This window comes from Dreissena polymorpha, chromosome 5 (assembly GCF_020536995.1).
Source record: "Dreissena polymorpha isolate Duluth1 chromosome 5, UMN_Dpol_1.0, whole genome shotgun sequence".
NCBI lineage: Eukaryota > Metazoa > Mollusca > Bivalvia > Myida > Dreissenidae > Dreissena > Dreissena polymorpha.
Genome location: NC_068359.1, coordinates 69304395 through 69376483, shown reverse-complemented (window position 1 = coordinate 69376483; position 72089 = coordinate 69304395). Strand labels below are relative to the sequence as shown.

The 72089-nt window shown below is 35.0% G+C and overlaps 3 protein-coding genes across 3 annotated transcripts in view; 2 read left to right on the top strand and 1 right to left on the bottom strand.

Annotated features, from left to right (window-relative positions):
- LOC127830988 (uncharacterized) overlaps positions 1 to 10769 on the bottom strand; it is a 16959-nt gene extending 6190 nt beyond the window's left edge. The window contains exons 1-5 of the mRNA XM_052355953.1: positions 10606 to 10769; positions 6224 to 6363; positions 4875 to 4979; positions 3240 to 3530; positions 801 to 865 (exon numbers count right to left, since the gene is read on the bottom strand). Of these exons, the coding sequence (XP_052211913.1) occupies positions 801 to 865; positions 3240 to 3530; positions 4875 to 4979; positions 6224 to 6363; positions 10606 to 10729 (725 nt within the window). The 5' untranslated portion in view covers positions 10730 to 10769. The remainder of the gene's footprint in view (positions 1 to 800; positions 866 to 3239; positions 3531 to 4874; positions 4980 to 6223; positions 6364 to 10605) is intronic.
- Positions 10770 to 19992: 9223 nt separating this feature from the next.
- Positions 19993 to 36001, top strand: LOC127831997 (uncharacterized). The gene is made up of 7 exons (XM_052357124.1): positions 19993 to 20113; positions 22941 to 23080; positions 25611 to 25724; positions 26835 to 26972; positions 30492 to 30586; positions 31696 to 31789; positions 34597 to 36001. The coding sequence occupies exons 1-7, from the start codon at positions 20002 to 20004 to the stop codon at positions 35116 to 35118; spliced, it is 1215 nt and encodes a 404-aa protein (XP_052213084.1). The 5' UTR covers positions 19993 to 20001; the 3' UTR covers positions 35119 to 36001.
- A 23171-nt stretch (positions 36002 to 59172) lies between these two features.
- LOC127831315 (uncharacterized) lies at positions 59173 to 67002 on the top strand. Its single transcript, XM_052356283.1, has 4 exons — positions 59173 to 59286; positions 61205 to 61493; positions 63144 to 64633; positions 66994 to 67002. The coding sequence occupies exons 1-4, from the start codon at positions 59173 to 59175 to the stop codon at positions 67000 to 67002; spliced, it is 1902 nt and encodes a 633-aa protein (XP_052212243.1).
- The last annotated feature ends 5087 nt before the right edge of the window (positions 67003 to 72089 follow it).

Here is a 72089-nt window from a genome sequence, read left to right as displayed (position 1 = left end):
CAACATTGAATATGGCTGCTACCTATTCATCTATAAACATTGAATATGGCTGTTTCCTATTCACCTTTAAACATTGAATATGGCTGTTACCTGTTCACCTTTAAACATTGAATATGGCTGTTTCCTATTCACCTTTAAACATTGAATATGGCTGTTTCCTATTCATCTTCAAACATTGAATATGGCTGTTTTCTATTCACCTTTAAACATTGAATATGGCTGTTTCCTATTCATCTTTAAACATTGAATATGGCTGCTACCTATTCATCTTTAAACATTGAATATGGCTGTTTCCTATTCACTTTTAAACATTGAATATGGCTGTTTCCTATTCACCTTTAAACATTGAATATGGCTGTTTCCTATTCATCTTTAAACATTGAATATGGCTGTTACCTATTCACCTTTTAACATTGAATATGGCTGTTACCTATTCACCTTTAAACATTGAATATGGCTGTTACCTATTCACCTTTAAACATTGAATATGGTTGTTATATATTCATCTTTAAACATTGAATATGGTTGTTATATAGTCACATTTAAACAGTGAATATGGATGTAACCTATTCACTTTTAAACATTGAATATGCCTCTTTCCTATTCACCTTTCAACATTGAACATGCCTCTAACCTACCTTCCAACATTGAGTATGGCTCTTACCTATTCAGCTATAAACATTGAACATTGCCGTTACCTTTTCATCTTTAAACATGGAACATTGCCGTTACCTATTCACCTTTAAACATTGAATATTGCCGTTACCTATTCATCTTTAAACATTGAGTACGGCTCTTACCTATTCACATCCTCCTCCCCAGCTTTCAACTCCTTAGGATCTTTATCAATGTAGTCAAACAGTTTCTGCAGTACACAAAACATACAGTATGAACTTTTCAAGACAACATCAAACATAATACTGTTGTTTATGCATGAACTTTTCAAGACAACATCAAACATGATACTGTTGTTTATGCATGAAATTATCAAAATACTGTAATAATGAACACCAGCATATCAGTATACCAGCATAATGAAAATTCAAAAACCAATGTTTAAACAAAAAGAACTAGCAAATAAATTGGACAGTGTCGCACAGACTTTGTCTTGACAAGGTTTATGAGTATTCATGTGAACACAGTCTTATAATGTCCAATCTAACACAACCCACATTTGAAGGCTTCAGCATGAGAATGGTATATCTGCTGAAGATTTCTACCTTAAATACATAAGCTTTCCTGTTTAAACATTGACAATTAAAAAAACATTTTTAAGCCTATAGACGAGTTAATTGTTATTGTTGACATTTGGGATTTTCCGCGCATGCGCACTGACTGGTTGGCAAAAACACTGGTTACAGTAACGTAAAACATGTATAAAGGGCTTTTGTTTAGTCAATAAATTGATAATAAAAACGAAATAAACATTAAAACTCTTAAAAAAGTGCGAATATAGCATATTTAGTACCAAATAAATGTATATTCACAAATAAAATTTCCTCTTCCTAAAAATACGAAGTAGTTATTAGCATAGAGTAAACGTGATCGGAAGACTAAATACTGACAATTCCACAAAACAAAACAATAAATTAGCCGTATTCTTTCTGATAATAAGACTTGAATAAATTATATTTCAACACTAATAAAACATATATTAATTGTATTATATTTATAAGTGGTGTGGATAGTGATTTATTTCATCAGCGATCGATAGAGTCAGAGGTGCATTTAATCAATTATAAAACAAAGCCCTAAAAAGCGGAATACAGTACTATTTTTAAATATTTTGGTAATTTTCTTTTACATTGAATGAATTTACGTTTTGTTGCCATTGAATGAATATAAATTCAATTTAGCATACGAACAGAAAAACTCTGCATATTAATTACGCAAATTGAACTGTCTCTGCATGTATATTGAAATCTCTATTAGTAATAAGGAGTGATAAAAATATAGCATTTTATGATAAATGCATATATTTAATTGATGTAACAGCCCCTTTTGTGACTGCTTATAAATGTTCATGATCATGTTTCGGACACTGCAGTAATGTACAATCTTTACAAGTAATAGCGGAGTTAACTTTTGCCAGTACTCGTTAAATACCTTAATTGCATAGCAGTAAAATTGCACAATATTTAAAATGTATTGTTATTCAACAATGTATTATTAAGTTTAACTGGCTAATAAATATATACACTCGTTCCCGTTAATACATTTCCGACGAATGTCTTCATTTTTGTTAAAATGTTAAAATATTTCATTTAAACATTAACTTTGTTTAACTACATACCAAGCTCTTAGATCGTGTTCCACTCCCGAGTTCGTTGTCAGTAAAAACAAATAATAACAACAATATAATCGTTCCAAAGATGCATTTCCTTGCATGCTAATGTTTTATTCAGACATAATTAGTAAAACTATATTTGATATTGTGCATGATTATCATTAAAAACGAAGATTTCGTCAGCCTTCTCTATATGCGCTTATATAAATTGCACCTCTTTTGCCAACCAGTGGGCGGAGTCTAAACTTTGCAGGTGCGTGTGACGTCACGCGTTAACTTGTCTATAGGGTGAAGCTTTTGAATCTGATAAGTGTTGCTATATTAGACAACACATGTATTTTTAGAGTATATCATAGAATTGTTGTCTTAACCCTTAATTACTTAGATATGTCTTTTTACGAATGTGTAGTCCCTTAGAAAATCAAATTTAATTCAAGAACTTTTTTACAGACTGTGAGGTACTCCTTGGCTGTTCTGGTTTTATGCTGTTTGCACATAGCAATTTTTACTTTACTTCATAGTGGGAAAGGATAAATTAACATTTTCTATACCAGAAATAAGAAGTTTCATTAACAGAAAATTCTGTATCAGAAATAACAAGTTTGTAAACCAGAAACAATGTGCCAAATGACTTTAAAATCTCACAATTAATGACATAGTTATGGCCCGGACAAGCTCATTTATGGCCATTTTTTACCTTTGAATTCAAAGTGTGACCTTGACCTTGGAGATATCGACGTAATTCTTTCACGCTACACACTGTCTTATGATGGTGAACAAATGTGCCAAATGATTTTAAAATCTCACAATCAACGACAAAGTTATGGCCCTGACAAGCTTGTTCCGCCCACCAGCCCGCCCGCCGACATTCGCCAATCTAATTACCAGTTTTTTCCTGGAAAACCTGGTTAAAAATACTATTCTGCAACCATCAATTTTAGCAGTAAAATACCTTTAACTGAAGTTCCCTCCTTTCTCTCCACCTCAATAACACCATCTGTTTCTGTTCCTCATCCATTGGTTCTGATACTCCAGTACCATCGGATTTCACATCTCTGTCCGTAATTTCCGACACAAACGTTGTGTCTGCCATGTCCTTGCTGAGGGATTGCGAGTGGTCACAATGTTCCCCACTGAAGATCAAGGACACCTTGAGAAGCTTGTCTTCAGGCTGCATCTCGGCCTCCCGCAGCAGTTTGACCGCCTTGTCCCGAAATGACCTTTTATATGAGCCATTTTCAACCTGAAACATCACGTAAGGATATGGTGTTCACCTAGCAGCTGGGAGGTCATGAGTCAATCCCCACTGTTTAAGCGTTCATTAGATCTCCCCTATAGATACCAAATACTGGTTCTACCCAGGAAACAGACTTGGGAGCATGTTCAATGCAATCAAGCTAAAATAAATAGATTTAAATTAAACTGTCCTGAAACAAAGTCTGTTTGGCTTGATTATCATTTATCTCACAATAATTTTACTGAGTGTTCACTCAATGACTTTATTATAATTATGCTCTCTTGAACAATAAATTTCAAAGATGGCCTTACATCACATATTTTGGAAAAACACAATATTTCATGCAAACAAACACGACTGATTTGCATTACAAGGTGCTTTGTTTAACTTCCTATTTTACCTGAATCATTTTCAAACTCTATTGAGATATAATTAGAGCAAATGTTCCGAGCAGGTTTCATGGTGATTCTGCAAACATGTGAATGTAGATTTGTGACTTCCATAATGTTCCATAACGTTAACAAGCTTTTTCTTGCCTTTGACCTTGACCCCACATGAAAAATGTTAAGCAGATACATTTGCACAAATGATCTGATAAAATTTCATTAAGATTCATCAATAAATGTTGCCTCTAGAGTGTTGTAGTTTAAAACATATCTATTTTAGCTCGATTGCATAGAAAGTCTAAGGCTTATTTGAAACGCTCTCATGTCTGTTTCCTGGGACTACAACCAGTACTTGGTGTCTATGGGAGAAATCTAAAGAGTTGGCATGAAACCCATGACCTCCTGATCCCTTGGCGAACACCATATCCACTACACAACTGCGACCTGAGTGTTAACAAGGTCAAGATTAATGTTGACAACAAACAAGGAAAGACAGAAAACAAAGTATGGTGTGCTCAGTTGAGCAAAACAATATGGGATGGGAAAACATAAAAGTGACTAAAACAACATTGACCAAAAGAGCTGAACATAAAATACAAAACAAAAAACATGGCATGACAAGAAACTTTGCCATAATACCTAACCAGGTTTTCAGCGTTTAAACTGATTCACCTACTTTGCAGAAATTGCAATAGGAATTGTGTTTTGCATGTAAGCAAACTATACACAAACTTCCATATCAATACCTCTTTTCAATCTCTTTTTTTTAGCAGAAAACATTCTCCTTTTTTAAGTTAATTTGCTTTTGATCTAAACTCCACTGGCTCAAAACAAAACCTCATGACTATATGTACGTATGTGAACTAACACATAAGCTATGCAGCCAACTTTTGCCTACTCCCAATATTGACAGTACCGCAAACCAGCACTTGAACAAGGCCGGTCCCGCCCGTCCAATTCTTACCTTAAAGCGTGGTAGAAATACACGCATCTTTATCTTTACCATGGCTTTGCAGCCTCTTTTTTTGCTTTCAACACTTCTCTTGCGGATTCTTTGCTCGTCATTTTTCTGATGATTAAACAAAGAAGTATTATTAATACTTTAATAGTGATCATATTATTTCAAGAACTCAAGAAATGCGAAGTCCTTACACTGCTTCCAACAGAAATTATTACTTAAGTATGACAATTATACGAGAGTTTAAACATTCTGCTAGATTAGCAATGAAAAGGGAACAAATTTGTTTATCAGCCACAGTATCATTGGAAGAAATGTTCTGACTGAGTTTCATGATGATGGGTCATAAATGTGGCCTCTAGAGTGTTCACAAAGATAATTTTTTATTATGGACATCGCACAATGGATTACAATGTCAGACAAAATGTTATCTCAAAAGCTCACCATAAGCATTTTCAGGTGTGATATGAGCTACAACAAGAGCACTGCATAACAGGTGACACGCTCAGCTGCGGGTGCAGTTTTGAATAAATGAAAGCTTGTCAGATTTTTTTTTTAGAGGTCACAGTGTCCTTGACCTTTGACCTAGTGACCCAAAAATGGGTGTAGCATGTAGAACTCATCACAGTGCAGCTACATATGAAGTTTCAAAGTTGTAGGTTGAAGCACTTTGATTTTAGAGCCAATGTTCAAAACCTAATCAAAATGTTAAGGTTTTAGCACGACGCGGACAGCGGACAACCAGCTGGCTACGAAAACAGCCAAGCTAATAAAAATACAAGTAGAATGCCATTTACTTCATCCTTGACCACTATGCCTATTTAAAGGAGTATCTTCCACGGAAGTAACTACTCAATCCATCCATCTACAATAAAATTGCTTATCTATACATGTGATCTTTCGCCTCAGCTGACTAATTGAAACAAAATATGTGTTTGTCAGAAACACAATGTCCCCTATTAAGCTGCTTTGAAATAAAATTTCAATATATCATTTGACAGGTTTACAAATTATCTCCCTTTTAAAGCTTATTACTTCCCTTGGATTGTATTTTTTGACTTTTGACCTTGAAGGATGACCTTGACCTTTCACCACTCAAAATGTGTAGCTTTATGAGATACACATGCATGCCAAGTATCAACTTGCTATCTTCAATATTCAAAAAGTCATGACCAAACTTTAACGAAGGTTAAAGTTTTGGTTAAAGTTTTGGGACACACACAATGAATGAATGAATGAATGACAGACAGACAGGCCAAAAACAATATACCCCCGATCTTTCCATCCAGGGGCATAAAAACATCTATAACATCAAATATGGTACAAGGTAAAAAGTGATTGTTGTACATTTTTACCAGTTTTTCCTTTTTCATTAATGCATATCCATATTCGCACACTTTCCACTGCATTCCAAGATTAATGAAAGGAACACCAGTGTACTGTTCTTTGAAATCAGTGGTCAGATCTTCAAAGTGAATCTGGACAGTTTTTAGATCTGAAAATACACAAATCAGTTTAAGTAAGGAGCAAGGCATGGCGAATCATGAACAGTTCAACTAAACAAACATTTAACCGCCCAAGCATTTAAACAAGGGACAAAATTGTCACAAAACAGGTTTTCAATTTGAAAAAAAATGTCTGATAAAGGGTGACAATTCAAAATGTGCATTGTTACCCCCTTTGTGTTAAATTCAATACTCGTGGCGACATTGATTTCAATTTGAAAAAAAAAGTTGGATAAAGGGAGACAACTCAAAATGAGCATTGTTACTGATTGTTCATAGTTACCCCCCTTGTTTCAAAATGAATCTATTTTTAGTCATGGCGACCTTGACCTTGGACTGTCATATGGACATAATTCTTTAGCACAACACACCGTCCAATGATGGTGAACAAATGTGCCAAATGATTTTATAATCTCACAATGGATGACATAATTAAGGCCCGGACAAGCTCATTTATGGCCATTTTTGACATTTGAACTGAAATTGTGACCTTTACCTTGGAGATATCGACGTAATTCTTTCGCGTGACACAATGTTCAATGATGGTGAACAAATGTGCCAAATGATTTTAAAATCTCAAAATGAACGACAAGGTTATGGCCCGGACAAGCTTGTTCTGCCCGCCAACCAGCCCGCCAGCCGACATTTGCCAATCTAATAATGAGTTTTTTCCTTCGGAAAACCTGGTTAAAAATACTCAGATACAATTATTAAAGCCAGCATGTAACCCACACAATTATTGGTCTTAGAATTTCTGGTCTAACCCTTTACCACTTAGATATGTTTTCATGCATTTGTAGTCCCTTAGAAAATTTAATTTAATTTAAGACTTTTTATACTAGATTCAAGTTTGTAAGGCTTCATATCCAAACCTATCTATCTTTCTACTGTCTAACTCCCCTTGCAGGTATTATTGACAGATACTTAGATACTGATGAGTAACTCGCAGGCTGTTCTGGTTTTATGCTGTTTGCACATGGCCGTATTTACTTTGCTTCCGAATGGGAAAGGGTTAAAGGGATCTTTTCACGTTTAGGTAAATTGACAAAATTGAAAAAAGTTGTTTCAAATTCGCAAATTTTCGTTTTAGTTATGATCAGGGATCATATTTTTTTCGGTTTTGTCGGTCCTAGACCGATTGGGGTCATGAAAGTCCGATTGAAAATCCCAAACAGTCGGTCCGATTCTGTTTGCTATTAAAATTCCCATGTCATGAAATCGATTACACAGTGTACATGCTAACACACCCTTATGACATTCTTATCTCGATTACGTGTGATAAACCATTTGCTGCAGTCTCTAAACCAGTCAGGACTGGTTTATTGCACGTCAGACCAAGAATTAAAAAACTTTTGAACAGCAGATTAAAGATGCATCCAAAAAGACGCGCTGTAACTAAACAAAACATGCCGATACATTTTCCACCAGCGTAATAATCCGGTAATATAATTATGAATGAAAGTCGCGGATCTGATCGACAGAACAGCCGAAAGTTATTTTTATGGGGGGGAACTTCACATAAAATAGTACACAAGAAAAATAATATACATTGAATAAATCTTTAGTAAAACCGTGTTAGAATCGAAATAATTCGTGTACTTTATACTTTGTTGTTGAATAACTTACGACTGGAAAATTAGATGCGTGGTTTCAAATGCTTCGCTCTCGTGATTATATCCCTACGCATCTAAACTATCGGCCGTGGGTTATTTTATATTCTTAATTATTTGGTTTGTTGTTGTCAGTAGCCAACCTACGCACAGACATTTGTTTGGTTCAGTGCATGTTTGTAAGCTATCATCGAGTCGACAACAATTTAAAACATCGGTATAGACTTACACAGATTAATAATATTGACAACGTTGAAAAAAATCTGATAAAACAGCACACGAAACAACAATGAAATACCTAATGATAAAACCAGTTGAGAAAACTCGTTCCGTTTAAAAAAAATGCCTAAGGGAATTTTACTTGTACATGTCTTATACCACCTTCGTGAATGGCAAAATCAATGGTATATATTTTAACGTAATTTGTCATGATTTCGGATATACATTTTCGGATACTTTTCCCCATTTATATCCGGACCGATTGATGTTGCGGGAAAATATGATCCCTGGTTATGATATTTGTGAGGAAACAGTAATACTGAACATTTACCATGATCATATATAGCCATTATATGCATCTTTTGACGATATCAAAACCTGAAAATTATAAAGCGTTGCAACGTGAAACTATTGAATTATTTGGAGACTTCTGTTGTTGTCATTTAATTTTGTGAAACGACGAAGATTGCTTATATAATGCATAAAATACGTCTCATATACATACTTGGCAGGATGGCCGAGCGGGCTAATTGGTTTTTACTCCAGGACTCTGGAGGTCACTGGTTCGAGCCCTGCTGCGGGCTACTTTTTTTTCCTTCTTTTAATTTTATTCTTGATTTTTTACTGGAGCTTTTTAGATACAATGTTTACATTTATCTATAGGAGGTTTTTGTGTGACGTCACAAGAGGGGTTTTCCGTTACTAAAAATAGATTGGCCGTCAACTTCTTGATCGCGGCCAATTACATTGTATCAGAGTAAAGGTCGTCGGAAGACTTAATACTTACAATTTCACAAAACAAAACTATAAATACCCGTATTTTTTTTAAATAAGAATTTAATAAATGATATTTCAAAAATAATAAAACATATAATAATTTGAATATTATAATAAGTGGTGTGGATGCGATAGTGTTATTTTTCATCCGCGATTGAAATTTAGTGTAAGGGGTTCATTGAATTAGTCATAAAACAAAGCCCTAAAATAGCTCAATACATTTCAATCTTGAAATGTATTTTTAATTTTCTTTTACATTGAATGAATTTTCGTTTCGTTAACATTGAATGAAAATATTAATAAATTTAAGCATTCAATTTGAAAAAACACCTGCATATTTTGCAAATTGAACTGTCTTTGCATATACACGTATATTGAAAACTCGTCAGTAGTGATAATGAGTGATACAAATCTAGCATTTTATGATACCATTAAATTACACATTTAATTTATTTAGCGCAAGTATTTTATATCTCTATAATGAACAAACGCCATTGCTTGTTTTCATGATGATGTTTCGAACACTGCAGTAACGCACGATCTTTACACATTATAGCAGAGTTTAAATTTGCAGGTACCAGTTAAATACGTTCATTGTGTAGCAGTAAATGTGTACAATATTTTAAATGTATAGTTATTAAACACTTTATTATTATGTTTAAACTGGCTAATATATATACGTTATAGTTCCTAGCTGTTAATCCATTTCGGACAAATGTCTATTTTTAAATATGTTCAAATATTTTATTAAAGCTATGTTAAGTTTTTGACTTAATATGTCGAGAGATGACATGGAGGTATCATAAATTGTGTTTAATGACCAGACACATGTGGTTTATGCAGAGACCCCATACAGAGTCATACAAGTATAGGTCCCTGGGTTTATGACACACTGTTTTCTTAGTAATTGTCTGGACAGTAACCGATCATATCGATCGAGATAATTGGTTTGTGATAAACAAAGGGGCAATTAAACACTGGGTTAAAATGCTGAAACAAAGAGTGTCAAAATTGGTGTGAACAATTAAATAGAAAACATTAACATTTATCAAGAGGATTTAGTTAATCTGTAACAAGGTAAGTTTTTACAGACAAATAGGTTCAAATCAGTTTCTATATGTTGATTACATCAAATCAATCAAGTTGTTGTTTGTTTTCTTCTTTATTTGTGTTCGTTCATTGGATTCAATTTAATCTGAAAGAATTTCAATTTCTGAGTATTTTATGTTCTTTAAAAGGGTCGCGAATACGTTTGTAACCTTATCACGATGCGCTTCATCAATGCAAACAATAGCAGAATGGCCGCAGTTTTGACGGCCAAAATTTGAGCATGCGCAAACGTGACGTCATTATCGGAATCCCCAAAACCTCCTATATAAAGCATTTAATGACAAACTTCAAAACATGCCAAAATCTGTGAAAAGGCCCCTTTAAACAAAACCTGGAAGCAACATTCAACAACAAGAAATGCCACCAGGTGTGCGATGAGGTTACTCTATGAAATTTGTGAAGCCACCAAAGAAGTTCTTTTCGCTAAACGACCAAATCATGATAAGTGGCCGAAGTCAAGAAAAGTGAGATGTTTTAAGTTTAATACTATCAGATACATCATGACAAACTTCCTACCTATGTGCTTGTTTGGATCCATTGTTTTTGAGTATTTAACTATGTATTTAGCATTGTGTCGTATTTCTTCTTCTCGAATATATTCATTCGCCTTTTCTAGGGAATCAAAAACGACTGCTTCCATTCTGGATCACGCAGTTAGATGATACAGATGTTGTGTTGGTTAAAAACAACTATGAATTGAATCAATCTCTTGCACGAAATGCTTGCACGACTGTATGTGAGAGAAAGGAACGACAACTCTGCGTGGAGATTGGAATTGAATGTGCTAATTTTTGTTGTTTTAAAGAACGTGTCGGACACTTGGAGAACCTCATACAACCCTCGTTCACTTCGTAACAAACATTAGACAAAAATTATCAGTAAGACAGACGCGGTTTGTAAAGCCATTTTAAAAAACGAAAACTACTAAACTGTGTTTATAGAAATATCAAGATATCTTTCTCAGAGGAAGATATTTCTATTTCAGTTACATGTTACTAGTTGAACATGTAATCTAGTGAAACATCAAATAGTGTTCTTTTATAAATGTTCTGCAGAAATGATCTAGAATCTATATATACACATGCATTACAAAACAAAACATGCAGTTTTTTTAAGTATTCATCTCAGTCCAAACTTTTGTGTGTGTGTGTGCACTTCTTCTCATGCTTTTTGTGCTTGTGGTGCTTTCTGTGCTTTTTAAACTTTTTGTGCTTTTGTATTGCATGTCAACATTACCTTGCTGAATTATATTGTTTGGTGCTTTCTGCGCTTTTAACTTTTTGTGCTTTTGTATTGCTTGTCAACATTACTTTGTTGATTTTTATTATTTAAATATTTTGTACTGCCTATTGCTTGTGTTGAAATGCATATATGTATTGTGTTTTGTGTAAGCGTCTATGTGTATACATGTGTTTAATTTCTAGTAGCATACTACCCAATGCTTGCTTTGCTTGTCAGTTTTATTTGTTTGATGCCAGTCCATGAACATTCTTCACTATTATTTTGTTTGTCATGTAATCTATTTTTACCTTAAATCTTAAACTACCTTCTGTTTGTTGTGCTTGTCAGTTTTATATGTGCTTATATGTACTTGCAACCTTTTATTGTGAGGAAGCTGCTGACCATTTCACTTCGAATCTGATTCGATACCTCGCTTTTACCCACTTTCTTAGCAGTCCCACATGTTGTGTGTCTTTTTTTCTTAGTTTTTTGTTTTTGTTTTTTCAAGCTCGCAATTTGTTATGACAGTTTTTTTTAGATCTACGTATAGATCTAGATCAGCGGCTTCCTGCACAACATTTTAATTTAATTTATATAAAAGTAGTAGAGTGTAATACTATGATTTTTAAAACTTTCAGCATGCAAATCGTATCTATTGACTTAAATTAATTTGCTATATTTTATTTCCATATTGTAGCTGTTTTATACTTGTTACATTTATACATATGTTTATATAGTCGGTTCAAAAGCCTTAGGCCGGGTTTCCATGTCTCCGCGTCCGCGTTCCGTGCCCGTGTGTCCGTGTCCGCGAAAAAACGAACTGGTTGAAATCTGTTGGAGCGATTCCATGTATCCGCGTTCCGCGTCCGCATTTTTCGTCCGCGTATTGCGTCCGTGAAAAATCGCTCGGTGAGCGATTTTTCACGGACGCAGACTCAGTACACGGACGGATGTGAACATGGTCGACTTTCAAGCATAAACATTAGTGAAAAAAATAATAAATTCAGTAAGGGATCACCCTGAAATATACAACTAACGTATGAAAGAATACAAAAACAAAGACATTGCATCAAACAATGCGCGAATATATATCGTCTGCATATTGTACACTCTTTAATCGCTTTTCAAAAGACACAGTATATATTTCAAACAAGATATAACGCTATAAGAAGTCGTTATTTATGTTCTTTTTTGTCTATGCGGGTTCACATACAAGTTTTGAAGTCTGTAATACTAATAATCAGTAATGTTTATTAATATAACTATGCTAATTTTCATTAATTCAGCCTGTCCAGAGTGGCTTATCAGCTAGTTTCGGCTTTCTGTACTGTGGTGTTGGAGAAATTAGCTGATAGCGGTATGAAACAAGGAGATAATTAGGATTTTTGTATACCTTTGGTTATAACAATATTAAAATATTTTGTTAATGCTTATTAATAACTTACCAAGGTCCTGAACTCTTCATCGTTCAGCTCTAATTCTCTAACAAGATGGTAGTATGTACCGCAAGTTTGACGGTTTCTTATGATGACACGTGTCCAGTACCTATGTCTGCGTTTCTGTCTACTAACATGCAGTGCTACCGCAGCAGTCCTCATAACAAATGTGTGCTCTTCTAATAACGACATCCTAATCCAAGTACCACCACGTTTGGAATGAGCTTTTACACGGAAAAGCTTAAATAATAAGCGGATGCATGGAAACGATACTCCGTGTTCGTATACGGAACGCGGACACGGAACGCGGACGCGGAGCGCGGACACGGATGCATGGAAACCCGGCCTAAGGCTGAGTTTCCATGTCTCCGCGTCCGCGTTCCGTGTCCGTGTGTCCGTGTCCGCGAAAAAACGAACTGGTTGGAATCTGTTTGAGCTATTCCATGTATCCGCGTTCCGCGTCCGCTTTTTTCGTCCGCGTATTGCGTTCGTGAAAAATCGCTCGGTGAGCGATTTTTCACGGACACGGACTCAGTACACGCACGGCAGTCAACATGAAAGGTCGACTTTCAAGCAAAGATATTAGTGAATAATTAATAAATTTAGTAAGGGATCACCCTGAAATATACAACCAACGTATGAAAGAATACAAAGGCACAGACATTCCATCAGACATCTGGAAAAGCATAGCCAACGAAATGTCAATTGATGGCGTTTCAGGTAAGTGAGAATAGTAATATGCGATTATATATCGTCTGCATATTGTACACTTTATAGCCGCTTTTCAAAAGACACAGTATACATTTCAAACAAGATATAACGCTCTAAGAAGTCGCTATTTATGTTATTTGTTTGTCTATACGAGTTCACATACAAGTTGTGAAGTCTGTAATACGAATAATAAGTAATGTTTATCAATATAACTATGCTAATTGTCATTGGAGTGAGCTTTTTACACGGAAAGGCTCAAATAATAAGCGGATGCATGGAATCGATACTCCGTGTCCGTATACGGAACGCGGACACGGAAAGCGGACGCGGAGCGCGGACACGGATGCATGGCTTATGTTGTCTATTTATGTCTTGCCGACTCAAAATAAATCTTATCTTATCTATCTTATCTTATACTAACTAACAGGCGATTAAGGAGCAGCAGTATTTAGTTTTTTCTTAAAGGGCGATAATTATATCACAAACAATATGCAACCTTATAAGACCAAATTGCCATTTAACATTTTTATATCATGTTCCTCTATATTCGGAAACCAATTGGTTGAATTGTGAAGCGTTGTGTATGAGTGATGTGTATCCGCCGAAAATCTCAATCTTACGAACGCACTTATCAAGTATGGCACTCTGGATCAGCAGACGATTTATTTCATAAATCAATCTCTGGGTTAATAGTCGCCATCTTTCGAACTACTTTCAAAAGTACAACAACAACAATAACAGTAGAACACAATTTTAATTGCGAAAAGTTGAAAAAATGAGTACATGTGTCACGGTTGTTGAGTGGAATAGTGTTATTTTCAACTGTGTACGAAGCATGTGAACTGGTAGTGGAATAACCGAATTGTTGGTGGAAATGGAATTTAGAAATATATCTAATAATTCATCATTTTTCATGTCATGATCGTGTAGAATTATCATCAGCATCATTTCTGTGGAACATTGCAATATTCAAAATACAAGTGTTTCATAGCTATGGTGCTTTTGACATAGTTCACTAACCATCAAGACTGAAATGATTCATGCACACAGGTAAAGTAAATAATTGAATTTGTGCAGAATGTTTATTTTTTACAAATTATTATTTAATTTAACCAATTTATTTTTGATAGATTGCACTGAAACTCAAAGTCTAAAGCTTAGTAAGACACTTAAGCCAGTTTTCTAAGAAGAAACAATACTTGTTCAGAGTATAGCAGGCTCATGCCGCCTCTGGTTTATTTATTTGGCCTCGGCCTTTAACCTGGGTCGCTTTGGTTTCAGGTGTTTAGCCCCCATATCAACAAGGCTTTCTCGACCCTATTTAAACTTATTCATATTGTTTAAAGATTTTGAGAACCCTCGCTCAGTGCCAGTGGGGATAAAACAGGGACCTTCTTATAGCTAGATGAATGCATCAAATATGCCAGCAACACTTTATAATCAATAACTTTATAATTGATAATTCTGTTCTTTTAACTACATTACTAATTTACCAAAACAAAGTGAAACACATATATATATACATATAGTGATCGCACTGTCCGTCTGTCTATCCGTCACACTTTGCATTTAGGTTTCGAAAAAATGCTCATAACTTCTATGTCGCTTCAGATGTAACATTCATATTTGGTATGCATGTGTATATGGACAAGGCCTTCCCATACACACACAAATTTTGACCCCTTTGACCTTGAACTTAGGGTCGGCGTTTAGGTTTTGAAAAATGCTCATAACTTCTATCAAAGCGTTTATCGGGGGCGTATGTCATCCTACGGAGACAGCTCTTGTTTTTGCTACTGTCCTCTGCACAAACCATGATATATCTGTATATATGCAGCCAACCAAATCAGTAAAACTATTTGTCACTTAATTACAGTAAACTTATTGCATGTTAACTTTTCAACAATATATATATATATATATATATATAAAATTATATATAACAGATCTTGAATAAAACACACATCAAACTTCAAATTGTTTTAGTAAATTATTGGCTTTAATTGGTATTGTGACATTGACAACACTCATGCATGCGACTATACAATTATACAACTATGGAACACATTATTTATGAGAAATTCCAATACATCAACATAACGTCTCAGATTTAAGGCAGATAATCTAGTGCTTTTTTGCTGCCATTTTTACTATTACACATTTTTTCATTTTATGGTATGATGCATTGATCTTGTTTCTAAATTAACCAAGCAATCATGTTAAACTTTTGAAGAAAGATGTTGTCTGATAAATATTGAAAATAATATCACTACAACGTGAACAAAATTCAGTTGAATACTGTGACCAACTAAGATTTGCCAAAGAGCAATTCAGATCATGATTTAAATTAAATACAAGTAATATGAAAGTCTGCCTATTGGATCCCAGTTATGACTTATTTGTCAAATCTGCACATTAATTTGCCCTTGGCCATGTAGAATTGGGGACTAAATACCATCAAGTCATGTAAAAAGGAGCAGGGTATAGCACGCTGCTATTGATCTCTTGAGCTTTCACATGAATTTTACGGGTAATTTTCATACAACAAATGATATTATATAGTGTAATGATAAAGCATTATGAGCACAAATTATATCTCTTACTAGTGGTGCAAAAATCAATTAAGTGTCACATTTCAAAAGAAAATTTATATAAAAAGGTATTATTAATTGTTAAAACGTTATAAAAGGTTATTTCAATTCACTAAAGCATTTAATTACAAGAACAAGTGCATTTTATGTCCATTACAATACATGTAACAGTATTGGCATTGTATTTATCTGCATTTGATGTGCCTTTAATACACTTAAATATGCAGACCAGACACACTTCTAACAGAAACAAATGTATTTTTTTCTGCATTTTTCCAGCATTAATACTCCTCAAGTGTATTTTATATCATCCCAAATACACTTTACCAGGAAAAAGGTATGTTAAAATGCATTTTTAGTTTGTTTTAAGTATATTTTCAAATGCATTGAGACACTCTTTTGCAAAAAATGTTGAACAAAAACTTGAAAATATTTAATATACTAAAGTGAAGTAATAATTAAAGTTTTGTATGAGCATCAAAAACAGTGTCAAATTCATACCAGTGCCTATTTAGTAACAGTTGGCCTTATATGGTCTACTTGTGGTAGAAATAATGCATTTTGTATAATACAACATACATAAATTAAAAAATATAGCTGCCCATACAGTTCAATACAATGTTCAATTAACTACACTATGCAAAGTTGAAATATGACATCAAGCTTGGAATAATCTTTTCAATAAAGTATAATATGCTGTTTTAATTTATAAGTGAAATAGACACTTGCATATAAAAACTGATTTTACATCAAAACTAAATGTTTAATTTGATTTTTAGCTCCACTAGCCAAAGGTACTGTGTCCATCGTGCGCCCGTGCATTAACTTTTCCTTTAAACATCTTCTCCTAAACTACTGGTCCAATTTTGATGAAATTTCTTAGGAATGTTCCTGGGGTGAACCTCTTTCAAATTTGTTCAAATTATGCCCCTGGGGTCAAATTTGACTCTGCCCCGGGGGTCACAAAATTGAAAATTTGCTTATATAAGGCCTATTTTGTGAAAACTTTCAAAATCTCCCGTCCATAACCATTGGGCCTAGGGCTATCAAATTTGGTATGTAGAGACATCTAATAGTCCTCTACCAAATTTGTTCAAATTATGCCCCTGGGGTCAAATTTGACCCTGCCCCGGGGGTCACAAAATTGAACATATGCTTATATAGGGTAAATTTTGTGAAAACTTTACAAATCTTCTCGTCCATAGCCATTGGGCCTAGGGCTACCAAATTTGGTATGTAGTGGCATCTTATAGTCCTCTACCAAGTTTTTTCAAATTATGCCCCTGGGATCAAGTTTGACCCTACCCCGAGGGTCACAAAATTGAACATATGCTTATATAAGGCCTATTTTGTGAAAACTTCAAAAATCTTCTTGTCCATAACCATCCGGCCTAGGGCTAACAAATTTGATATATAGTGACATCTAATAGTCCTCTACCAAATTTGTTCAAATTTAATCCCTAGGGTCAAATTTGACCCTGCCCCGGGGGTCACAAAATTGAACATATGCTTATATAATGCCTATTTTGTGAAAACTTAAAAAAAATTCTTGTCCATAACCATTAGGCCTAAGGCTACACAATTTGGTATGTAGTGACATTGTATAGTCCTCTACTTAGTTTGTTCAAATTATGCCCCAGGAGGTCACAAAACTAAATAAACGCTTATAAAGCGCCTATTTTGTGAAATCTTTAAAAATCTTCTTGTCGAAAACCATTCCGACTATGGCTACCAAATTTGGTATGCAATAACATCGTATAGTCCTCTACCAAGTTTGTTCAAATTATGCCCTTTGGGTCAAATTTGATCCTGACCCGCGAGTCACAAAATTGAACATTATTTACGCTTATATCTTGCTTATTTTGTGAAAACTTTAAAAATATTCTTGTCCTTAACTCTAGGACCTAGGGCTACCACATTTTGTATGAAGTGAGATATAGTAGTCCTCTACAAAGTTTGCTCAAATTATGCCCCTGGGGTTAAATTTGACCCAGCCCAGAAGGTCACAAAAGTGTACATGTGCTTAAATAGGGCCTATATTTAAGTATTTGCACATGCAGAGAAATTTGTTTCAGCCTTTTTAGTGTAAACTCACCTCTTGGGATATTAATTTGGCTTCAATATAAAAAAATCAAAGCATACACGTGTATATAATGTGTATGTGTGTATATATATATATATATATATATATATATATATATATATATATATATATATATATATATATATATATTAGTTAAACTTAAATTGATTGACCATCGATAAAAAGATATAATAATATATGTATATATATATATATATATATATATATATATATATATATATATATATATATATATATATATATATATATATATATATATATATATATATATATATATATATATATATATATATACTTGTAAAACTAAAAATTAAATATGTATGTTTCTATTACATCATTTAGGACTTTTATTTTCAGACAAAGTAGAGTGAAGCTTAAAACAGTATCCAATTGTTACAGTCAATTTTGGGAAAATCAACCTTATAATTATTTTCTGTGTTGGTCAATGTCATAATTGGTATAAAATGTATATTGAACTGGAAGTTTCCTTTATTTTAAATGATAACATTTGCTTGGTCAGCCATAATTGTCACAATCAAGTGGTCTTTTTACACTGTAGTTTTCTCACTGACTATGGGTTTGTTCTGAGAATGAGCCACACAACGTATCGTTGGGGAGATGAGTTGTCAATTTTATGTTTATCAGTCTTTCATAATCCAGTATACCTGTAAAAAGTGAATTTGTAAATAATAATCACACAATATACACAATTAAAATTGTATGCATTTAGATTTATTTAGTACTGCACATTAATCATTTTCAAAAAATATGTAGCAACATTATATTATATAATGCTGCAATACTAAAGTAATTTACTAATTAAAGGTCGCTGATGTGTAATGGATGTGGTGTCCACCTAATGATCTGGAGGTCAATGGTTTGATCCCCAGTGTGGGAGCATTCTTAAGAAATCTCCAAGAGACACCCAAGTACTGGTTCTAGGCCCAGGAAACGAACTCAAGAGCATTTCACATACATGTATGTAGTTAGTACTTTAAATTTAATCAAACTAAAATTTGGATAAAAATTAAAAACTGAAACCCTTATTAATACATTTTATTTTGAATCAAGCAAATGTGGAAATTCATTAAAAATAATGAGAAAAATTTTAAAATTCTACTTTAAAGTAATCATGATAATTTAGATTATTTTCAGAATATTTAATGATGATAATGATACAATTATATATTACCTAAATGATAAAAATAAAACATGTTATGTTAATTTATGAAAAAAAACGTTTTAATTTTATCAATATCATGGTAATTACAACTAGATACAGTCAATTAGATCAGAAACGTGCATTAATTATATTAATGATCAACCCAGACATTTGTAGTGATTTATGGTCACTATTTTGATTAATGTTCTATACATGACCTGTCATAAAAGGTATTTTTTAGCCAGTACTACAATCGGCAAGGATAGTCGGTATTTCATACATATTCCAACGTCTATTATCGATTCGCTTCCTCAAACTGAACAAATATTTAATGTTTACATCGCGAAACGTAATGCATCCAGTTTCACTTTCGGTTTGGTTGGTTTTGTAAACACGGTAATTTCATCTTAAAAATTGGATGATAGGGTGATTAAATAATAATGGAAAAGTAAATCACTTGGATAATAGGTAAAAATGCAACACAAATGAACGTTAATAGTGCTCTTAATATCAAAGTTTCGGTAAAAAGTTTGGCGCTAGTTCAACGCGCATGTATACAGCCTCATAACAATAGACTGACAACCTTTTGGGTAGTAAAGTAGTAATACAAGGCAATATGGCGACCGTTAGCCACGAGGCCTATCTTACGGAGGAATCCGAGATAGCCGATGTATCACGATTGCAAGTATGGCTGTCGCTTTCAATTCGTTCGAAGAAGCAGAGGAATATATTCGTCTTCACGAGTCAAGAACAAAGGAGAAATATATTTTACTATTTAAAAAGAGAATATTCAGCCCAGGTAGCAAAATTGCTATGGATTCAATAAGATATGTGATTGCAACACTGTGTTTTTTGCAATGTTACTTTGCTGCAGTGCTTTTTACTGATGTTTTCAGGTTAGATACCAGTAAAAGACTGTGTTCGACACAGCAAACTTACAGTTGACCGTGGTTTTTATGCACGCAATAGTGATCATTTTGAAAACCCTCTTTAGTAGTTATTGATTTTTGTATTGTTAAAGTGTGATGTTTGACAGCAGATACACATTGTGACAATTAACCCTTAATTAACCGCTTAGATACGTATTTTGACACAATTGTGGTCCCCAAGATAGTTACATTTAATAAAGTACCTTTATAACTAGATTATAGTTTAAACAGCTTGATTTCCAACCCTTATATACTGATGAGCAGCAATGAGCATAAAATCTGAACAGACTGCGAGTTTTACTCGCAGTTACAGGGTTGTCATTATTAACCGATTGCTGATCGAATTCATCGGTTAAAATTGCCAGAAAATCGGTTGTTTTTACCGAATCTTTAAAATTGCGATCGGAAGTTTTGATCACGCAAACCAACAATAATTGACGAGGAATAAAAGTAGTAAAGTAGAGCGACACCCGGTCATTCAGACAGTCCGTTAACTCAGCCTTAGAACTACTGTTTTCAATGAATTTCTCAGCGAGTGGCCAATATTGATTTTTCCAGCTGTCAATCAAATTCTTTTTGGTAAGCACGTCAACCAATCAGCGCTCAGGCAACCAATACACGCCGACCCCACGTGAAACTGTATCAAATAGCTGTACATTTCACTGATTATTACTGACCGTATTTCAACGAATGTAGCACTGTAGAGCGTAATTAACTAGTTTTTTTTAGTAAGAGAAATTTTTTCTACATATTAAAAAATGCTTTTCGATTTTCTACCAAGATAAAAGATATTAGCGACCTCTGTGCTACGAAGTCATTATTCAGCATCTAAATATTTAAGTCTAGCTTTCCCCGAGGAAGAATGACGTGATGTTATACATGAAGTCTAATTTTGGCATGATTTTCATCTGTACATGAAAAACACGAGAAATGTGTCTCTATTGCTAGAATTTTCTGAATTTTCCGTGAATAATGAAATCTGAAAATGATTTCAGATAACACATTTAATTATACGCATTTGAAAATACTTAAATTAAATAATGTATTTTGTTATACAAATGGTCATAACACATAATATAATAAGTAGGTAAATAATGTGTTTTGAGATTGCCAAACTATGCATACATATAGGTCTACATGCATGAATGACCTGACAAGTTATATCACGATCAGGAATGAAAAGTACTCGGTAAAATTTAACGATAGACGCGTTTTTATTTTCAGAAATTTACTTTCACTTTCGCAAACTTTTCTGAAATTAGGTACATGTAACAGTTTAGATTGAGTCGTTGATTTGTCGTAATTACTAAATATAAACAGTTCTCAATGCTCTCAAATCGGGTCACCTTATTCACTTATGTTGAATTTCAATTGGAATTCCCCAATCCTTTAATTTAATTTGTATATGCACTTGCGTTTAATGGCGGACGACATTCATCGTCAATATTGGCCGTAATTTGGTTTTGAAAAAAAAAGAAATCGTAATAATACTGGATTATCGGGTAATGGATAGAATTAGAACATGCAAAGATCTAATAATATAATATGTTTTTACATTGTACAGTATACAAAAAATGTGACAATCTTAAAATTTTCTGTTCTTTTTAGACCTCATTTTTACTTTTTTAGGCTCTGAGAAGAGCAGTATTTTTTCCCTAAAATGTCTAGAATTCGTTTTCGGTCGGGGGGCTTCGCCCCCCTGACCCCCCGAACAGGGTATTTCCATGGACCTACAAGGGGGCCTAGGCGGCCCCTTGACCCCCTGCCCAATCGGTTACTATTCCAAAATAATCCTTTGTTTTCAATCATTACGACGACCCTGAGTTACGAATTTTGCTGGGCAATATACTGAGAGTGCTTACAAAAGTTTATGAAAATGATCTGGTTATGTCTAAAAAATCACATGCATTTGTAATTGCACAATAAATTGTGAAAGCTGCAAGGTTACAATATTTGGAAGCAAATACTACCTGGCAATCTTGCTTGTCTAAATGTAATCAAAAATAGAACAATTATTTCCCCTCAATAACTTTAATTTGGATGGAGGTGTTGTCCTGTCATTTTATATGCATATAGCATAATTGCAGGTGGGGCCAGTTGGGTCAAGGTTAATGTGATTAGAAATAGAAAATTGTTTTCACTTAATTGATTGAGTTTAAATTGAAGTATTATGCTGCAACTGTGTGTGTAGTTACCAACTATGCAGACATTGCTTTCAAAATTAATTAAAGTAAACTTCTGTAAAAAAAGTAAAAAAATAAGTTTATAAGCATGGTTTCATTTTTTGATTGATTTATAAATTGTCAGCTTTAAGTTTAAATATACTTGTACTATATAACTTAGACTACCACAGATAGTCAAATTCCAGTATGTCTTCATGGTTGATATATGATACGCTGAAAATGTACATTATACTTTTAAAGCAAAACAACAGTCGATGGCCATATGATGGCAATTCACATGTTTGATTATTTTCCCATTTTACATCTTTTAAAATTAACATTTCACTACAATTATATTAATTATAAAATTATATTCGTGCATCATGTTTTGAGACATCACTTGTTGATTTATCAGGTTTCACATCTTTGACTTAAATACTTAACAAGGTCAAAAAATTCTGTTCTCCAAAGTTTCCACCCCAGGTGTTAATTGTATAAACTTTTTTATTAGCTGTTGTCCTTGTTCATTTTTTAGATTTTACATCACTCGCAAAAGCTCCCATCAAATTTGATGTTCGACAGGGTCTCAAAATTCCATTCTCCAAAGTTCCATTTGTCAACATTGCCCGGGAAGCAAGGGAGTGCCACTATGGACCTGGCAGAAGTAAGCCAAAGGTAATGTTTTATGTACAGTCCAGCCTGTTGTAGCGGTCACATGAGAGCAGTGGTCACCTGTCTACAGAATTCGTCAGTCTTAATCCCTCCCCCCTTGAAGAAAATCCTTCTATATAACATCAGAGTATAACAGTCACCTGGCCATAGCGGCCAACAGCCAGTATTTTCCAATCCCAAAGCCATTGTTTACCTGTGCTTAGCAGTCACGAGGCAGTCATTTTGTGGAGCAAAACGTGAACACTGAAATCATAGTGTCTTTTGTGCGTCTATTTTGCGGCTAAAGAATGTCATTGCAGTAACTGTCTTTAATGTGATAAATGCGACCCACTGTGAGAAAACAAAAAAGGGTGTTGAAAAGTTATAAAAAGTCAACATGAACACTTATTAGAGAGCGTTGTAATTAGCTTGTGATATGGCACAGAAGACATTGAATTTCAAACTCCTTTATCTGCAATTAGCCGTTGCATGCTGGGAAATTTGTCTTCTGCTAAAATGTCGTCTGCTGAATTTCTAAAATTAGCATTTTCTTCGATTTTTTTCAAAGAATACTATCAGAATAGCAAACAGTTTGGATCCCGATGAGACGCCACGTTCTGTGGCATCTCATCTGGATCCAAACTGTTTGCAAAGGCCTTCAAAATTCGGTTCCCGCACTGAAAGGGTTAATGGCTGTTTGCAATCAACAGGGTGGGGTAACGACTTAGCAATACTACCAACCATCTAAAAACTGGTGACCTGAGAACAGCAGACCGTTACTGGTCTACAACTGCTACTTTGGCCATTTCTGTTGACCGACCGCTGTCTCAAGTTGGACTCTAAATAAAAGATAATAGTACATATGGAGTCCACTAACTTGCAGTAGTATTGTGATTCAGACCTTTGTGAATTTGGATGTTGTTTTTTTACAACTGGCTTTGTGAAAATAGGCTCCCTCCTCTATAATACACAATTTTTGTTAACTTATCATGTTACTAAAAAAAATATTAATTACACTATGTGGTTTATTTAACTCTTTTCATGTTGGGAAATTTGTCGTCTGCAAAAATGTTGTCTGCTGAATTTATAAAATTAGCATTTTCTTTGATTTTTTTCAAAGAATACTATCAGAATAGCAAATAGTTTGGATCCTGATGAGACGCCACGTTCTGTGGCGTCTCATCTGGATCCAAACTGTTTGCAAAAGCCTTCAAAAATTGGTTCCAGCACTGAAAGGGTTAAATCAACATTTTGTATTTCTATTGATATATCAGGGCTCGACATTAACTTTTGGAGCCACTTGTCCAGTCGGACAAGTAGACCTAAACTTCACTTGTCCTGACCAGAAAGCAACTTGTCCTGACCATTATATCTTATTTTGCTCAGTTCTTCGCAAAGTAATTAAATAATACAAAAAGCTCAAATCATAAAGACTTAAATCATTCAAAATACATGTTAACATAATTTTAGGCAATTTGAATACAAAAAGAACTGACTAGATAACAGGAAAACTGGATATTATTGATTTTTTAAACATTATACAAAGCCAAAATAACTGACAAAAACTTATGTTTTGCCACCATACTACTTTAATTGTCTTAAAGATCAATGTGTACCGGTGTCGTAAAATGCATATTCATTATAAGGGAGAATAATATTGTTATCTTGGCAAAGAAAAATGTTAAGGGTTGCCTTTCTTGTAAACAGTGCGGCGTAGTATCCCATGGAACTATCGGAATATCTCGTGCTTTGTCGTTTAAACATAAACAAAATATATATTTCAAAATAAAGGGTGGTTACTCCACAGAAATAACGGATTTAAACGCATTTGTTCTAAGTTATTAAATTATAACAACCACTTGTCCCGTCGGACAAGCAAATTCTTTATTAACTTGTCCGGACTAACACTTTGGTTGTCCCGGACAGTCGGACTACCTTTAATGTCGAGCCCTGTATATACATGTACATTTTAGTCCGCTTGTAAAAAAATTAATGTATTATAGAACTAAAGCAGAAAATTAATCAATGGTCAACTTGTGAGTGACTAACTTTATGATAAATTGAAATTTGTGATAAAAAGGGCTCAAAATTCCCTTCTAAAAGTAAGTTTATGGTTAAGAGTGTTCAGTAACATTCGCCAACTGATTTGTAATAAGTATAGTTGATGTCTACATTTTATAACTTCATCAATACTGGAAAATTGGATTCTGTTATGCACTGTGACTGATAAATTCTCACAATTATATTGAACTATTTGAGCCTCATATGGAAAACTGGGCATAATGGCTGTGCATAAAGTGTCAGGCTATTAGCCTGTGAACTCAACACAGGCTCATTTGGGACAACCCTCCTCCTAAGTTGGATTTTAAGTTGAAAGAAATTTAATAAAAGCTTAAAGTATAGTCCGTGATTAGCCTGTGCGGACTGTACTAGCTACCGGTAATCTGGGATAGCAAATAACGCAAATGCATTAAGCCCAGTTTTTCCTGAATAAGGATGATTTTGAATAAACCACATATTGTTGTGCCAATAAGATCTAACCTTGAATTTCAAGTATACTGGACCAGATGACCCAAACCGAAAGAGAAGAAGATTAAGAAGGATAAAAAAAATGGGATGTCCAGCCATCATCAAGATTAAAACTGTCATCTACCTCCCAAGATTTAAGGTAATATTTGCTCTTGTGTATTTACGCTTTTAACCCTTTCAGTGCGGGAACCGAATTTTAAAGGCCTTTGCAAACAGTTTGGATCCAGATGAGACGCCACAGAACGTGGCGTCTCATCAGGATCCAAACTGTTTGCTATTCTGATAGTATTCTTTGAAAAAAATAGAAGAAAATGCTAATTTTAGAAATTCTGCAGACGACATTTTAGCAGACGACAAATTTCCCAGCATGCAAAGGGTTAACCCTAAACCACTCAGATAAGCTCTTCAATGTTTTTGAAGTCCTTTTGAAAATCAATGTAAATTAGAAACTTTTCTTTCAAGACTTAAAGGCTTCCAATTCTAAACCTAAGATACTGATAAGCAGCAAACAGCATAATGCCTGAACAGACTTAAAGTATCATGCTTATTGGATATAGCCATTTACACTTTGCTTCAGAGCCCAAAAGTGTTAATGTATTTACATGAATGTGTTGTATGACAGTAGACAAACAGACTGATGAGGCTAAAATCTTGTCAGTCACATTGTATTACCCCAGTAAATTGTTCAAATATATATTATGAGCCTCTCTCTTGGAAAATGGGGCTTAATTCCTGTACATAAAGTGTCATCCCAGATTAGCCTGTGCATTTTTCATAGGCTACCTTGGGACTTCACTTTCTGCTTTTATGGATTTTTTTTGTTTTAATGGGAGTCTCTTTTTGGCAAAGATCCAGTTTATCTGGAAAATGTTGTCCCAGATTTGCAATTTAAGACTTAATGCCCATTTAGTAGAGATCAAGACTGGCAAAATAGCAAGATGTTGAGTCCTGCTCTATTTTACTTTCCTTTGGACGCTAAAAGTGTGAAATCTTATGAACTAAAATTTTATTTTTCAAAATTCTATGGCAAATGAAAATACTTTCCTTACAAACCTTAATTACAAGTGATCATGTCATCCGACTTTTCCAGCTTTCCATCCTGCCCCTATTGATTTGCATTATGTGCAATCGGTACCTGTATTTATCCCAGCTCTCTTTCTGACCATTGCTTAAATCTCATATCAATCTGTCCATCCATCATTCTCTCTGTTTATCCATCGATCCAAACATCTGACAGTTGTTTTTTCAGGTTTCTGACCCAGTTACAAAATACAAAATCCGACTGGCAGTCAATGAAATGCGTACTCAGGAGGTGAGACCAGAGGACAAGCAGATGAAGGTGTTTGTACTGTTCTGTAACAAGCACCAAAACCACCCTGGATTGCAGGTATACATGTACTAACATATGATCGCTTCATGCAAAAAAGGGTTTCAGGGATTTCAATAGATTTTTAAGACCATGCATCGATGACCCTGTGATTAAACTGTTCAGGCTTTAAATACTGAAGTCCAGAGTTGTTTTCTTTCTTCATTTTTGTTAAATGCTCTGCCAATGTTTTTAAGAAAAATAAATTTGAAAGAAAGACAATGCAAATATCTAAATTTTTATGCCCAGGATTGAATGATCGGGGGCATATTGTTTTTGGCCTGTCTGTCTGTCATTTTGTCATTCTGTCTGAAAACTTTAACCTTGGTTAAAGTTTGTGATAACTTTTGAAATATTGAACATAGCAACATGATATTTGGCATGCATGTGTATCTCATGGAGCTGCACATTTTGAGTGGTGAAAGGCCAAGGTAAAAAGTATTTAACCTTTGACCTTTAAGGTCAAAGGTAAAAAAAAAGTGGCGCATTATGGGGCATTGTGTTTCTGACAAACACATCTCTTGTTATGCTATAAAATATTACAGAGTTAGCTTCCTTGTAATATTTGCATCAATATGATTTAAGGAAGATTTTTTTAAGGGGTAAAAACTGAGGAAATGTCAAATGTCAAAATACTTGCACAAAATATCAGGACTCTGCTTCAATTGATATCCCATTTCTTTATGACATATGCCACCAGCGTAGCTCCTGCCCAGCCTGCTCAATCCCTTTGTCTGGTTAGGAGCTACTCTGTCTGCTGTAGTCACTCAAGGTTTAATGGTCTCATTAGTGGACAGGGTAGCTCCTGACAATGTTTTTGTTCTGTTAAAGGGTTATGCATAAGTATGAATAACCTGTCTTGGTTATAATCTTGGGTTATTACATTAATGATTGAAAAAGATGTATCACCCCTTTACACAGACCTCACTACTGGGTCTGTTTTCAAAAACCTCCTTAAGAAAAGCTACCTTTAATCTTCAATTAATAAAAGTCCTTATGTATTTTACCCTTTTGTCTAAAATACTTTTTATATTTAATGTTTTATTACCAGTAAATAATTTGTTTTTGTTTAAGAATATTCCATTTTTGTAGGCAAGTGTCATTGGAATTTTATTATAAGCCATATAACTGCCCGAGCAAGTCCCTTACCAGTGAGACCGGAGAGGGACTTATGGTTTGTGCTCTGTGTGTCTGTCAGTCTGACACACTTTTCTGGATCCTGCGATAACTTAAATAGTTCTCAATATTTTTTCATGAAACTTGAAATGTGGACAGATGACAATATGGAGGTTATGCATTTCATTTCATTTTGTTCCTATATCAAGAATTCTGGTTTCTATGGCAACAAATAGATAAGAAATATTGCAGAAAACGGTGGATCCTGCGATAACTTGAAAAGTTCTTCATATTATTTCATGAAAGTTGAAATATGAATAGATGGCAATATGGACATTATGCACATAATTAGCTCATCTATTTATTTTTTTTAAATTATGAGCTATTGTCATCACCTTGGCGTCGGCGTCGGCGTCCGGTTAAGTTTTGCGTGTAGGTCCACTTTTCTCAGAAAGTATCAATGCTATTGCATTCAAACTTGGTACACTTACTTACTATCATGAGGGGACTGGGCAGGCAAAGTTAGATAACTCTGTCGTGCATTTTGACTGAATTATGTGCCCTTTTTATTCTTAGAAAATTGAAAATTTTGGTTAAGTTTTGTGTTTAGGTCCACTTTTTTCAGAAAGTATCAATGCTATTGCATTCAAACTTGGTACACTTACTTACTATCATGAGGGGACTGGGCAGGCAAAGTTAGATAACTCTGGCGTGCATTTTGACAGAATTATGTGCCCTTTTTATACTTAGAAAATTGAAAATTTTGGTTAAGTTTTGTGTTTAGGTCCATTTTATTCCTTAAGTATCAAAGCTATTGCTTTCATACTTGCAACACTTACTAACTATCATAAGGGGACTGTGCAGGCAAAGTAACGTAACTCTGACTGGTATTTTGACAGAATTATGTGCCCTTTTTATACTTAGAAAATTGAAAATTTGGTTATGTTTTGTGTTTAGGTCCACTTTATTCCTACAGTATCAAAGCTATTGCTTTCATACTTGCAACACTTATTAACTATCGTAAGGGGACTGTGCAGGCAAAGTTATGTAACTCTGACTGGCATTTGGACGGAATTATGGGCCCTTTATACTTAGAAAATTGAAAGTTTGGTCAAGTTTTGTGTTTTGGTCCACTTTACCCCTAAAGTATCAGAGATATTGCTTTCATACTTGGAACACTCGCAAACTATCATAAGGGTACAGTAAAAGGACAAGTTGCATAACTCTGGATGTCATTTTTACGGAATTATGGCCCTTTTTTGACTTAGTAACTTTGAATATATGGTTAAATTTTGTGTTTCGATCCACTTTACTTCTTAAGTATCAAGGCTATTGCTTTCAAACTTCAAATACTTTCATGCTATCATGAGGTTACTGTACCTGGCAAGTTGAATTTTACCTTGACCTTTGAATGACCTTGACTCTCAAGGTCAAATTATTAAATTTTGCTAAAATTGCCATAACTACTTTATTTATGATTAGATTTGATTGATACTTTGACAAAACTACTCTTACCTGACATACCACAATAGACTCCACCTAAACCATCGTCCCATGCCCCCCCCTTCCCCCCCCCCCCCCCCCCCCCCCCCCCCCACGAATCCCCCCCTATTTTTTTTTTTTTTTTTTTTTTTTTTTTTTTTTTAAGATCATCTCACAAATGACCACCACACCCTCACACTATACCCCCCCCCCCCACCCCACCCCCTCCCAAATTTTTTTTTAAACGGTTAAAAAACAAAACTATTTATTTTGATTATTTTATGTTTGAAATACCGTCCAACCATAGCACCCAAGAATCCCCCCCAACCCCCCTTTTCCCACCCGAATCCCCCCCAACCCCTAATTTTTTTTTTTTTTTTTTTTGTGAGAACATCTCACAAATTACCACCACACCCTCACACTATACCCCCCCCCCCCCCCCCCCACCTCACCCCCCCATTTTATTTGAAACGGTTAAAAAACACAATTATTTATTTTTATTATTTTATGTTTGAAATACAGTCCAACCATCGCACCCAAGAATCCCCAACCCCTTCCCCCCCCCACCCCCCGACCCCCCACCCCCCACCCCCCGATTTTTTTCCCTTTTTTTCGCATTTTTGGAAGATAATGTAATAAATGTCCACACCCCCACACAATGCACCCCTCTTCACTCCACCCCTCCCTCCTTTGTGATTGAAAATGAGAGTCCCTTCACCTTTAAAAAGAAAATAGATGAGCGGTTTGCACCCGCAAGGCGGTGCTCTTGTTTTATTTTGTTCCCATGTCAATAATTCTGGTTTATATGGCAACAAATAAACTACAAATATTACTGAAAATCGTGGATCCTGCATAGGTAAGGGACTTTTATTGATTGGCAATAGTCTTGTTGATTTATGATCGCCTTAGATGTGAAAACCCGTGCTATAATTGCTTTTTCAGTACACTGCTGCCTCAGTCAATAAGGATGGTATACATGATTTGGTACCAGAGCCGATAAGTGAAGAAATAGTACCAGCTGACTGCAGCATTGAGGCGTGAGTGAACTGAATTACATCATTTTCTTGAATACTGGACTAAATGCATATGCATTAATTATTGTCCCAGAGTGGGACAATATCTGGGACAATATCTGGGACAATACTTTATGCACATGTATTAAGCCAAGTTTTTACAGAACAAGTCTCATTTCATAAACATAGCCATTAGAAGACATACATGTACTTCAATGTGCATCATAAATTAGTGCAGGGATAAGAACTGTGACATTGGGGCGTTTTTAACCAGGTTTTCGGAAGGAAAAAACTGGTTATAAGATTGGTGAATGTCGGTGGGCGGGCGGGCTGGCGGGTGGGCAGGCGGGCGGGAAGAACAAGCTTGTCTGGGCCATAACTTTGTCGTTCATTGTGAGATTTTAAAATCATTGGCACATTTGTTCTCCACCATTGGACGGTGTGTTGCGCGAAAGAATTACATCAATATCTCCAAGGTCAAGGTCACATTTTTCAAAGGTCAAAAATGGCCATAAATGAGCTTGTCCGGGCCATTACTATGTTGTTAATTGTGAGATTTTAAAATCATTTGGCTCATTTGTTCACTATCATTGGACGGTGTGTCGCGCAAAAGAATAACGTTGATATCTCCAAGGTCAAGGTCGCCACGACTAAAAATAGATTGATTTTGAAACAAGGGGGGTAACTATGAACAATCAGTAACAATGCACATTTTGAGTTGTCTCCCTTTATCAGACATTTTTTCCAAATTATAATCAAGGTCGCCATGAGTAAAAATAGATTGAATTTGAAACAAGGGGGTAACATTTTGAATTGTCTTCCTTTATCAGACTTTTTTTTTAAATTGAAAACCTGGTTTTGTGAAAATTTTGTCCCTTGTTTATAATAAGAACTTCGACAACGGGGCGTTTTTTTATACAGCTTGGGGTGGGAAGATGTCAATATATTTTTTGTATTTTAGAAATTGTTCAATGTAAGTAAATAATAACTGCAGGATAAAGATCAGTATTGGGGAAAATTAGGCATGCTAATGAGTTCAAATGCAGTTCTGTACAAGCCAGAAACTTTTCATGAAACAGCATTCTTTACTCATTCACCACACAATATGAATATAAATGTTGCTGTTATTTCAGGTGGTTGAATTCCTGTAAACTAAGCAAGCATGTGCAGTCATTCCACGACAGAGGTTACTACTTTGCTCGCCAGCTAGGACATATCACCTTGGACGTGAGAAAGCTTTGGCCCATTTATCATGAGCTTAATTGACTTACCCTAAATTAATGCAGATGAGCCTGGCCTTGGGTAAACAGGGCTTCATGCACTAGCTGAAAGTGTTGTCCAAGAATGGCCTACGCAGTCTGCTCAGTCTAATCAGTGAAGGGCTTAATGCACTAGCGTTAAGTCTGCACAGTCTAATCAGTGAAGGGCTTAATGCACTAGCGTTAAGTCTGCTCAGTCTAATCAGTGAAGGGCTTAATGCACTAGCGTTAAGTCTGCTCAGTCTAATCAGTGAAGGGCTTAATGCACTAGCGTTAAGTCTGCTCAGTCTTATCAGTGAAGGGCTTAATGCACTAGCGTTAAGTCTGCTCAGTCTAATCAGTGAAGGGCTTAATGCACTAGCGTTAAGTCTGCACAGTCTTATCAGTGAAGGGCTTAATGCACTAGCGTTAAGTCTGCACAGTCTTATCAGTGAAGGGCTTAATGCACTAGCGTTAAGTCTGCACAGTCTAATCAGTGAAGGGCTTAATGCACTAGCGTTAAGTCTGCTCAGTCTAATCAGTGAAGTGCTTAATGCACTAGCGTTAAGTCTGCACAGTCTAATCAGTGAAGGGCTTAATGCACTAGCGTTAAGTCTGCACAGTCTAATCAGTGAAGGTCTTAATGCACTAGTGTTAAGTCTGCACAGTCTTATCAGTGAAGGGCTTAATGCACTAGCGTTAAGTCTGCACAGTCTTATCAGTGAAGGACTTAATGCACTAGCGTTAAGTCTGCACAGTCTAATCAGTGAAGGGCTTAATGCACTAGTGTTAAGTCTGCACAGTCTTATCAGTGAAGGACTTAATGCACTAGCGTTAAGTCTGCACAGTCTTATCAGTGAAGGGCTTAATGCACTAGCGTTAAGTCTGCACAGTCTTATCAGTGAAGGGCTTAATGCACTAGCGTTAAGTCTGCTCAGTCTAATCAGTGAAGGGCTTAATGCACTCAGCACTAGCGTTAAGTCTGCACAGTCTTATCAGTGAAAGGCTTAATGCACTAGTGTTAAGTCTGCACAGTCTTATCAGTGAAGGGCTTAATGCACTAGCGTTAAGTCTGCACAGCCTAATCAGTGAAGGGCTTAATGCACTAGCGTTAAGTCTGCACAGTCTTATCAGTGAAGGGCTTAATGCACTAGCGTTAAGTCTGCACAGTCTTATCAGTGAAAGGCTTAATGCACTAGTGTTAAGTCTGCACAGTCTTATCAGTGAAGGGCTTAATGCACTAGCGTTAAGTCTGCACAGTCTTATCAGTGAAGGGCTTAATGCACTAGCGTTAAGTCTGCTCAGTCTAATCAGTGAAGGGCTTAATGCACTAGCGTTAAGTCTGCACAGTCTTATCAGTGAAGGGCTTAATGCACTAGCGTTAAGTCTGCTCAGTCTAATCAGTGAAGGGCTTAATGCACTAGCGTTAAGTCTGCACAGTCTTATCAGTGAAGGGCTTAATGCACTAGCGTTAAGTCTGCACAGTCTTATCAGTGAAGGGCTTAATGCACTAGCGTTAAGTCTGCTCAGTCTAATCAGTGAAGGGCTTAATGCACTAGCGTTAAGTCTGCACAGTCTAATCAGTGTAGGGCTTAATGCACTAGCGTTAAGTCTGCACAGCCTTATCAGTGTAGGGCTTAATGCACTAGCGTTAAGTCTGCACAGTCTAATCAGTGAAGGGCTTAATGCACTAGCGTTAAGTCTGCTCAGTCTAATCAGTGAAGGGCTTAATGCACTAGCGTTAAGTCTGCTCAGTCTAATCAGTGAAGGGCTTAATGCACTAGCGTTAAGTCTGCACAGTCTTATCAGTGAAGGGCTTAATGCACTAGCGTTAAGTCTGCACAGTCTTATCAGTGAAGGGCTTAATGCACTAGCGTTAAGTCTGCTCAGTCTTATCAGTGAAGGACTTAATGCACTAGCGTTAAGTCTGCTCAGTCTAATCAGTGAAGGGCTTAATGCACTAGCGTTAAGTCTGCACAGTCTTATCAGTGAAGGGCTTAATGCACTAGTGTTAAGTCTGCACAGTCTTATCAGTGAAGGGCTTAATGCACTAGCGTTAAGTCTGCTCAGTCTAATCAGTGAAGGGCTTAATGCACTCAGCACTAGCGTTAAGTCTGCACAGTCTTATCAGTGAAGGGCTTAATGCACTAGCATTAAGTCTGCTCAGTCTAATCAGTAAAGGGCTTAATGCACTAGCGTTAAGTCTGCTCAGTCTAATCAGTGAAGGGCTTAATGCACTAGCGTTAAGTCTGCTCAGTCTTATCAGTGAAGACACTTTCAGCCTAGACTGGATTTTTTCCCTTAGAAGAGACGTCCTTTAAACAAAGAATTCCATAAAAGAAGACAGTGTTGTCTCTGAAAAGCCCGCGTGGACTGCACAGGTTAATCTGGGATTACACATTACACAATTGCAATAAGCCCAGAATTCCCAAACCAATCTCAATTTACCTAGAGCTGAATTAACTTATCCTTTATTAAAACAAATTTAACATTAGCGACACATTGAAATCCAAATTAAACATACTTACAACCAGATAAACGCAAAAGAATTCAGAGATAAGATATTTTCTTTGAAACTGACTGATTTTTCATAGACACTGTGGCAACCCTGATTTTGTTTTTCTTTCCTTAAAATATTTTTCAATCATAATTTGAAAATGCCAAAATACAACAATTTTGATATTTTTGATAAAGAGAAACACAATACAGACACTACTGAGTTTTTATATCAGCAGGTGATCTGTGTAAGAAATCTATAATTACAGGTTATTATAAAAATAATCTGTCTTTTTTCAGCATCTATTATCCTGGGATATCAAGAAAACACCAGCCAATAAAATCTGGCATGCCTTGCAAAAGATGTTTTTCAACTCCAAGCCCAAGCCCTTCAACAGTCCAGAGGAGGGAATACACAGAGATAACTGGGATGGTCTGTTGGGGGAAAATGCAGCCAGTTATGCTGTGTTAAGTATAAACAACTTGGACGACATGTTTGACTCTGAAAGTGCAGAGAGACATGACCCGGAAACCATGGCTACCATGGTAAGCAAGCCCCACCCCACTGTCCAACCCACCTGTCAGGCGCAGGCAGGGGGCGACGCACAGAATTTGAGTCCAGGGACGACCGTTACCACAGTTTTTACGGAGAACACTGTGGTGCAGGATATTGAGGACAGGATAGGCTATCAGGAAGTGACTAAATATCGGTACAAGCATTCGTGTACGGTCACTGTGACTCTGGAGAAGGTGGAGCGATACTTGGAGCCTATCCCAGGGTATGGTTCCACTGCTGTTGTGCAGGCCATTGGGAACAGCTGATGCTGGATTTTTTTTAACTCTTTCAGTGCTGGAACCAAATTTTGAAGGCCTTTGCAAACAGTTTGGATCCAGATGAGATGCCACAGAGGGTTAAATACTTTAATTTTGCCAATCTGTGAACAAATCTCTGTAATGGTAATGAGAAAATAGATCTTACGTTACTGTCTATATAATATACTCTGGTGAATAAATCAGAGGCAATAACTTTCATAAGAAGAAGGAAATAACCAATGAAGTCAAGGTCAAAGAAAAATAACACAATTTATGCCAGGTTATTGTTTTGAAATCATGGTTCATTTATCATTAGGTAGGCTTAGAGAGAAAAATTCAGACAATTGGGAACAGCTGATGACTGTTTTGACAGTATTTTGTTGACAATCCCTGCTAAAAGTGTTGTGTTTTTGGTGTTTCTTATGAAACATCTTTCATGCATGCTATTTTCTGTATGTAAACCTAAGTTTTAAAAAAAATCCAACATATTTAGCAATCAACAAGGCCAAGATAACAAAAGATAATCAGTTATAAATACAATCGAGTAAATATTCTTAGCTACTGTATTATGGCTAATTGTATGCTCTCACTTTTGTATTTTGGTACTGTTTTCTCAGGTATAAAAGAAATAGTTGTGAATAACCTTAAATAATCAACTTTAATGTTTTAACTACTGGCAACAATTCAAGTGGAAACTGCTACCAGGCTGTACTTTGAGTATCCATGTCTGCGACTTGACACAAGGCCATATGGATCATTGATATAAATGTATGTTGTAGCCTTTGGTGAAATTGTGTTAATGTATGTTAACCCTTTACCTCTTAGATACGTATTTTGACGCATTTGTAGTCTCATAGCACGTAAAATTTGATTAAAAACTGTTCTTACTAAATTCAAGTTTTAAAGGCTTCATTTTCAACCCTTAGTTATTGATGAGCAGCAAACAGCATAAAACCTGACCAGACTGCGAATTACTAGCAGGCTGTTCTGGTTTTATGCTGGTTTCAAAAGCCATTTTCACAATGCTTATTATGGGGGAAAGAGTTAAAACTTCTTTCTCCAAACTACAATAAAAACAAATGTGAGAATATTTAAAAAGTTGTCTCAACTATTCAAATGGTAGTTATTCAATTGAATACCCAGTATTCAATTATTTTTCAATCCTTACAAATTATTATGAAACGCGTTACAAAGGCATTATATTTGAATCTATTTCAATTTAAGACATTCAGATAATCCATAAATGAACGGATATTTTTCATTCTAATTTCAAGTATGACAATATAATGTATACTTTCTTTTGGAATTTATGACGACTTTTTTATTATCCCCCGCAAGAGGCGTTGTCCATCCGTCCGTCCGTCCGTCCGGCACTTTTGTGTCCGGAGCCATATCTTGAAAGTGCTTTGGCGGATTTCATTGAAACTTGGTATGAGTATATATATGGATAAGAGGATGATGCATGCCAAATGGCATTGTAAACCATGTGTTAATATCAGAGTTATGGCCCTTTGTATCTTGAAAAAATGTTTTTTTTGTGTCCAGAGCCATATCTTGGAAGTGCTTTGGTGGATTTCATTGAAACTTGGTATGAGTATATATATGGATAAGAGGATGATGCACGCCAAATGGCATTGTACGCCATCGTATAATAAGGGAGTTATGGCCCTTTGTATCTTGAAAAAATGCTTTTTTGAGTGTCAAATATAACACTTTTGTGTCCAGAAGCATATTTGCGGGGAAAATAAATTCAATGAATTTGCTTGTTAAAATTGTATTTTGCCAATCTGAAAAGGTCCCTTAAGGTAAGGATAAAATTGATTTTTTCTTAATACGACTATAATGACTCAATAAGTAGCATCAAAATCTGTGTGACAAAAAGAAACTCAACCATGAAGTCGATAGCAAATAAAAGGAACAAAATTTTTGGTAACATTGTCGACTTTTCCTTGGATTGTTCACATACAATAATCACTTGTAAATACAAACCGAATTGTTTATAATATTCCAGGCCCTTATATTCTTTATTATTCATATTTCTTCATTAAATAAAATAATAGACACATCTGTCTACATTGACAATAATGGTTACCATGCCTGAATCATTTCAACTTACTTTGTTTTGTGTCAATTTATCACTTACAGGGTTGCTTGTTTATTTTAACAAGTGTTCTTTGATTTTATAAAATAGGTTTTCAAGAAAGTTTTATGGTAAAGATCACTGTTACTTTAAATAGATACATGGTTTCCAGTTTATATCTAGAGTTTGGATGGAGGTATTGTACTGAAACCTTGTATGTGGTTACCTTATGGGCAGGCATAGCTTAGGGATTGCATTAGGGGGCAGTAAAACAATAGTGTTTTTAATCAATTTCATTATATATTTTAGCTGTGTACATAGCCTTGATGACATCATTTAAGTTTTTTAAGGGACTTCTTTAAATATCTGTTCAAGCATCCAATTTTGTGAAGAAGAAAAAAACTACATATATGCATGTCTGCAGGTACTTATTTTACTTATTATTTGTCAAAATAAATAAACACAACAGGTGCAATAGCATATAAATCAGTGGCACTGACAATTTTTTTTCCAAGATTGAGGTCGTATTCAAACTTAATATTACCAGCATGCTTTTAGTATAATCGTGAAAATCAGGTTCTGTCTCATGGCCATATTTCCTTTGTAATTAGAGATTATTTATTATTATCTTTTTCTTAACTTTTTGTTGGATTTTTGATAAAAAATACATAGAAAGATTGTATGCCAGATGTCAACGTTATGTAAGCAACAAATGTTTATTATTTTATACTATTTGAACATTGATTATGTTTCAAATAGTTTGTTAATATAAAGAACTTGTTTGAATGTGTTTTTTTAACTGTTTCTAATACTTTTAAGCATTTTGTCATTTTTTCCACATGTGAAATTGAAGTGTAACTCTAAACTTAACTTTTAATAATTATGTTCACTGTGCATGAGCGTGAAAATTCCGTTCGTTTTCATATAACAGATATTTTTTAATGAACTTGCTTTACATGGTTATTGTTTATAAACGGATAATTTTGAAGAACAAACTGTAAAGGTGTGCTTGTTTTTCTATGTTAAGACAATAAACATTAAATTACTCAATTGACCACTTTTTGCTTTATTGATATATTGTTTAGCTTAATGCAGTATATCTTCCAATATTAACAACATTTGTTTTTAATGTAACTTATACATGTAATTCTACTTTGCATACATCATCCGAAAATTTATCTCCATCTTCTTAATATTGTGTGAAACTTTTCCTGGTTAAATATACATGTTAAGTGAGAATGCAGGAACTTACTAATGCATGTTACATTTGTAAAGCCATGAAAATTAACATAATTAAACAACAGGTGACAATAAACCAGCAAGTAACGAGTGAAGATAAACATCACATCTTAGGGTGAGGCAGGTCTATAAAAATGTGTATCACCACAATGGTCTTTACTTTTCGTCAGAACTGATCTGTGGAGCTGTTTAGTTTTTTGCCAGGCAAGTACAGATCGATTTCATTCTGGCTCCACAACGGTTCAAGTCCAGTATCAACAAGACAAACCAGCGTTTTTTTCCCTTCTTTAACTAGTACCGGGGAACGGTACCTTTCCCAAAGCCTACCGGAGGCTTCCCAATTTTAGCACCGGACCTTTCCCAATCTCGATATCTACCGTTCCGAACGATTTTAGGTGCCGTTCCCAATAGCCAGTGCCTTTTATTTTCGCTGGAAATATCTTTTGATATTGTCGAGCCTTTCATTTTCGGCCATTTATTTTCGCAGGACATTGTTGCGTAGAAAGTAAACAAAACTTTTCAAATGGGGCGCAACTCTAACCGCTGTGTAAAATGTGAATGGATTACATAACCGCGACGAGTGATCGATATTTCCCGTGAAAGAATTCCATCGCTAAGACCAGTCTTCCTTACATCAATAAACTTTCTCAACACTAATTTTTCGTTGACATTAAAAAAAGCGTAACCGTATTGAGTTAAATGCGCATATTACTTCTATGTATAGTTTTTTAAGTGTCAAATCCGGACAGTAACTATTCGGATACGGATATAAACAAATAAAAGTTTAACATAAAATTAAAAATAATGAGACATGAGTGTAAAATCCTATAGTTATTTACAACATATACATAAGCATTTAATGGCAGATGATCTTAATATCTTATTTGATGATTTGAAAAAAAAATCAAAACAAAATATAAGACTTACCTTTGAAAATTATTGTTAAAGCATTCCACTCTAAAAACTCATTTTGGTTACGTGTGACTATTCTCACTGTCTATTGTTAAAAGATGTCAAACCAGTACAATATCCACTGTTGTTGTTTTTGTTTAGTTTTTAAGTTTTTAATTTAACTCACATGAAACATTGCAGGGCTTGTAAGACTTTTAAGGGCTCAAACAAAATTATTAATATTAATTTTTATGCAACCTCAGTGCTTATGCCTATCACTGGAAGATATTTTTCCAATTGACGGGCACATTCTAACTGAAGTGGCAATAACACAATTTTCACATGACATGATACGATAGTCAAAATATCATAACCGTACTGTAGTTTTTCTGTCAAAACCTAGAGTTTAAAATGCTTTGTGATGCAGAATATAGCCCCTAATGATAGATTACATGCATTTTAAAGGTTCCCAATTCATCAATTTTGCGACTCGAATTTTTCCCAATTCATTGATTTCGCGACTCATTTTTTTCCCAATTTGAAGATTTCACGACTCGAAAAATTCCCAATTGTAGGGGTACAGGTACCTTTCCCCTTTGGGGAAAAAAAACGCTGCAAACATAAGAACTTTTCCTAGCGCAGACATTAACAGTGACCATGACTAAGGGCTCACCACCATCAAGCTGAAGTTAAAGAGCAAGAGCATCACAAAGAACCCTTGCCATGGGTGACGACTGAAATTATGGACCTATGTGACAAAAGAAGAGAGTTGAGGCATGAGAAGTACAACGGCTTGGATTCTAGGTCAAATTACCAGAAAGCAAACAGGTAAGGAAGAAGATGAAAGAGACAAATGAGTACTAGATTGAGGAAAAATGTATCATCATCGACAAACAGATTACCACATGCAGCAGTAAGAATGCCTAGAGTACCTTCAGACCCTCACGAAGACCAGTCAGCCATGGGCCAGAGCTATATCAGACGCTGACGGGAATCTCCTTACTGAGAGTGCCGCAGTCATAAACAGATGGGGTGACCTCTACAACTATCTGCTTCAACCGGACTCCAGTCTCCTTCAGAACGATCCTAGACAAGAAGCGGACAAAGTAAGTCCTACATAGTAAAGGCAATGGTAGAGGAGGCAGTGAATAGTCTTAAGGCAGGCAAATCTCCGGGACTGGACAACGTCCCTTCCGGGCTGATTAAGCACTGAGGAGAGGCAACGACTGCAGCAATGATGACACTATGCCTAAAAATCTGCGAGGAGAAGTGGCACATGGAGTGGACCCAGTCACTGGTCATACCGATACCGAAAGAGGGCAACTTCCAGTTGTGCGAGAATTACCACACCATCAGCCTCATCAGTCTTCCCAGCAATGTTGTGTTACGCATCATCCATAATCGAAATGTAAGTCCTAGGAACTGCTCGCCGAAGAGCATGCTGGATTCAGAGCTGGGCAGAGCACAGTGGAGCAGATCTTCAAATGCAGAATCCTCATTGAGTAATACCTGCAACACCAACGTGAGCTTTTGACTGCATGAGGCATGATGGCCTATGGCGTGTTATGAGAGCATTCAACATGGACGAAGGGCTTGTGCATGTTACTCAAGAATTCTACGGAAACGCCAACAGCGCAGTACTTCTCAACGGACAGCAGGGGGACTCCTTCGCGACATCAGTGGGCTTTTGTCAGGGATGTATGCTCTCTCCCGTCCTGTTAAACTGTTTCCTTGAGAAGATAATGCAGGGGACCCTCCACAACACATCTATCTTCATCGGTGGAAGACCCATGTCTAACTTAAGATTCGCTGATGAATTTGACCTTATGTGAGGCACCAGCAGTGAACTTTAATATCTCACCAACAGACTCTACAGGGTGCAGGATCATGTGACTTTGTCGGGTTCACAATTGAACATTAATGGATGCACGACACTCTGTGCAAGACTTCTCCAAGGCACGCTGGAGGGAGGTCGACGTCGAGGCCTTTAGAAGAAAACCTAGATGAACAAGGGCTGTTTGTAAAACATGCATGCCCCCCATATGGACTGTCAGTTGTTATGGCACCCATTGTGTGAATACGTTTTTTGTCACTGTGACCTTGACCTTTGACCTAGTGACCTGAAAATCAATAGGGGTCATCTGCAAGTCATGATAAATGTACCTTTGAAGTTTCATGATCCTAGGCCTAAGTATTCTTGAGTTATCACCCGCAAACCATTTTACTGTTTCGAGTCACTGTGACCTTGACCTTTGACCTAGTGACCTGAAAATCAATAGGGGTCATCTGCCAGTCATGATCAATGTACCTATAAAGTTTCATGATCATAGGCAGGTTTTTTGGCCCGATTTTATAGCCGAAATTCGGCTATACATGTATTCCCAATCGCAAAAAGTATACTTTTTTCTGAACCAAATTTTCAGTATAAAAAAGGCACATAATTCTGTCAAAATGCACGCCAGAGTTATCTAACTTTGCCTGCCCAGTTCCCTTATGATAGTTAGTAAGTGTACCAAGTTTGAATGCAATAGCTTTGATACTTTTTGAGAAAAGTGGACCTAAACACAAAACTTAACCGGACGCCGACGCCAAGGTGATGACAATAGCTCATAACTTTTTTCAAATGACCTTGACCTTTGACCTAGTGACCTGAAAATCAATAGGGGTCATCTGCGAGTCATGATCAATGAACCTATGAAGTTTCATGATCATAGGCATAAGCGTTCTTGAGTTATCATCCGGAAACCATTTTACTATTTCGGGTCACCTTGACCTTTGACCTAGTGACCTGAAAATCAATAGGGGTCATCTGCGAGTCATGATCAATGTACCTATGAAGTTTCATGATCCTAGGCATAAGCGTTCTTGAGTTATCAACCGGAAACCATTTTACTATTTCGGGTCACCGTGACCTTGACCTAGTGACCTCAAAATCAATAGGGGTCATCTGCGAGTCATGATCAATATACCTATGAAGTTTCATGATCCTAGCCCTAAGCGTTCTTGAGTTATCATCCGGAAACCATCTGGTGGACGGACATACGGACCGACATGTGCAAAACAATATACCCCCTCTTCTTCGAAGGAGGGCATAAAAATGTAAGAGTGGACATCCCTTCACATGGATGAATTACGCTCAGCAGCACACAACATTCCTACCTGTAGGAGTAACTCTGTATCGCAGTCCCTCATTTCCAACGGTCGAACCGGTCATGATGATGATCCTCGTAGACGATGTCTAATACTAAGCCAGCAATCAACCACTTGTCATGGTTTACCATCAAGACTTCACTGGGATTCCACGAACATGTGTTGTTTTATGCTTTTTCGTATTCTACCTTTATAACAGAAACACATACAAAGTCCAATTTTCGCCAGTTTATCAGTTTTGAAATTTATCAATTAATATAAAAAAAATTCTCATAATAATAAAAAAAAATTCTCATAACATTGTTGCTGTTTAATGATATCTGTGAAAAAAATTAGAGTATGCATTATTTTTAAACATGTCTTTATTTTGAGAAAATACCGTTCGACATGTCCCTTGGAAGCCATTTTGGTATATATTTTCTGATATTTCAATGACCAACGCGTTTCACTTAACAGTTGCTTGATGTATAGATCCCCAAATTGCACTGACCGCATCTACATTTGGCAAGGGCAGTGGAAAGACACGAATCTTGCCATCGAACGCAAACTATTTGACAGTCATCATCGACGCCCATGATGATTTCAACAACACAAATCAATCACAATTTAAGATTTATGCGTGTAGTTTCTGAAGTAATGAAGTGCTTCGTGTCAAAATATAAACAAAGTAAAAAAAAATCAGTTGCTGGAGATAGTCCCCACTGTTCACGTTAAAATATCTTGTTAATAAACATCAACTTTAATAATATATTAAATTTATGGATAAAAAGATTGAATGACCGCGAAACTACTATTATTTCAGACATTTACTGTAATGTCCGCCAATAGACGCAACATTCATTAAGGTCTATTGGTTAGTGGTTAAATGATCATTGAATAATCTTCAATTGTATCCATAAAACTTCAATCCACTGTCAAATTGGACACAAGTCAATCGAATACATAACAATACTTATACATTGTACATGTTTTTACTGATATAAATGCATTAAGATTTATTGTTTTTCACAGAGTTTACAAAAGAGTGTACACGATAATTTTAACAAAGGTAATAGAATATATTTAATCTATACCATACATGCCATATTCAAACGTCATATCATTTTTTTAAGATTATTGATTTTGTATATCTAATTCATATTGATGAAACTAAAATACATCGTATCTGGACTAGGCTAGATTTCAATATATCAAACAAGCATGGGCGAAATTTCAATATTTAAATATCGTGTCATCAAATTCGGAATGTTAATTTTTAAATCTGTCGAAATATTTAAATCTGTCATAAATATCAACTCATTAAAACGTGAATTATTTTTCAAAGGAGACGCTTCAAGTGGTTCTAGCATTATTACCCGTGTATTCAAACAAATATTTGAGGACGTGTCGACAAGACGTGTTTGTATAAGAAACTCCAGTACTTGCCATTAATGAACTATTTACATAGTCGGACATTGTTTGATCGGAAACGTAATGATTAATCATTAATATTTAAACAAACAACCCATCGGAGTTCGGGTTAGTTTTGATCAAATCTTGTTAGAAAAAATGGTCTGGACGAAAGAAATCCGTTCTCATTAAACGATACTCGACCTGTCGATTGCGTTAAGCTGTTAAGCTGTATCACAAAATGCGAGTATTTTGGAAATGTACGTCGTCATTTTTTGTAAAGACGCATTGTCTATGTCTGCTTGTTAAATAATTCAAATTTACACAGAATAATCACAAGCGTGAATGCCTTTGTTCATGGATCGATTCATGGTAATTGTTTGCCATAATATAGATATGAGCCGCGCTCGATGAAAAGGGGGTTTAATGCATGTGCTTAATTTGTCGTCCCAGATTAGCTTGTGCACATTTATCAGAAACGGCACTTGCCGCCTAATTTGGATTTTTGCTAAGAAGACACTTTTTTTCAACGAAAAATAAAACTATGACAACTACAACTTCAAGCACATTAACCAAGTTATCAAGCACCGTTCGTAGATCCCGAGAAGCCTGTGATTACAATTATGTGGAGCAGTGTGCACGCTGCATCGAAGGTTAAAATTAATCAGAGACGCAACACAACCTGGGAAGCAAATCACTGTTTTCCATTGGTCCAGGAAAATTTTCTTAACATCCAATGTTCGTTCACATCCAGTGATCACGCTTTTCACGGAGCAGCAGATAAAACGATTTTGTTGTACGAACAGCGGAACTGTATAAGGAATGGACAAAACATACAACCTTGGAGAGTTTCACGTAACACCAACTGTTTATAAGGACTTATCTGTAATTAAAAAAGCAACCAATGGTCATCCACTTAGCTTTGGACCTACTTTTATACATCAAAGCTCAACCACAATGACTTATCATTTTTTTACACGACATAACGGATAATTTAACGTAATTAGAAATTGAAAGTTTGCTGGTTGGCACTGATGAAGAATATGCCTTTATAAACGCTATCAAGAGGTGTTTCAACCAGTCTACACATGTACTTTGCACCCGACATTTGAAAGAAAACACAAACAGATACCTTGAAAACGTTGTAGGGTAAAAGAAACAAGATTGCGACGAACTGTTAAATAATATATACGATGCAAACAGACTAATTGACGCGTTAGACGACGATACATTAAACTACAGGCTCAGCCAACGTAAAAAGATAATAACAGAAAAGGAAGTCAGCATTCAAACAAACGAACATTTCTCAATTACTTTGAAACAACACTTCAACATTTACTCATTGAACACGTGATCAAACCGACCAGACGAGGAAAACTTTCAAAGTGATGGACAAACAACAATTTTGAAAGTGCAAATAATGTCTGAAAAATGCAACACAGTGGCGACAACAAGATTTACCACGATTTATTAATTCGCTGTACAACCTCGTCAAAGGTGAACAGGAGAAACGAGTAAGAGCCATTTGCGACACAGGAATTTACAGATTGGCAGAAAAATACCAGCACCACAAGACCGACATCAGCTTCTGGGCAACAATGACAGAAGAAGCCCGACAAAAGCGAACACGAAAATTTTTGAATTATTATGTGAAAAACATTAACACAATCGTACTAGCTGATGGAACAAGACAGTCCAACGAACACAAACAGCCGTCAAAAAAACCACACCAACGGAAAAGAAAAAGAGCGGAAAGATCGAGAACACCTAAGGGTGTCACAATACGCTCACCTTACGATACGATACGTATCGCGGTACAGTGTGTACGATACAATACGTATCGCGATACGAGTCGTCAGATTGAAACAACACACAAACCATTTAAAACCATTTTTCAATTCTATTTCAAGACCTCTACATATGTGTCATACAATATACAAAATACCATATAATCTCATGAAAGTACACGAATTGACAATTAGTTATTATTATTTACAAATCTAAAACTTTGATTAAATATGAAGACGAAATTATGAATATGTTTGAACCATACGGACTGCTTTAAGTTTCTTTTACTGCGATAGATTATTTAAGGTAACAATAAAACGTGTTTACTAACTAGTCAAACTGGCTTGTGCCAATCTTTGCTTGTGCGGTAACAAAACTCCAAGCGCAATTCTTAGAACCAGTCAAATATTGCACCTTGTTTCGTGACGTAGGCGACACAGCACATTTTTGAGTGGTTGGAATTTAATTTTAATGGTTTCAAAGAATTTGCGAAATTCTCAGCGGTATCACAAAATTACAGCTCCTGCTTAGGAAATTCGTAGCGACTAAAGTCTTGATATAAAGCAAAATAATGTTTATAAGAAATAAACGCCTACCACTTTCTTACTGATAACACAAAATTATTTCATATTTTTTATTAGAAGCTCGCTGGAGATGATTTCAATTACACTTCCGCCATTTTTTGGGCGATTTAGAGTTACTTCCCATGAAATGCGTCATGGAAAATGACGTACCGTACCGTACGGACTCGGAGGCGTATCGTGAACCGTACCGAGGGGAGACTATTACGATATACCGTCCCACGGAGTACCGTGACACCATTAAGAACATCAAGTGCTAAAAGACAACTTATACAACAGTAATGAAGAAATAAAAAACAAACTCGTCGACATCATTAAAAGAACTTAAAAACGTTGATCTCCATGAAGACAAAACATTAATTATCGTTTACGTCTAAGACATTGACAATGTCTCGATTTAATTACGATAATTTACTTTGCAGGACCTATGACTTGGGTTTATCTATATTGTATTGACATATGATTTCATGCATACTCATGGGCATATTGCCCACTGTATTATTTTTGTTCTTCATTGTACAATTTCAGTCATAATGTATGCTATGTTGCCATTTGTTAGTGTGTGTTATTATGTTATTACGTATGATACTCTGTGTATATTTATGTAAATAAAGATAATAAAATATATTTCGCTTTTGGCGTCAATTATGGTATCATAAAATATATTTCGCTTTTTACGTCAAATATGGTATCACAAAAATGTATTTATCAAACATACACAATATTCAATAAAAACGGAACACTGATCACAATTTTATTACTTGTTTACGACAATACCAATGCATGTTTTAAGAAAGTAACCGTTCAAATATATAGAGCGCTTTCCGAACATCGACAGGTATTTTCAGTTTATTATAAAACTTAATGATGATCGAGCCCTGTCAAATGTCTTTAAAACTTTAAAAATAAATAATTTTAGCCTCTTTCCGAAGGCCGAGGCCCTTTTCCGCTACGAGCCCTTTTCGTGGTGCCCGCCCCTTTCCGTTACTCGATCGTATCGTACGGCATTCAAAAATATTGTAAAATTATATCATTTCTTGATGGATTTGAATGAAATGTAAAATATAAACACAATGAAAGGTACTGTTTATGAAAATCCCAGTAAATAATTGTTCAAACATTGAAAATAAATACATTTAGGCTCTTTCCGAACACCGAAAGCCCTTCCCGCTATTCGGTAATACCGCACATATCCGCCATCATGAACTATTTTAAGTTATCGATTAGCGAAGTTAAGCATTCCAATATCATATTGTAAAGCAATATGTTAACCAAATTACATATTGATGACGTATTTGCTAGGTGAATGTTTTTCTTTTTTCGGCATTCATACGATATGCACATTTTATTTAATGTTTGAAACACGTATATTTTTCGGATTTGTTCGTTTTCGGATACAGCAATTTTTCTCTGATTTATTTTTAACTTCCATTATAAACATACCTATAATGACGAATACAGATGCGGTGATGCAGACGTTCTGATTAATAATATTTGCTCAGTTTTCACAAGAAATTGCAACTATGAATACTATAAAATAGTACAATTATTAGAGAGGGCTGGAGGGGGGGGGGGGGGGGGCATTGCCCTTAATCTCTGCTGGGGACCTGTGTTCCTAGACCCCCGGCCTAATTTTCCGGATTTTAAATTTGGAACAATTGACATCCCTGTAACATGATTCGTCCCAATGATATCTTGGATGAGTTCGAAAATGTTTCTGGTTGGTTGAAAACATGGCGGCCATGGGGCGGGGCATTTTTCTTTATATGGCTATAGTTAAGCCTTGTTACCACCATAAAGGCCAAATGTATGGTCCGATCATCATGAAACTTGGTCAGAACATACGTCCCAATGACATTTCCTTTAAATCTCAGGTGCGCGACTTTGGGCCTTGCATTCCTTCTTGTTTACTAATATGCTTCTTTTCGTTTCCGTGCAAAATCTCAGATAATTATTATTCGATTTCGGTAAAATTCGATATGCAGTACCCGTTTAATTTATTTGGGCATTGGCATCCCCGTCCATATCGGGTCATGTCCAATGTTTGATCACGGGATTATTGCCATTTGAGTTGTTTTATGTTACGTTTCATATCGGCGCGAATATGAAATTTGATGACGCTTGATATACAGCATCGCTATAGGGCGAATATACGCATCTTTGTCATAAAGTACCGGTCAAATGATGCTTAGGGAGTTACTTTCCTTTGATTATGTATATGCTGCTTTTCGTTTCCGCGAGAAATTTCAGAAACAAATGATCCGAATTCGATGAAACTTACATACAATATCCCTATACAGTTGAGAAGTTCCTCTTTGTCATTTCGTTCCGGTCCAATTATTTTAATGGAATATTTGAACATCGATTATTCATGTGTCAGTCAAATAAGTGAACATAAACAACTTTTCTACTGATTATGGCGACATTTCAGCAAAATTGTAGACTGAGCCTCAGTTTGTTTTAACAATCTTGCAGATTAAAGGGCGTGACTTGTATACATATTTCTAGGAAGATATTTCACTTGATATGTTATCAAACGTGTCATAAAAACGCGGGATATCAAGCTTGAGTGTAAAGAAGTCGAGATCATTTAAAAGAATCCATATAGGATATTGACATAAACCCGTGTTGTTCATTAAATAAACTGTTCACAATTATAAAGGACATTTCCGCATGATTCTACCATTTTTACGAGGTCTCTACTACTAGTATACAAAATTAGTTACGGGGTTTGCGATAGTTTCGTTAACATACACGTATTTCATTTTATCTCATATTACTCTTCAAATACCAATGAGAGGTTTTTATGACATGCATGTTCAATAAGTTTTCAGTAGCAATATCAGTTTTTAGTTTAAATACGATATTGTACAAATAAAACAAAACAAAAACTCATTTTTGTGTATCGCGGAATACCTCGGGACCAAATTATTAAGTATCAATACTCCACTTGATTCGAAGACCGTTAACTTTGTCAGATACGTATCAAGAGATACTAAATTAAGTTAGATAGTACATATTCTAGCAGTGTCAACAGTTGTAAAGTTTATTATTTGTTTGCACTATAAAGTCATTGGGTATCAAATATTCAATATCATATCGTATTATATATAAAAACAAAACGACTCTTTTTCAAATTAAACCCTTTACCACTTAGAAACTTATTTTGACACATTTGTTGTCCCATAGTAAGTTACATTAAATTAAATACCTTTCTTAATTAATTCAAGTTTTAAATTCGTCATTTCCAACCCTAAGATACTGATGAGCGACAAACAGCATACACGCTGAACAAACTGCGAGTTACTCGCAGGCTGTTCTTGTTTTATGCTGGTTGCAACAAAGCAATAATCAATTTGCATCTCGGTGGGAACTTGTTATCATGAGGCATGTCTATGCCACCATACACATAAAATATTTATCTAGAACGAAGTTCACGAATCAGTACATGTAACAAGCCTTATTCATGTTTACAATCGCGATATAAATTAACCCATTTATGCCTAGCGTCTAGAAAAAAAGGCATTGGCAAACAGCGTATATCCAGATGAGACGCCGCATGGTGCGGCGTCTCATCTGGGTCTACGTTGTTTGCTTTAAGAAATTTCTGTAAGAAATATTCTTAGTATAGAAATAAATATACTAGACATCCCTTATTTTGGAAATAAATTTATCCCATTTAGAAGGATAGGAGAGTCCACTAGGCAAAAATGGGTTAAAACACGTTATTGAAATTATCTAATGACTATCACTTAACAAATCAAAATACATTTTAATATATTACATGTATAAACTTGTAAGCGATATTTTAGGCACCCAAGAATGGAGTTGTTAACGTCAAACTTGACGAATTCTTGAAGTGGGTTATCGATCGATCCATTCTTTGATTTTACATCGACTGCTCAGTGTCGGTAATACAACGCGCATTACTTGAATTAAAAACATTTGAATGCACAGTTCAGTAATTCCTTTTGTTTTCAGGTGCGCACATTGACAAAGCTTCTCCGAGGACTGCACTAGGGCTTCGCCAAAGTCAACGCAGAGCTGAATATTAACATTTGTTTTATTAGCCCCGTTGTGTGAGTGTGGAAAATGTAACATTAATGATACTAGCGTGGGATTTATTTGTTCTTATACAAGTAATTTGCTCTTACAACTTTATTTTCAGGTGAGTGTTTGAAGATTTGTAACTTACCTCTCCGCAGCTGTACATATAAACTAATAATTCATTATAATTACGCTTTATTATAGCGAATCGCTCGCCTTAACAACCATTTGCTTTTTATGATATATTATTACCAGAGCATCAATCTTAAGTCATTTTGAAAATTAAAGCATGGTGTGTTATAATAAATCCAATTTGTTTTTCAATTTCTTGGTTTATATCACATCGCTATGCATATGAAAGCAGGGATTTCAGCTAAAATCCATATAACTTTTACGAGTGAATAAGTTTATAAGTCGTGGTAAAGACAAACTTAGTCGTGGGAACAACTTTCTAAGTCATGTTATCTGTATTGGAACCGGTAACATCTGTGCCACCGTATACTTGTCTGTAACATATATGACAAAATTATTATACTGTAAAGTAACTTATAAAGTGGAATAGACAGCTAAATCAGATACATCTTTTGGTTTCAACCACACAATGCGGATTGTACGAGGGTTATGAATGCAAAATGTAGGATTTGATAAATATGTTTAAAGTGGCTATTTTATCTACAAAAGAAATTTGCGCTAGTGGAAAAAAAAACGGTATTGTGAGGCAGATTTGAAATGAACTTAGAAACACAATGTTTTGTCATGCATAAAAAGTCTTATTCGGCGTAAGGCTTATATGTTAGTCGTTTTGAAATTAAATCAAGTAAACATTTGTTGTATAGTAGCATTTCCAGTTTAACAATTTGTTTTACAAAGATTCTATGTCATGCATAGCAGACATTGGTCACTTTTCCGAATATTTTAGCATGCACAAAGTATTACACAAGGCTGCACACTGTCCGTACGTATTAATTATTTGTATAGAACTATTGGCAATTGGAATAAATACAAATACAAATATCACAGGTATAAAGATTAACAATACAGAAATTAAATAAACGCTGTTCGCATTTGATGCTTGTTTGCTTATGGATGTATTTAGATTATCGTTTGTAACTCTTATTGCAACCATTGACAATTTTTCAAAAATAGCAGGCATATAATGCAATAAAAAATAAAACACCGTTTTTCGCATATGACGAATGAACTTTGCCAACATTATTTTCTGTGAAAACATATTTTTTCTTGGACATCTGAAACTGCAAAAACATTAAGAATAACATTTATGAATATCGCTGACGAAATGACCGATTATAATATCAAAACAAAAGTTAAAGATTTGTAAGATTCTCTCGCAGAATGGCATAAATGGAAACTAAGTTGTATGGGAAAAGAACAATGATGAAAACATTCCCTTTTCCTAAACTAATATATCAATTTACAGCTTTAAACAATCCAGACAATCAAATTATTAAAGATATAAAGAAATCGGTGTTTTCATTTGTTTTGGATTATAAACCAGATAAAAATCCCAAGAAACAAAATGTGTCAAAACTACAAAAATGTGGGCTTGAAATGATTGATCTCAATAATGTTGTAGCCGCGCTAAAATCATGGTGAGTGAAAAGAGTATTATATCAACCAAACACAAAAAGGCAATAATATACAGTGACATACTTGAAAATAATGGCAATTTCTTTATCTTTAAATGCAACCTAAAATAATCAAATGTTAACGTTTTGGAATTAAAATCTAAATTTATTTCTGAATGTTGAAAAGGATGGCGCCGCGCAAACTATAAAAACAATTGGGGCAATCATTGGAAAATGTATACCCTGGAACAATTCGAATTTTGTACTATTTGATAATACGTTTTTACAAAACATGATGCGATTGAGGTATCACAGAAAATGAGAATATCTTTTATAACAGGAGCAAACATGTTTATACCTTTACAGAACTTGAAGAATTATATGATTTGACTGGATCTGATTTCTACCATACGTTAGTTGGTTGTATGCTTTACAACTATAGACACTTTAATAACGGATGGAACTTGGATAATAGAGAACAATAAACGCCGCGCGCGAGATTAGAGTTCTTCAGCCTTTTTTGCATTTATTTTCTGTTCATTTTGGGTTTTCAGACACGGAACTTTTTTGGTGATTAAAGGTAAACCACTTCGTATTGAGAAGAAAAAAATATCACGGGAAAATGGTTGGTTCATGTAAAAAAGACCATACAATTACATCGAAAATCAGCATGCATTGGAAGATCAGTACACATTTCAGTAAAGGAAAAATGCATAGACATTGCCCAAGAACGTGGTTAATATACGGATTAAAAGATCAATAAGTCTGTACCCGGTATCCTAAATCACAATGACACTTCTGTCTCTGATTATACGACTCTTTTTAACAGATATAATACACAATTGTTTGTACACTAGAAATGAAAAAAATCTTTGTTGAATACTCTATAGTAAGCAGGCAATACTAAAAAACGATTCACATAAAATGTGCATTATTTTGGTTTTCAGGGCGTATTCAATGAAGACACATCTTGTGGATTAAAATATGAACCTTTTAGCGTGAATTAGTGTGAATTTTTTATCGGTTGAAATGTTGAAGCTTATATACATACTTCTAAATGCCTGCTTTCTTTGTACTACACCGATACTAACGCCGGTCTACTAAACTTTACATTAGAGTGCCGAGTGTTTTAAGTCTCCGTTCTTTGACTGACCGTTAACGGGTATCAATGTGTTTACAACATCATGCATATAACCTATTAAACATATTCGTTCATATTTCATCGAATACTATCAAAATTTCAGTATTTAAAGAACAGAACCTATTCTACATACTGGAATAGCAAACACCTTGATTATAATAGTAACACTATTTAAATAAACGCATGTAAGTAGAAGATAAAACTCGGATATCTGAGTGCCTAATATTTGTTCAGAGTCCTGTTATCTGGCCTTCCCCTTAATTGGGAATCGAAGTGTCTACACCATCATGCATTCCACATATTGAAACATGCTCTATCTTCGTTTATATTTCATTTAGTTCTATCAAAATTGCAGTATTTGAAGCACATTTATTACTGTACATGCTGGAATATCAAACGTCGTATTGCTGCATTTCTAAGTATGTTTATTTTATAGAAATGTGTACTGATCATCCATTTTATGCTGTTTTCCGATTATTTTTTCTCTGTTCGTGTGTGTGCAAATATATACCATTTGTTCTTAAAAATACTTTTGATCAATTCCACCAAGTACCATGTCTCAAAATCTTATATAAAGGATATACATATTATATAATAATATAGTTTTTCTCTGTTATCGAAGTGCCATCCGTTATCCCAGTATCCGCATTACCAGCGTGAAATGTTCAGGTAATAATATGAACTGTTTTGTAGACAAGTGAAAGAATGATTTTGAAAGAGCACTTAGTGAACAGTTTATTCGGCGAAACAGGGGCCTTTAATTGATTAATTATATGCTCGATCCATGCGCGGATTGAGTCTTGATTTTGAATTATTTATGTAGTCATTTAACATTAAGCGTTATGTACGCATGTAAGCATTTCCTGAATTTCGCATTTTGGTTGATATAGCAACATTTCGGCATTTACACATAACAATAATACACTAGCATGAGAGATTTTCCCGATTTCATGCTATGACATGGTTTTTGCAGCGTTGTATTGCTGAACTCATGATAATGGTTAAATAGTTACCCCTATTCCCACCTCCAACGCAACCAAAATCATGTAACCGCTTACCGCGGATTCAGTCGACGCCAACGAAATGAAGCTACTACAGTGAAATTACGTCATTAATCTGTTATATGTCTTTACTACATGTAGTTATGGACGTCATTAAGTATGTGCATGTAATTGCATTATCTCGCTGAGATACGATTCGGACGGATGCAGATGTTAGATTGTATCATCTAACGAGAGTCCTGGCTTGCAATGTATTCTGACATAGTTTATATTGTCATATATAATTTTTTTTAGGTATGGAACAAAATGTAAAAATGTCACTATGAAGTTCAAAGCACATTTTACAACGATAGTATTATTTTAAAGAAGGGCCCTGCAACGATTTGCTTAGCTGTGAATACAGGATTGATGTTGTCGTCCCACAGTTGTTAATTTACACAAATTGCAATATTTTTGTATAGGCTTGATAACCATACAATTTCATGATCTATACCTATTGTGAGAGGCTTAATTTTAAGTAATTTTAACTAACTTTTAAATTGCATAAAATAATGTTATCAAGTGTTTCTTAAATTAACATGGGACATCGGTATTCGAGACAATAGAGTTATCAAATGTCATAGTTTTTCTAAATCGTCATTGTGTTTCACACTATGTATTTTGACAACTCTTTACTTAATAACTATTAGTACTTTAACTAGCAATTTTATATTATAAAACTGATCAATTATAATGACGAAAATACACATAAACATGACAAATGTGTACACATATATTTTACTTTGTTGATTTTATCTTTATTTTCAGAGTTATGTGATACTGCATTATCAAGAGGAAAATATACACTCGAGTTCACTCTTCGATAAAGGCCGACATCAGCGAACATCGAGACACTAACCCTTGAGTCTATAACGGAAACACAACCTTCAGGTAAATATGTCAATATTACAAAATGAAAAAAAGTTATTGCATTTGTTTCTAAATTCTCAAGTTAGATACAGCTAATGACTAAATGATTAAGATACTGATCTTAAATCAATGTAAGGCTGAAGGAATAAGTTTGAAAACTTGATTTTTAAAGTTTTAATTTTGCTTTCAAGACACCTTTAATTGACTTGTCAATCGAAACATGAACAACTAATACTTAGATGTTTGATTTTGATTCATCAGTATGTTCATACAATATTTTTATTGGTATTCCCTTTAAGTTTTAAGTCTCAAATTATCATTTAATTCAAGCAATTTAACTATTTCTTCTGTTTTCATTGAATTAATAGCGCTTGACAACAATCATGAGGAGCATCCAACAATTTACTGATACCCGTCTTTTGTAGTTGACGTTCGAATACATGTGGACAGAACTTAACAATGGCAATGTCGGGTCTGGCAGATGTATACTCTGAACAAGAAAGAACGAATTGGCTGAAAGCGATTCTTGCGCTTAATATTGCAAAATATGCATTGACGGAGTTCGTTCAACGAGAAATCTGCGACGTTCATTCTCGCATTTTTCAATCAGTGCGTTTAAGGTTGAATCTTCGTTCGGAAACCGTATGTACCAGTTGTTGTACAGCCAATTTGCTGAAATGTCCAACAAAAGACATTTGCAAATTAAAAAAAAAGAGTAATACATGCAGATCAATGCATGATTCTCCTACAAAATTACGTCGACCATGCAGTATAAAGATGTGTGATACAGTGCTTGAAGCAATATCTAAAGAACATCGTTATGGCAAACCTTCCTGGAAGAATACAAATGCCGAAAAATGGGCAAGCAATCATTGGGAAATTGCTAAATGCTTTTTACCTCCTGATGGTTATAATTCTGTCCATACTGCACAGGACACTGACTTTAATGGAATCATAAGTGTTATGCAGAACTGCAAACATTTCGACAAAAAGATTGCCAAGAGTAGTCGATTGTCAAAGGTAAACGTATAATCAATTTTAATTTTAGTTAAAGTCTTTCAGTTTTAGCCTTCTTTGTTTGACCCTAATATCACTTGCAATATCGTGCTCAAGATACAATTACAGAGAAAACAGTGCATATAAAAAGAGAGATTAGAATAAATAGAAACAACCGATACGATCAACATCGTTTTAAGTACTACATTAACAGCAAAAAAAGTATAAAGCTTGACATTTTGAAATTCATTTACCAAAAGATTGGTTTGACCTATATTTTTAAGTGCTGCTTTACTTTTAAGCTCACCTGAGTACAACGTGAGCTTTTGTGATCGCCTTTTGGACGTCGTGCGTAGTCCGTCGTCCGTCATCAACATTTGCCTTGTGAACACTCCAGAGGCCACATTTATTGTCTGATCTTCATGAAACTTGCTCAGAACATTTGTCTCATTGATACCTTGACTGAGTTTGAAACTGGGTCATGCTGGGTCAAAAACTAGGTCACTAGGTAAAAAAAAAGAAAAACCTTGTGAACACTGTAGAAGTCACATTTCATGCCCAATATTCATGTAACTTTGTCAAAATGTTTGCCTAAACGATATGTTGATTGAGTTCAAATATGGTTTCGGTCCCTTGAAAAACATGGCCGCCAGGGGGCGGGGCAGTATTCCTTATATGGCTATAGAGAAACCTTGTAAACACTCTAGAAGTCACAATTTTTGCCCAATCATCATGAACTTGGTCAAAACATTGGTTTCTCAAACGAGTTCGAAAATGGTCCAGATCGGTGAAAAAACATGGCCGGCAGTGGGCGGGTTATTTTTCTCTATATGTAAATAGTGAAAACATGTGAACACTCTAGAAGTCACATTTTGGTCCAATCTTCATGAACTTTGGTCACCAGATGTGTTTTCTAGATACGACGGTTGAGTTCGAAAATCGTTTGGATCGGTAAAAAAGCATGGCCGCCAGGGGGGGGGGTCATTTTCCTTATATTTATATAGTAAAAAAAGCTTGTTAACACTCTAAAGTCACATTTTGTGCCTAATCATCAGACTTTTTTTTCTAAACATCAATTTATAGATATCTCGGACGAGTTCGAAAATGGTCATGATTGGTGGAAAAACATGGCCACCAGGAGGTGGGGCAGTTTTCTCTATATGTATATAGTAAACACATTTGAACAGTCTAGTTGAGATAAGTCATACTGTTAAGAAAGATAACCTGTACATAATTTCTAATAGTTAACTCCCTTGTATAAACCTGGGACTTCTTTCATAAAATGTGGTGTACATAAAGACAGTAGTTTGCATGCAATTTAATAAACCTATTGTTGATATTTAATATAATAATTGTACATGTACTAATGCACTGTGGATCCTTATCTTTGATCTTTACTGATAAGCCAAGTTAACCTACTGTGTTTTGGTGTATTGATTGAACATCTTCTATGATCAATTGGATTGGAAAAATCAATAATCTCAGCAGACTACTGTGCTATAAAACTGTTTCCATGGCAATCTTGTTATTTGGCATTTTCTAAATTAGAAAGACTCTTTTGATTGAAATAACTGTTGTAAATTCTTCTTATTTTTTTACATTTGAGTCAATGGAGTTTTACACTCTCCATAAATTGTGTTCTTAAAAATAAGTTAGACTTATTTTATAAACTAAATTTTTGAAGCAACTTCTAGACTAACAGTTACTAATATTTATATCAGCTTTTTGACAGATTCATTAAGGTATTTGCTGTATTTGTTCATTTTTAACGATGCATAGATTCTTTGGACTAAAGTTAGTTATTTTCATTAAAGCTGCTTTGGTTTTCACTTATAGATGAATTCTTTGAGTGTATTCAGGCGTCTCTGACTAGACGCCTAAAGTTAATTGAATTACAACCAGTCGGTGGTGTCATCCGGACCGGAAATAAGCGTTCTTTAATTAGACTAGATAAATATTTCCGTATTACATATTACGTAAACTTACAAGTGCTCACAAAGTTACATTACTCGTAACCGTCCCGTAAACGGTTCACTTGCGTATGCAAAAGAGACCGCACTACCACAGTTGTTTATAGTGAAACATTGTGAACACTTTTAGTCATATTTTTAGTTCAATCTGAATGACACTTGCTGATTTTCAATCTGATGGTGACAATTTTTATGAGCATAATATTTTTTGCTCATGGTGAACTTTTGTGATCACCTTTTGTCAATTGTCTGTCTTCCGTTGTGCGTCATGAATATTTGCCTTGTTTACACTGTAGAGGCCACATTTATTGTTGGATCTTATTGAAACTTTGTCAGAAGATTCGTCCCAATAATATCTTGGACGAGTTCAAAAATGATTCCAGTCTGTTGAAAAACATTTCCGCCATGGGGCCATTTGTTGTTCATTCTTCATGAAACTTGGTTAAAACATTTGTTCTATTGATATATTGGGCTGCAAAGAACAGGTCATTTCTTTTTATCTCAGGTGAGCGACTTTGAGCCTTTCAGGCCCTCTTGTTAGATTAATTCAGCACAACGTGCTCAGGGTGAATTTTGGTGATCGCCTGTAGTTCGTTCTGTGTCAATATTTAGATTGTGTATAATAAATAGGAAGAATTTTTGTCAAATCTTTATAAAACTTTGTAAGAATATTTGTCTTTATCATGTATCGACCAAATTCGACACTGGTCTGGCTAGGTTACAACTAGATCAGTATTTAAGAATAACATGTAAATACTATATAAGTAACGTTTACCGATTATGTTATGACTGAATACGTAAATTATCCCTGCCAGTTGACATTCATTGTGAACAGTCGAGAAAAGATTTTTATCGAAAATATCACGAAACCTGCACCGAACAATTTTCATAAAAAATATAAGTAAGATAATTGTGCCGGTTTCATTAAAAATCCGAGGCAGTTTTCAGTATATGGATATATATAAACCGTGTGAAAAGTTTTCGTGTGATATTGCCATATCAGAAAATTGTCTGAAGTCGAAATCATATCCGGTTCATTGAACAACGTGACTGCCACACACGTTAGCAACTGATTTTCTCTTGAATAATCATTGAACAATTAAAAATAAGTATGTCATTCCGAACATAAACTTGGGAAATACATTTAATCAACAAGTATTTGTTTATGGTTTTACAAACAATGACACAATGAACATTGTGTACAAAGCGTAAAAAGCGTAAATAACAACATTGCCAATTTCTGTTGTTAGGTTCGCGAAATTGGACGAACGGTTCGGCACTCCGCCGACTGCAAAATGAACACAAACGATCTGCAGCACGCATTCAAAATTCTTAAAGATCTTCTCAGCGACTCTACCTGTTTAGCACAGGACGCCAAGGCACAAGATGGAGTTAGACAATTACAAAAGGTAACTAAATGAGAGCCAAATTTTGTCGCTAATGATTTTGTATTGAAAACGTGATTTTCTTCCTAATAAAGAATTTATTTAAAATAATAAATTAGTTTCTTCACCCATCATAGTTTGTGTAATTACATGTAATGTGCACTGTGTCATTTTATATGTCAATGAACTTATACCCGTTATTGACAAGTAGATACTTGTAAATAAGTGCAATAAGGAAAGTATCCAGTCCAAAATATATACGGAATTTTACGCTAGTCAATTGTTCCAAGAGTTTGTATCACTCGAATGGCTTGTGCAATGACGTATCACACGAGAGGCGGAGCACTTCCACTTCTATTCTTCCATGTCTTTATCGAAACTTAGTTTAAACCACACTAGTATTTTATTGTATTCCTATCGAAATAAACATTTAAGCATAATAAACACACACTCCAAAATACGTTTTGAATTCGTTCGATATTTTTAACAAATAGTTTACTGTTCAAAAACACCACGTCCGACATGTCCTTAAATTCAAGAGAGTTTAGATAAAACTATTGTGTTTCGTCACAGAAATGACGTCACACGATGTACTACGTAATATATTTCGTAATATAAAATATGTATATTTTCGATGCGCGGAATGTGACGTCATTAAATGGGTCGAAGTAGTCCGGCTAGTATGGTAGTACGGAATTGGAAACAGCGAGTAGCGTAATACGGGATTTTTTATTTCAACCATTGATACAACCTGTATTTTGTTAAATGCATTAAACAGGTATATAATAAATGACGTTATCAGCTGATTATGTATCATTTTTGATATGGCAGTCTCCTTACAGGAGTAGGAAAGTATCTACTAACCAATACTTACCCCTTTCAAAGAAGGGGGTGTATATTGTTTTGAACCTGTCTGTCGATAAGTCGGCTGGTCAGTTCATCCGTTTACCATTTGTTTCCTCAGGATATTTAGAGAACCCTTTTGCCAGCCATGCAAATGTGGTACTAAGATTACATTGGAGTAAATATACCTATACATGTATATCGATTTTCAGGTCAATCGGACAAGGGTCAAAAGCATATAGTCTATGAAATTAAACAGGTTGATATTCATGAAAAAGGTCGCGGTGGCGTAGTTGATATGGTGTCCGCCTAGCGATCGGGAGGTCACGGGTTCGATCCCCACTGTGGGAACGTTCTTTCGATTTCCCTACTTAGACACCAAGTACTGGTTCTAGTCCGAGGAAACGGACTCGAGAGCGTTTCAAATAAGCATTAGGCTTTCTATGTAATCGAGCTAAAATAAATAAGTTCAAACTATTCATGAAAAATATCACTTAACAATATGATAAATCAATATCTGAAAATTGGACATTGAGTTTCATAATTATTTGATCGATTACTGTACTTGCACAAATAAATGCGTTCCACCATTAAAATAAATCCTCTGAGACAATCCCTTAGGCTATACATCCTGTTTGTCAGGTATTTATATTTAAATCGAGAAATCAAAGGTCGAGGTCAGCGAGAAATCGTTGCTGCAAGTCTCGGGGCATACATGTTAACATCCATATTTTGGTATTTAACGTAATTGCTTGTTGTTTTTGATTGCAAAGGCGTTTACTTGCAAAAGAGGTAAACATTATCACACATATTAACTAATACGTTTAATATGAAACATAAGCTGCACCGACAGGAGAGAAACCCTGAGTTTGCTTGGTATCCGCTCGCTTATGCTCATTGATTAAGTTTTCTATGCCTTGCTATTCGGATAAACGTATCTTTATTAAACATCAATCTAGTATTCACTGTAAATCACACTCTAAATGTTACAAAAATAATTGTTCATGTTTTGGTTATACAAACTTACCATATGACTTGTTCAATAACCAATATTTCTGTGTATCCTTATTATTACTTAAGCTCTCATTAAATCTCACAGCTTGAAACAGAGAGTTGGAAAATAACCGAAGCGGAGATGAGCCGATTACTGAAAAATGCACAGGAGACGCTAAACGAGGTACATAAGGTCGCAAGTGTTTCGATAACCGAGATGAAAACATTTCTTGAACAGTTTTACAAGAGGCAAAGTGAAGAGGAAGAGGCCATCTGCTCTCGTGAACAGTTTTACAAGAGGCACAGTGAACAGGAAGAGGTCATCTACTCTCGTGAACAGTTTTACAAGAGGCACAGTGAAGAGGAAGAGGTCATCTACTCTCGAGATGTTGAAGGTAGATATGTTAACGGTAGATATCAATCTAATTAATAATTTGAACATTGCATGTAATCTTTCTTACTTAGACAATGTTTGTTTGTCGATGTTGGAAAGCTAACCTTTTGAACATTAATTTAAAAATAAATTCACTAAAGTGACATAGATATAGAATATTATGTGAGGTTTGGATAAAGATCAAGTTTATCATGCGAGGCTAAGAACCATGTTAGCGCGAGGCTTGCCGAGCATGATAAACTTGATCTTTATCCAAAACTCACATACTATTCTATTTATCCTAATATGGCCTCCCTTTTTTCATCGATAATTATAAAATATCGCATTTTTTGATGTTTATCTTTCCGTAGTTGACAAAACTTATTCTCCAATTTTTGGAAAAACCCAAATCTGATCTAACAATAGCGATAGTATAAAGCTCGTGTTTATACGATCGTTGTTATACTATCGATTTTCATCTTGTAATAGGATAAAAATGCATTCAATATGCTTGTGAATTCTTGATGTATTTGAGCTTCATTATTTTTAACAGGCCTAGAACTTCGCCCAGATTTAAATCTAATTGTAATAAAAAACTTTCTCAATAACAGTTCAGATATAACATGGTAAGATGTTTAACAAAACGATCATTTATTTAAGAACGATGAACAAACTACATTTCGTCTTCAATTTACAGGTTTAAGCATCATTTAACCATAATTACGCTATGTTTTCAGGCACTTAAACATATTTTGGTTTACCCGACAATTCTGAAAACTTCAAAAACACGCGGTCAAAACGCACGATCGAATTGTCACCAGATACGCGCAACTGGGCAGAATCATGCTAAAGTAGCATTATAAAATCAAACTGTCTTACAATAAAGAGTCATGTATGTCCGAATATTAGGAGTGAGGAAACATAACTATTTTGGATAAAAACAGTATATATTACACCCACGCGTGAATGTTTTAAGCAAGATATATTTGTATTTCCCCCTTTGTGCAGCAAAATCGTCCGTAAGACCATGACATACGGTCTTTATATTTGAACATAATTATTGGTCATTCTTTATCACGACTAATCAGATCCTAATGTGTATGATGCTAAGAATTCGATTGATATGTTTTGGACACAATTAAAACAAATTACATTCCAATTTGACCTTGATTTTTGAACAGACCTAAATTAATAGGCATCTTTTTTCCTCCAAAGTGACCAGCATTGCAAGTAAGCTGATCTTAGATCGAAGCGTTCTGTAGATATTTTAGGGAAACCGATGTCATGATAAATGTCCCTGGCCTTACATTCGTAATAGGCGTCTTCATTTCCATTCAATCAAATAACTTCTTTAACTATAAAAACGATCTAGGTTAAAGATTCCTCAATATGATGTACAGAAACAATTTTCTTGCGTCAAGCCTCCGTGAACTTGACCAGTTTATCTAAAACTAATCCAAACAGCCTATTCAGTGTAATTGAAACATCATTCAGATATATAAAAATCTGTATTCTGTTTTTCTTGCATTATAAAGAATATTTTATGGTAAACTCGGGTGCATAAACATAACAGACCTTAATTTAAACACTCCAAATATATATATATATATATATATATATATATATATATATATATATATATATATATATATATATATATTTCTGATTTCAGACTTTACCAGGCATTTAATAAGCCATTACAACAACACGTTCGGTCATATTCCAATATCACCTTTGTTACCAAATCGGGACGTACCGTTTGATGCATTATTTACGACGCCATCGATATTTCGAACAGTTAGAAACCAAGATGGAACTACAAGTGAAACAAAGGTAACACAATACGCAGACCTCTTGGCATGCAATTTCATAAACAGACAAGTTTTTTTGCAAGGTGAAGCTGGCATGGGTAAGACTACAGTCGCCGCTAAATTAGTGCTTGACTGGTGCAATGCACAGAATGGACCACCATCTTTTCACGGAGAGAACTCAGCATTCGCTGATATAGCCACGCTAAAACAATTTAAATGCGTCTTCTTTATTAAATTGGGAGATCATAGTGGTACGAGTGATGTGACCGAAATAATCCAGAAACAGATAATAGACAGTATATATACATCCACCGGTCGCAATGACGCGTATAAACTTCTAAATGCAATTTTGGAAAGGGACAAATGTTTACTGATTCAAGACGGACTAGACGAATGGACATCAGATGATAGTCGATTAGTCCAACCATTCATGGTTGCATCTCACAGCCGTTGTGCAGTGTTAACTACGTCACGGTCATGGAAGTTAACTGACGAACGAATTAAGGAATCGCAAATCGACAGTCTACTAGTACTGAAAGGAGTAAATGATTCTAACAGAATGAGTAAAAAGATGCTGCATTTGCTTATGCCTAAGGATGACATTGATTCCAAGCACAATGAATTCTTACGTGACCTTGATACATTTGCGAACAATATTGACCAAATGCTGGTGTCACCTTTGCTTCTTTCGCTGATAGTGTGCTCTTGGGTTGAAGGTAATCGCTTGACAAACTCACGATGCAAAATATATAGCATTTTGATAGACGGTCTTTTCAAAAAAGTTAGCTTAAAGCGAGTCTATTTTGTAAATCAAACATTCACGTGTTTGAAGAACACACACTACATCCAACAACATATAAAATATCTAAAAGTGTTGTCTAAAATTGCATTTCTGATGTTTGGCGTAAAAGAAGAAATAACCGACCGTGAATTGTTAAAACATTTAACAAGCAAGCAGAAGTTATTTGCCCTAAATGTGGGTATTTTAACAGAAAGAAAATGCGTGACTCCTACTTACACACCATCCATGTTCAAATTCATTCATAAAAGTGTGCGTGAATTTCTGTGTGCTTATTATATAGCTTGCAACCCATCCGCAATATCGAGTATTTCCAATAAAATTGCTGATGGTATTGACGCTGTTAACATTTTAGCTGATGTTTTCATATTTTTGTGTGGACTAAAGATAAGTTCAGCCAATCGAATATCGCAATTACTAGACAATATAATTAATTCTCACAATATGATTAATATTACCCAGAGCCAGTTCGACAATATACAGTCAAAAATCACACAAGGTTTTGCAGAAGCTAAATCAAACATACAGAATGAGGAGAACATACAATTTACAGTAAGTCGTATTGAGTTTCGAGAAGTGGAAAATGATAACGCTTTAACACACATATTAAACATGAACTCATCCACCGTTAGATCGATTAAAATTGCTTGGGCAACAAATGAATTGACTGAACAACAAATAGGTTTATGTGGACGTGACTTTGGGTCTTTTCCCAACCTGGAAATATTACATATCATAATTCCAGAAGGAATTGCAATATCAAGCCATGGGTTTATGAAGCTACAAGATCTTACACTGAATTGCAAATGTGATGGGTTGGATTTATCGACCAGTCATTGTCTGAAAACAATAAATCTTGGTGAACATATAACCTTATTACCCAATGGATTACGCGGACTTAACACGATTAAAAGTCTTATATTGTGGTGCAAATGTGACGGTTTGGACTTGTCGCACTGTCACAATCTCGAAACAGTTTTCATTGCTGGAGATATTTACTTATTACACAATGGACTTCTAGGACTTGAAAATCTGAAAAACCTTACATTACACTGCAAATGTCATGATTTAGACTTGTCATCCTGTTATAATCTAGAAACAATTAATATTGGTAAAGACACCACCGTATCATCTTACGGAATAAATGGACTTACAAATCTTATTTCTATAAGTTTGAGTAGCACATGTGACGCGGTGAACCTATCATCCTGCAAAAAAGTGAAATCCATTTCCATTTGTGAAGGATTCGTAGTACCACCTGAAGACATACGTGAAATAAAGGAGCACAATTATGATACATTAAGAGGTGGTTTAGAATTGCCGCGCTCTCACATGCTGGACACAACCGCAATCGTATTATTGCCTGATGGATTAAGTAATCTGAAGGACCTCACGACTCTGATATTAATTTGCAAATGTGATGAACTGGAATTATCGTCATGTCACAATCTAGAAAAAGTTTACATTGAGGGAGAAATAACTTTATTATCAACTGGCCTACATGGGCTTGAGAAGCTAGTTGATCTTACTCTGAGATGCAAGTGTGACGGGTTGGATTTGTCGTTAAGCCATAGTCTAAAAACAATAAACATTGGTCGCGATATAGTATTATTGCCAAACGGACTTCGTGGACTCGATAAGCTACATCATCTTGTATTGTTGTGTAGATGTGACGGATTGGACATTTCAGACTGTAAAAATTTAGAAACATTACGCATTCATGGAGACATCATTTTAGCATCAACCGGACTTTGTGGCCTTGGGAAGCTTCAAGATCTTACACTGTATTGCAAATGTGACGACTTGGATTTGTCGGACTGTAATAGTCTGGAACAGGTCAATATTGGTGGCGATATTCTATTATTGCCCTATGGATTACGCGGTTTAAACAAGCTAAAAAGTATTATATTGTGGTGCAAATGTGACGGATTGGACTTGTCGCACTGTTCCAATCTTGAAACAGTACACATTGGTGAAGATTTGACCTTATTACCCAATGGACTACGCGGGCTTCAGAAGCTAGAGAACCTTACTGTAGAATGCAAATGTGATTACTTAGACTTGTCATCCTGTGACAATCTACAAACAATAGATATTGCTTCAATTCTAATGATAAGGTTGTAATAATGTCCAGTGAGGATCATCAGATGAAGGTTTTTAGTGACATAACTATGACTTGATGTTTGTGTGTATTTTTCTAATGGTATATTAGAAGATATGATTTAGACGATATCTTGATTAAACTCGATCAATCTTAGAGTTTTAACATAATAAATTTACTTTAAATAAATACTTTTTTATTAACTGATATTAAATGACCTTTTATATCTAATCGTCAAATGAAAAAAAACAACACGATTACTGTTTTTTTTTAAAAACGTCAATACTTGTTACTTTTTACGGAAATATTCGTATCAGGTAAGTATTAAATATTGTTAGTAATAAGTATGTATTAAAATGATATTGCATATGTGTTCAAGTTTTGTATTAAGTTCAGTCGTACACTTGAGTTCAGTCATGAAATTGTATTCATTTTGTCCGGTTACACTTCTGTTGTTCAGTTTGTTTAGTCGCCGTTAATGTATTATCGTTCAAAGAGGCTGTTGGTAATGTTTACTATGATCCTTATATAATTTAAAATGCACTTGAGTTCGTATAGTTCGTAGTCGTTTATAATTTCCAAATCGTGCATAACGTAGCCGTTTTGATACAAATTGCGTGATATTATACATGTATTATTTCAAATTAAAATTAAGTTTGTGAAATATTGTTTGTTTATATTTCACAATTTATATGCTTTGCGACTTATATGTTAGTTAGTATACTTGTTTTATGGGAAGGGCAAGTATGTCGGAAAGTGAATTCAACAAATCATTATAACCTGTAAAATATCTTCTATATTTGTATTGCAGTTCAACTAATTAATGAAATCAAATGCCATCGATCTATTTACGCATTACTAATGCACTGCGTTGTTCAAGTTACATTTTTAAGTTTCAGCGCATTTGGATATTGACTACCAGAATATAGACACCTGATGTCCTTGATTTAAGTGTTGTATATTGTACAGGAATTGATAGTCTTTCTACCTTTTCATTGTTATACGTTTTTCTTTTACAAAAACGAATTGAATACTTTCAATCTATTGTATGATCTCGTATGATCATTTATAGTGGGTCATTGACGTTTAAGATTTAATATTGTAATTTGTTTAACTGTGAATTTTCACGGAGTATTTGAATATCCATTATTAATGTGTCTTTGTTCGTTTCCGCGCGATATTTTAGACACTAATTACCGGTATCCGATTTTCATCATGCACATCTTTGTCAAGTTTTTTATTCAAAACTATGTTCCCCATTGGGTGGACATGTACATATTTTCAGGTTGGATCGATCCAAAAAAATATCAAGCAGTTATCGGCCTTTGATTAAGAAGATTTCATTTCTAACGAGAGTACGTTTCTGTGTGAGAACTACGAATCTTTTTGTCCGAATTTGAGGAATCTTTGTGTTTTGTATCCAAAAGGGATGAAAATATTGTCATCTCGTTCCCTCAAGTGAGTTTTCATGAAGTTATTTTAATTAAACAGTAAAATGTTTCCCAAAAATTAACCCCATGTATCGACAAAGCGTATATTCGGGGCATCAATTAGTTGTATTGGTGTTGATCCTGTTTAGTTGTTAACAGGTATAATTTGATAAAAAAGTGACCCGTTTTACATTAATCTTTGTCTTCACACAGACAAAGCACAGCGATTTGTCTTTTAAAAGGTTATTGTTTTTCAAATAAAGCTTTATGGAGGTTTAGGCGAGTTTGAAAAGTAAATAATGTAAAACATTTCCCCTCCCTTTCGTACTTGCTGAATACATGCATCGTATAAGAGTAACTAAGCAGATGGATTTTCTTATAAGTAGTTGGTAGAAGTGTTTAGCATTGTGCGATGGCATGTCACATACAGATGACTTGTACCTTTGTCAAAGGTCAAGGTAGTTAAAGGTCTAAGGTTTGAATAAATCATAACCATGTCCAGCATAACTGTATTTTGTTAATACTTTGGCAGATGTGACAAGCATATTTAGACTTTGTTACGTGCAAGAACCAGGTGTTTGGGTCCAAGATTCACGGTCATTTGCCAAACATAAAAAGTAAACACGTAACACGTTTTTCGTAGCGCGCCCAGTAATTCCATTAAAGATACCGACGAAAAAATGAAATTTAACACTAAATAAACACTACACAGCAGTATTGAAGATTAAATAAACGGTGTATGAAGCCCAATTCGTTTTCTTAAACAATCATACTGAATAAAACAAGACTTCGGAAAACAACAAGGGTTGCACATAAACGATACAATAGAAAGGTTTATGCAAGATTTTGATGCGTACGTATGTGGTAAGGACGGCGGTTTTGTTTGCATTGTTTTGAACAATCGGTACCTTTTCGTTCGGATGAGTGTTACTTTTAGTGAGTAATATAGGCACGGCGGCAAGACAGAGTGGAAGGGAGTTGGTACAGATAGGGACGGGCCGGGCCCTCTTTGGCATGTCGATTTTTTTAATATTTTGCACATGTTCTGAATTTAAATGTACACTACTTATGAGCTATAAAACACACTATTGTGTTTAATAATTTGCTCTCAATGTATTTCTTTTTTCATTTAAGCAATAAATTATCATATTAAATATCAAGCAAAATACCAGTAGGCAATATAACGCAAAAATGATTAGAAAAAACTACAGCAACACTATTGTTACATATTTTATCAAAAGTATGCAAATATACAATGTTAACTTAGGCATCCACAAGAACGATTTTCAGTCTTAACACTGTTTTGTGCTCAAGCCCCTCTCCACGCCTGGTAAACCAACTTATGAATCCCCAATAGGGATACGCTTAAAATCATAAGTTGTACTTCCGGGGATACATAAATGGACAGGAAAATTGCCAAAAAGGAGCCTCAAGAGGTGAGTCGTTTTGATTTTTTACATATATGCTCTACTTGGAGACCTTTTCTCCCCAAAAGCTCAATGCTATTCGACCCCACACACATTATTTATGGTAAATTTGTACTGAATATAGATTATTTGTTTTAATCCGTCTCGAAATCGCTTTCCTAGTGCTGACCTAGATAGATTAATGTGGTTAACATTTCGTATTTTCATCGAAATTCTTACTCGAAACAGTCGGATATTGTATCCACTGTGTCATATTTTGAACATTTCACATTGCCAGAGACATCAGAATCTTCTCCTTTGTCGCAAATCGTTTTGGAACGGCCACAATTCACCAAAATCTAATAGGGATACATAAGTGGTATTCGGATACATAAATGGTATTCGTAGTCAGCATATCTCTCGCTCATGTGATTTACTTTGGGGGGTCGAGTTATATTGCTGTGCAGCAAGATATGATTATTACCTGAACAGCTTTTTTTTTTTCTTGCTTTAACACTGATTAACAATAAATGAACTTAATTTAAGAACTTTGTTTCAGGGATCATTACTTTGATACAGAAGCACGGCTCCGGGGCAGGCAGTCCAAAGAAAAGACAGTTAAATTTTTGGATTAAACCAGCCACTTAAAGTCTCTATAACGCTCAAAATCAACGAAAATTTCGTTAAGTATTTCGGAAAATAAAGTTAACACCTTAACAATCAGTGTTCCTTATAGCAATAGCCAAATTTTCAACGCTAGATGTGGTATGATTACATAGATTTTTGTAGATACAAAATGCTCGTTTTATTTATTTGTGGCCAAAATTAATTCCCGCGAATATATCTATTCATACGACACACGAACACTTTTTCAGTGTTCATGTGTCGTATGAATAGATATGCAAAACAATAATAAAAACGAGCATTTTTGTATCTACAAACATCTATTTTACCAGACCACATCTGACGTTAAAATTTCGGCAATTGCCATAAGGAACACTGATTTTTAATTGGTTAAGTTTATTTTACGAAGAATTGTACTTAATTTTCGTTGATTTTGAATAGTAATGTTACTTTAAAGGAGATCAGCCAATTAGATCCCGTTACGCTAACAAACTCAATGAAGCAAGTGTTGACTTCCAAACGGGTTGGAGTTCACTTTGAAAGTGGCTCACAGCAAGGGAACTTTTTTTTACATTTATATATATATATATATATATATATATATATATATATATATATATATATATATATATATATATGTGTGTGTGTGATACGTGATATTTAAAGCGTAGAAAGGACAAAATTAAAATTAAAAATTCAGTGGCTTGTATGACACCAAGGTCACCTGCTCGCATAAAGTATAACTTTGAAACAATTGTATGCCCCCCTTCAAAGAAAAGGGGGGCATATAGCTTTGCACATGTCGGTCGGTCTGTCGGTAGACCAAAGCTTGTCCGAGTGATAAGTTAACACAAAGTTATCAAATTTGGCTGCTTACTACTAGAGGCAGATCGCTTTTAATTTTGGTGATACCTCAATGGTCAAGGTCAGATTAACATTTTCTTTAAGTGACATCCTTGTCCAAGTGATATCTTAAGTTATGTTTATCCCTCTGTTCATATTTGGAATAGTTTTTGTTACCACTGCTTAATACTAGAGGAAGACCCCTAATGATTCAGGAGTTGATACTTTCAAGGTCACAACGTCACGTTTAAAATTTTCTTTATGTGACAACCTAGTCCAAGTGATAAAGTTCTGTTTGTCCTTTAGTCTTCATATATGGCATAATGTTTGCTTAACACTACCAGAAGTTTAAGGTCACAAGGTCATGTTAAAATATTTTATTATTTGTGACAGGCTTGTCTGAGTGATATCTTCAGTTCTGTTTGACTCTCAGTTTTCACATTTCGTTTTTGTTTACTAGTATGTCAAGACAAAGACTTGTATCTATTTTTGTGTTAATAATTCACAGGTCAAGATCACATGGTAGCATTTTAATATATTACTATAATATGAAAATCGTGTATAAGTGATAAATTAAGTACCTTTTGACACTTTTATTTCAACCTTGGTAAGGTTGATGTCAATAACTAGTAGAAGACAAGTCCAAGGTCAAATTCAAAACTTTCTATTTTCATGTTCTACAGCTGTACGGATATAATGGCATTTTATGGGGGAGGGGGACATACATGTTTCACAAACATTTCTTGTTTTTACAAAATTTATTATAAGGTGCTACTTGTGATTCTGAACATTTTTTCTTTAAGTCTTGAAAGTCTTTGCATTGAAGTGACTGACACAATATCTGTATGGATAGCCTTCATAAGTCACATGACATTATTCATGCTAAAATTGTAATGATATTGAATTAATTGTTATTTTGGTGATTCTTTTATCTGATTGTTAGTCCTATAAATTGCAAATTTAAGGGAGAGAATTTTCTAAGTGTTTGAAGTCATCATCATGGGTAGTGGATTTGGTGTATTCGGACCACTTTTCCCTGTCAAAACGGAGGTCAATGTGTTGTTTTCTTCATCATAAAAGGCAATTTAAACTTTGATTCTTAATTAAAGCTTGTGCCTTTTTTACTACATGAACATGCATTATTTTCATTTCTTAACTTCACATGTGCCATTTGAAATGTTACAATCACATTGTAATATGTTATGCAATTTCTTATTATTTGAATAAACAGATACTGCATATTGCAGTAAGTGATGTAATTTGCTATTTGTCGCATGTTACTTCAAACAAACATGTGTGAAGCTTACATCTGTCAGTCAACTTCGTAAAATCTTGAAATGTGTCCGAGTTGATTTCAGAAAATGCAAAACAGCAAGAGTCATTTATTTGTATTTTAAATATAAAACTAACAGTAACAGCAAAATGTAAAATGTATCTTAAAAGAAACAACAGTAGTAAGGCTGAACAAACAAAGTATTTCTTTGTTTAATAGGCTCTGCCACATATGACCTTCATGGCCACATTTGGTACATTAATATTTTTTTAATCCTTTTTTTATGATTTACATTTCACTTTATGTCAATGTCATAATCAATTCAACACTT

Bases quoted from the DNA above. Each gene is read 5' to 3' on its own strand.
- LOC127831997 (XM_052357124.1), top strand. From the start codon at position 20,002: ATGGCTGTCGCTTTCAATTCGTTCGAAGAAGCAGAGGAATATATTCGT. The intron at 20,114-22,940 runs GTAGCAAAATTG...TTCATTTTTTAG, and splicing joins AAAGAGAATATTCAGCCCAG to ATTTTACATCACTCGCAAAA. The intron at 25,725-26,834 runs GTAATATTTGCT...TTGTTTTTTCAG, and splicing joins TCTACCTCCCAAGATTTAAG to GTTTCTGACCCAGTTACAAA.
- LOC127831315 (XM_052356283.1), top strand. From the start codon at position 59,173: ATGAACACAAACGATCTGCAGCACGCATTCAAAATTCTTAAAGATCTT. The intron at 59,287-61,204 runs GTAACTAAATGA...TAAATCTCACAG, and splicing joins GAGTTAGACAATTACAAAAG to CTTGAAACAGAGAGTTGGAA. The intron at 61,494-63,143 runs GTAGATATGTTA...TTCTGATTTCAG, and splicing joins CTACTCTCGAGATGTTGAAG to ACTTTACCAGGCATTTAATA.